The 70,892-nt window shown below is 45.3% G+C and overlaps 2 protein-coding genes across 6 annotated transcripts; one reads left to right on the forward strand and one right to left on the reverse strand.

Moving 5' to 3' along the window:
• The first annotated feature begins 7,096 nt into the window (after positions 1-7,096).
• Positions 7,097-42,540, forward strand: FAM234B (family with sequence similarity 234 member B). Its single transcript, XM_043564697.1, has 13 exons — positions 7,097-7,223; positions 18,009-18,407; positions 21,554-21,652; positions 25,014-25,202; positions 26,244-26,374; positions 30,002-30,149; positions 30,510-30,651; positions 31,641-31,784; positions 31,948-32,029; positions 35,020-35,178; positions 37,531-37,648; positions 39,210-39,430; positions 40,012-42,540. The coding sequence occupies exons 1-13, from the start codon at positions 7,187-7,189 to the stop codon at positions 40,015-40,017; spliced, it is 1,875 nt and encodes a 624-aa protein (XP_043420632.1). The 5' UTR covers positions 7,097-7,186; the 3' UTR covers positions 40,018-42,540.
• Positions 42,541-43,257: 717 nt separating this feature from the next.
• Positions 43,258-59,183, reverse strand: GSG1 (germ cell associated 1). Of its 5 annotated transcripts, none has more exons than XM_043564698.1 (6): positions 58,944-59,183; positions 48,851-49,172; positions 47,285-47,473; positions 46,420-46,572; positions 45,633-45,744; positions 43,258-43,673 (listed from the first exon to the last, which is right to left on the reverse strand). In XM_043564698.1, the coding sequence occupies exons 1-6, from the start codon at positions 58,989-58,991 to the stop codon at positions 43,331-43,333; spliced, it is 1,167 nt and encodes a 388-aa protein (XP_043420633.1). In that variant the 5' UTR covers positions 58,992-59,183; the 3' UTR covers positions 43,258-43,330. The 5 variants fall into 5 exon arrangements, with proteins under 5 accessions (XP_043420633.1, XP_043420634.1, XP_043420635.1 ...); XM_043564699.1 differs by having other exon boundaries at positions 47,285-47,455; positions 58,944-59,182; XM_043564700.1 differs by having other exon boundaries at positions 47,408-47,473; positions 58,944-59,182.
• Between the last annotated feature and the right edge of the window lie 11,709 nt (positions 59,184-70,892).

Below are 70,892 nucleotides of genomic sequence, written 5' to 3' on the forward strand. Positions count from 1 at the left end.
CGGAAACAGGCTCCGGGCTCTGAGCCATCAGCCCAGAGCCCGACGCGGGGCTCGAACTCCCGGACCTCGAGATCGTGACCTGGCTGAAGTCGGCCGCTCAACCGACTGCGCCACCCAGGCGCCCCTCATGTCACAGTTTTTAAGGCGTCTGCATGATTGGTCTGACTCCCATCACCTCTTGCTCTCACCACCGGCTCTTTGCAACTGTCCTCCAGGCACACTGGTTTCCTCCATACAACCAAGCTCCTGTCTGACTCGTGACTTCACATGCACTGTTCTTCAGCCTTTCCTCAGCCAACCTTTACCCGTTCTTCAGGTCTCAGTTTCCCAGGGAGCCATTTCCTGTGCCCACGCCCCCCCCCCCCCCCCCCCCGCCCCTAGTCCCTACCTATTCGATATTCTCCTTGTAATTCTCTCTCATGGCACTAGGTTCTTTTCTTTCATGGTGCTTATCACCATTTGTAATGATACATGTTTTATTACTTGCTTGATGTCCATCTCTCCCCGTAGATTGCAAGGCCTTGCTACTTCTGTTCACTATTTTATTTTATTTATTTATATTTAAAAGTTTATTTATTTTGAGATGGGGGAGAGAGAGAGAGCAGAGAGAGAGGGAGGGAGAGAGAGAATCCCAAGCAGGCTCCATGCTGTCAGCTGCAGAGCCCGATTTGGGGCTCAGTCTCACAAACCATGAGGTCATGACCTGAGCTGAGATCAAGAGTTGGAGGCTTAACCAACTGAGCCACTCAGGTGCCCCGTGAATGTATTTTACATTCAGCTCTGCTGAAAGAATTGGCCAGGAGTGGCCCCTTGAGAAGGACATAGCCTGTGGACTCCAGGAGCAGGGCACTTGATATAAGTGTCAATGCTTCTTGTTCTGTAGTATGATGCCTTATGGAAATGCAGAGATGAGAATACCGGAGGTAATTATCAGACAAGCTGACTCCACCTAACCAGAGTGATGGGGGAGAAGTAACAGCACGAGGCATATGTGGTGTGTGTAAGCACTACTAAGGGGCAGATCTGCAAAGGGACTGGGTTTCCTGAAGTCAGGCAGGCTGGGTGCTTGGACCATGGCCCTGGCAGCATGAGCAGTGGTGAAAGAACATTTGGGTTACATGAATCAAGGAATGTGAACTTAGGGGGGAAAAAGGTTTCCTTCATTATAAAAAGGATCTCATTTTTAAAGACCTTGTTGCTAAATTGATTTCATCCTATTCACACATGAATCATTTATTCATGAATTCACATTTATCCGATAAACATCTGAAAGCAATGTCCTCTGCATTGTATAGGGCTAAAAAAAGATACAAGAATCTCATTTCTATTTCTTAAGAAGTCAACATTTTGTATGGGAGTTTTAATGTGGTAGACATATATTCAAATGATTACAATACACAGTTGTCTGTGATACTCTAAGAAGGGCAGAAAAAAGGAGTTAGTTACACAAAAAAACCTAGTTTACTGACTTTTAGAGCATTACTTAGGACTTAACCAGTGAGCTAGAAGTGCAGAACTGAAAAGACTCAGCCTGGGGTGTAGTCTAGATGTTAACAAACCAGTACCACATAGGTCCTGACCAATCAGAACCTGTCTGACTAATCATCTAGGACTCCTGACCAATTAGAGCAATTGTTGGCCGGTTATCAGCTACATTCAACACTGAACACCTGTCGAGAATCAGGTACCATCTTTAAAGGGGTGTGTAGTGTGGTTACCATGCCATAAGTGAGGCAAGGGTTACAAATAGTTTTCAGTTTTTAGGCCAGTTTTTAGAAATTGATAGGTTGTGACTCCCCAGATAGCTGAGTTAAGGATTTGGAAGCTGTGTGTAGGCTCACCGTGAAAGAATGTGGTGGTGACTGATGTGTGCCAGGGATGAAGGAAGACAAACTGTAGTCCACGTGTCATGTATTTGATGTCCTTGCTTGTGATTAAAAAAAACAAACCTGGGGGCACCTGGGTGGCTCAGTCAGTTGAGCGTCCGACCTCAGCTCAGGTCATGATCTCCCAGTTTGTGAGTTCAAGCCCCACATCGGGCTTCATGCTGACAGCTCAGAGCTTGGAGCCTGCTTCAGATTCTGTGCCTTCCTCTCTCTCTCTCTCTCTCTCTGCCCCTCCCTTCTTCATGCTCTGTCTCTCTCTCTCTCTCTCTCTCAAAAAGTAAATAAACATTAAAATAATTAAAAAAAGAAAAACCACAAACCTGCATTCAAATCCTCCTTCCAGTGTGAAGGAGCTGTAAGACTTTGGGCCAGTGGCTTTATCCATCTAGCTTATACATCCTCGTCGTAAGATTGGGGTAAGACCTAAGGAACAGGACCCTTGTGAGAATTAAGGAGGGACAACATGGCACACATCGTGTCACAATTCCACTGTGTGACGTGATGGCTTCCAGGCAAAGATCATGCCAACTGTAGGATGGAGGTAAGATTCCAGCCTATGTCAAGGCTAAGGGCAGCAGGAGGCATACAAGGGAGGAGAAGAAAGAGCTTAGCTTAAACGTGGGACAGACACAAGGGGGTCCTGGTGGAGGAAGACCCAGTGATGGATCCAGGAGCAAGGGCCCGGGAGAATATTTTTTGGTGAAATGCTATGTGTACCCCGTGACTCCACCCTCTGGCCCCCTTAAATCTTCAGGAAAGCTACACAATTCACAATATACTTGGTCCACTGAATTTTTTTTTTATGTTTGAAAGCTGGTGAAGGGCTGAGTTTTGGATCAAGGTTGGCAAGGGTCTGAAACAATGTCTTCTCCTGTAGGAGATCTGTACTCAGTACATGGTAACTATCGGCATGCCCATTACTACCACAAGTGCTTTGGTAGACATAGGAACAAGCTATGATGAAGGCCCAGATGAAGGAGAGCCAAGTTGCCCTGGGCAGGTCTGTCCTTAACTATATTGTCATTCTTAAACATATGTTCCAGCCAGAGACTTAAGAAGAAGCATTTGTTTAAATCTCAGGGCCCAGAAAGCATTTTATAGTCTAGACTCTAGAAAGTTCTATGTGTATGAATCTGCTGGATGAGCCCTTGTGTTTTACTAAAGGACGCTCTGAGAACATAAACCTGCAATAAGCCATACCACTTCTGGTCATAGAATCAAGTCGTCTGTGACGAGAAGCGAATATGCCACTTGTGCGGGCCCTTTTAGAACTTCCTGATCCAGATGCAAGGCTGATTTCGTAGGATTCTTGACATTGGCATTTAACCCCAAAGTAATCTTTGCTGTGCACCTCTTTTGCTCTTCTCAATTCCCCTGCTGTCATTGCGATTTGCTTCTCTTTTGCTTCCTGATCTAGGTCTTTGGCACCAGTGAAGCAGAGGGTAGAGATGAGCCTGAGATGGGTCTACCAATGGGTTCAGACTTGTCTCTGTCCTGCTGACGGATGTAGAAATGCCTCCTGGACATCCGTCTGTGGAGGGATTGAGGAACCTCCTGGGAAAGCCTTCCTTATCTGACACACATTGGGAAGTCTTAGCTCAGGACAACAAGCTCAGCTCAGGAGCAAAGCTTTAGCCTCTAGAGGAGAAGGGTAATTCTAAGTAGAGCAGTGCTGAACCCCCTCCCCACTACCAAGAACTCAGGTCTATATGCTATAAAGAGGTAGGGTGTCTACTATAGCACAGACTGAAAAGACCCTCACTGAACTGTTTCCTTTCCTTCTTGGGCTCATACCTTCCTGGCATACATACTCTCTGTCTGATTTCTGGCCAAATAAATGTGGGCAGAAGTCACATATACCACCTCCAGGCCTGGCACATGAAACTTCCTGCATGATTGGGGATGCAGATAATCCAGTGGAGGAATCCAAGGCCCTAAGGATGAAGAATGAAGCCCCAGATGGAAGCCCTGAATAAATGGGAGGAATAGAACCCCATTGCTGCCTATCCCCGTTCTCACCTTGATGGTGACATGAGCCCGAATGAACTCTTATCCTCTAAAACCATACAAATTGTGAGGTTGTTCGTTAACAGCAATAACCTTGCCCTGATTGACTTGCTAAGTAAAAATGGAAATCTCTGTTTAATGAAAATACTGCATCTGACCTTGAAGAATGGGCAGCATAGCGTTAGTATTTTTCTAATAAAGAGTAACATAAAAAAAGAAGAGAGCCAGTCTTCCCTAGTTGCCACTGCATCAAACAGCTTTGCCATGTTAACAGCATTAAAATATGAAGTGGCGTTAACTGATGGGAGACAGAGGAAGAAGGAGCAGTTTTCAAAGGAAGTAGAAATGGCCAGGAGGCCTGGAGGTCTCAGTAGTACCAAGAGAGAGGGGTTGTAGCTGCTGGTGGACACAGCAGTACGGGTTCCCAGGGGAAGCGGTGAATGCTAATGCGAGGGTCACAGCCAGCAGAAGTGGTGACAGCATCCAGGGAATGTTAAGGATTAGATGACCAGATGAACCCATGTAGGACGCTTCGAGATTTTGAGCAAAACTTGGGAAAGCATGATGGTAATAAGAAGCAGCAAGTATGGGTCCCCTCTACCAAGTATTAGAACCTTGGAAGGTTGGGAAGGAACTCTCCCAATGCAGATCATGTAGGAAGAAGAGAAGGGGCCCTTCTGGCTTCAGTTAATGAGTTCCAGAAATAGAATTTCTTCTCCACGTAGCAGGCACAACACTCAGGCAGGTTAGGCTGTCCGCAGGCATCCCTCCCCGGCCACCCCTTATTTCACTTCTCCGGGAGGTAAGCCAAGTTGGGCAGTCAGGAAACCCAGGATGTTTGCGTTTTCCACAGTGACCTCAATGGGTGTTTGGGCACTGAAGGCACATTCCTGCAGGTAACGAGAGAGGAACTTGCAGGTTTCCTCTTTGTAAAAGGCCGGGATCTTGATTCATTTGGTGGTTGCTCTGAGGTTTTTTTCCTTCATTTGGAAGCAAAGCACGTTGAAATTGAGAAACAATGTTCTAAGCTGGGGGTCCTGTGTTAAGATGAAAAAAAAAAAGTGGAGGATGGAAGAGATTTCTGGAAGGGCCAAGGAAAACAAAGAGGGGGGACCGCTCAGGGAGCTGAGAAGGAGTCTTCAGCGATCTGCTTCCCCCTGAAAATCATTTGGGCAAAGCTGGGGTGATTATAGGGAGATTGTAAATGCCACAAAGATTAGGCATGGAAAGCTGAGGGGCCGGAGAGGACACAGCTCTGGGATATGTGTACATTCACCCGCGTTTATGTGCTCACAGGTAATTATGTACACACGTTGGTGCTTTTGGTGACTATGCCCTTTGAAGCAGAATTTTAATCAAACTGTAAGCTGTATACTTTTACTTCCGTCACATAAGAAGCATATACCCTTTTACTATGAAAAGTGGATAGATTATCTCTCTCCTTTCTGTGTACCCTGGCTGTTCCAGCCCACCTGCTTTCTCCTAGAAACTCAAGTTCTTGTTCTTCTGCAGCTAACACTGACATATCCTGCATCCTGCTCACTTTATTTATTTATTTATTTATTTATTTATTTATTTATTTACGTTTATTTATTTTTGAGACAGAGAGAGACAGAGCGTGAACAGGGGAGGGGCAGAGAGAGAGGGGGACACAGAATCTGAAACAGGCTCCAGGCTCTGAGCTGTCAGCCCAGAGCCTGGCGCAGGGCTCGAACTCACGAACTGCGAGATCATGACCTGAGCTGAAGTCGGACGCTCAACCGACTGAGCCACCCAGGCGCCCCGCATCCTGCTCACTTTAAAGTTATTTTCCTCAGTCTCCATATCTCAAGAATGTGTTCTAATTAGCTAATCTGGTATCAGGCAAGCCACTACTGGCTTACTGTGATCTGTAGTGCTGTTGGTCCAGGATGACCTACATAGATGTAAAATATGATTTTTAATCATACCTCCAGAGATATGGCAAAGAGTAAACATTTGGGGTATTGTAGAACTCTGAAAGAATAAATGGATAAATTACCAATCCGTTATTATTAAATTTATGTTATTAAATTATTAAGTTGTCAAAAATTAATCACTTATTAATAAAAAGAAGCACTGACACTTATATGACAGGTACTAGGTGCCAGGACTCTTCTAAGTGCTTTGCATGTATCCATTTAATTCTCAGGACAACTCTGTGGGATTAGAACTATTTCATTTTGCAGATGAGGACATTGAGGCAGAGAGAGATTAAGCAAGAAGCCCTAGATCTGGCAGCTAGGAAATGGTGGAGTCGGGATTCAAACTCAGTGGCCTGTCCCCAGACTCTGTGCCCTGTCAGAGTCCATGACATGTTTTTGAGTGGAAAAGGGTGATGGGATGTGAATTACACGCACAGGATACCCACTGACGGTTTCTCATGGGAATGGGGCAGAGCCCAAGAGAGAGGTATCTTAGAGCTTTTGTTTGACACTAAGAAGTCACATCATCTTTCTAGATCTTAGTTTTCTCTTCAGAGAAACAAGGACGGTGGACTAGGTGACCTCTAAGACCCGTCCCAAGTCTAAGATAAATAACATCTTCAGCAATCCTGCGCTAAAATGCTGATCTCTTGGTGTCTGTGGGGAAGAAGCAGGTCAGTTCCTGCTTCCTACACCCTTCAAGCCAGAAGCTGCAGGGTAGGGTGTCCAGTAGATACCTGTGAAGAACTGGAAACACCAGACGAGGGTTAGAGGCCTAAGAAACCTCACCCTTTACCTTAGAAACATAAAGAAACACATTTACTGAGCGCTTACTGTGTGCCCTGTGTCTTAAACAGATTATCTAATTCTCACAATAAGCCTGTGAATTAGGTAGGGTCTCCATTTAAAAAACGAAGCTGAAGCTTAGTCATGCCAAGTGACTTGACCAAGATGGCCCAGCTGGCAAGGTATGCAGGTAGGATTCAAATCCCGCCTAACTCCAAAGCCCAGGCTCATTTCACAACCAGTGCCTGCTTTAATACCTGCTATCTCATTCCATTCTCACTGCAAGCCTCCGGGGTAGTTATTATTTCCCCATTTGACTGAGCAGGAAAGTGAGACTCGGAGCAGTGAAGTGACTTGCCGGGAAAAGGATCTGGCTCCTAGTGGGCGGGAGGAGAGCGGGCAGAAGCGTGCACGTGGACTCCGGTGCCGCAACCCCGCGCCTCCCCGGGCTCCGCTCTGCCTCGCGGCTCCCACCTTCCCCGGTCCCAGTCCCGCGCACGGCCCGCTGCGAACTACACTTCCCGGCAGGACGCGGGCGCGCGCACGCGCACCGGGGCCTCCGCCATGGCGACTGTGCTGTCCAGGGCGCTCAAGCTCCCGGGTAAGGAGTCGCAGCCTCGCGACCACCCTGCTCCCGCGGGCCCTGGGGAGACTGGGAGGCAAGGCGCTGGAGGCAAAGCCGGCCGGGGCCTGGCCCCAGCCCCAGCCCCAGCGTAGATGCAGGCGCGCGGAGGCGAGCCGGTGCAGCCCCCACGGGCTGGGGGTCTGTCACCACCAGGGGGCGAGAGGGGCGCCAGGCTGGTCGGGGGTCGCGGGCGCGGGGCGAGCTTGGGAGACTCAAGGGAGGGAGCGCTGGAGGCGCCCGGGGCTGGTGGCCTGGAGCAGGCGGGCGTTGCTTCGAGGGCGGCAGTCAGAGCGCGCGTCGCCGCCATCCCAAAGGGAGGGCTGATGAGGGGAGCATCCTTTCCTGAGCGCCGCGGACCACATACCGCAGGGTCCCCAGCTCTTTCTGTCTTGGGCTGGCTCTGCGGGCGAGGGGGGACAGGAGCTGTAGGACAGCGGGCCACCCTCTGGAGCAGCCTCTCCACTTAATGACAACACCGACGCAGCCATAAGGTAAGCGGGACAGGTGTTTACCCCTTCTGGTTTACAGAAGAGGAAAATGAGAGTTATTTGGCTAATTGACTTGTCCCAAGGTCGCAAAAACGGTATTGGAAACGCCTGGACTAGAACCTCTGGGGTCTCTTGATTCTAGATCCTGGGGTTTGATTCCTATTGATCAGCCTCTGGCTCTCAAGGCTAAGTATTGAGGAGGGAAAGGATTTGGCCCCTGAAAGTTGCAGATAAATTGTGGAATGTTCTTTAAGGAGGCACACTGGTAGTGTCGACAACTTCTAGAGCTAATTCAGTACTTTGGGCAGCAGCTTCAAGTTTTTAAAAATTTTCGCTTAAACCTCCAGAATGGGACTGTGCCGCTACAAGCTTGCTTTTTAAAATAAGAGTATATTTGTCCTGCCCAAATAAATTTTAAACATTAAGCTGCAAACATGTATTTGCTGATACGGTGATAGTGGGAAAAGCAGGGTTAGTAGGAAAAACAGTTGCTTTCACTGGCATCAGAAGAAAGTGCTAGTTTGGTGTCTGGTGGATAATCCAGCATATGGCATCACAGGGTGTATCACAGGGACTTTATTCTAAAGGAGCTTCCAGCCTGCTGCCACATTGTGCCATGGATGACACTGGGTTGGGTATGAATTTGCATTTCTGTCCCCAGACTTCATGACCTGAGACATTTTTCCCCTGACATGGGCTCATTAGAACATTGGAAGGGACATTGATAATATCTGTCTTGGAATGTGTATGTAACATTGGAATAAAGTGGGGGTGGATGTGTGCCTTTACCTGCAGGATTAGTTTTTTTTTTTTTTTAAGAGAATGCAGAGAGAGTACAAGTGGGGGAGAGGGGCAGAGAGAGAGAGAATCTTAAGCAGACTCCACACCAAGCTGGACGTGGGGCTCCATCCCACGACCCTGGGATCATGACCTGAGCCGAAATCACACGTTAGACACTCAACTGACTGAGCCACCCAGGCGCCCCAGGATTAATTAACTTTAAAGAGAGTACCTTTGTATATCCTTAGTGTAGGATGATATCCTCTCCAAGGATAATGAGATATCAGACATATTTAGATTTATTTCTTTTAAGTTCCTTTTCTTTTTTCCCAGCATAGATAATTATTCTTCTCTAAGGATGGGAATGCAAGAAAAACGCTTTTGAAACTCTTGAGCTCTTTTGCATTCTCACGTTGTAAGGCTGTGACACTATCACTCCCTGGAGTATTCAGTTGCAGTAACTCAGTCAGCTGACAGGGTAGGGAAAGTATAGTCTGGACCTTGGGCCTGTGTTTGAACAGCGCCTTGGACCTGAAGAGACAGGTATGTTCCATACTTTTAAAGGCCCAGGTGCAATGGCCATGTGTTCTCTTTGATGATGTGGGTTGTGGTTTCTTTTGTTTGTTTTTGTTAGTACTTTTGCTTGTCTCCCTTTTGTCGTTTCTCCCCACTGCCCCAAATACAATTTTTAGTTTTTAGGTAGAAGTTGCCTTCTTAATAACTTTTTTTTGGATTTCCTGTGATTGGGACTGTGAGGCTGTTATCCAGTTTGGGCTACTGTGTTATGTTACCTTAGTTAACATCGTCTCTTTTTTTTTAAACTGAAGTCTAACTGACACATCCTATTAGTTTTAGGTATACAACGTAATGATTCGATATTTGTATATATTGCAAAATGATCACCACAGTGACATCCTCACTATTTCTATGTGTAAGGAAGCAGACTAGAATGGTAACTAAGAGCATGACACAGCTTTGGGTTCAAGTCCAGTGTTTACCAGATTGGTTATTTAATCTTTTTAAGCTTTAGTTTGTTCATGTGTCGTAATACTATTATTATGGAAAATTCTTTAGGTACTGCACACTCTGCTTCATATTTACCTCATGGGGTTATTTGGCTTAAAATTTTTTGGGGGGCGCCTGGGTGGCTCAGTCGGTTAAGCTTCCGACTTCGGCTCAGGTCATTATCTCGCGGTCTGTGAGTTCGAGCCCTGCGTCAGGCTCTGTGCTGACAGCTCAGAGCCTGGAGCCTGCTTCAGATTCTGTGTCTGCCCCTCTCTCTGACCCTCCCCCGTTCATGCTCTGTCTCTCTCTGTCTCAAAAATACATAAATGTTAAAAAAAATAAAAAAAAATTTTTTTCAAAGTTTATTTATTTAAAAAAAAATTTTTTTTAACGTGTATTTATTTTTGAGACAGAGACAGAGCATGAATGGGGGAGGGTCAGAGAGAGAGGGAGACACAGAATCGGAAGCAGGCTCCAGGCTCTGAGCCATCAGCCCAGAGCCCAACGCGGGGCTCGAACTCACGGACCGTGAGATCGTGACCTGAGCCGAAGTCGGACGCTCAACCGACTGAGCCACCCAGGCGCCCCCAAAGTTTATTTATTTTTGAGAGAGAGAGACTGCGAGCTGGAGAGGGACGAGAGAGAGGGAGACACAGAATCTGAAGCAGGCTCCAGGTTCTGTGCTGTCAGCACAGAGCCGGATACGGGGCATGAGCCCATGAACCGTGAGATCATGACCTGAGCCGAAGTTGGATGCTTAACTGACTGAGCCACCCAGGCACCCCGGGATTATTTGTCTTAGTAGAAGAAATGGATGTACTGAAGAGGTTTGTTATTATTCAGTAAGTGTTAGTTCTTATTATCATCTTTGTTAGCACCAGGCTCATTTAGGAATGTGCTTCCTGAAGGAAGGCCTAATGTAACAGTGAGCTAATGACAGATGTCATCAAGTTGGTGAAGAAAGGACAGTTGCTTGGAATCTATTTCAGTCTCTTACCCTTCCACTAAGCCCAAGATGGAAAGATGTTTGGCTCACATGCATATGATAGGGTAAATTAGTAACGGAAGGACAATGTGACATTCATAAAGCAGCCTGTGGAACAACTTATCTTAAGTAAATATTTTTTTAGTCCATTTTAAAGTTTGAAGGTCAAAGCCTGAAAGGTATATCAGAGCTCAATGTTACTGTAACGATTTGTTTTATTATGTGTAATTTAGAATCGTTATGGGTCCTGGATAATCTAATCTATGATGTGATTTACCTTTAATTGCAGTAGAGTGTAGTCTGTGTATAGTACATATCACAGAATGGTGTGTTTTCCACCATATTTTCCTGAACATACCTGGGGAAGATACAGTTGGACTTCCTTCCTATTTTCCTCTGTACCATTTTGGGAATGCTGTTTAACTGGCATCCTCAGTCTTCCTAACGTGAAAAGTGATAGCTGTGGAAAGCTCATTTATGTTGATACATTATGAAATCAGTATCCTCTCCTTTATTCTTTGAAAACCTTTCATTGATTAAAAATATGGGTGGTGGCTGTGATCAGTAGAGAAAAGAGTGCTAAAGTGCCCTGCCTTCTGAAGTGTGATTTTGATCATGATTATAACTTCAGGCAAGTTGGTGTACTTTATACTTCACAATGCCTTGTCTTTCTGTGACAGATAGCAAACGTATTTACGTAGGAGTTCTCTGATCAAGTTTATAGTCTGGAATAATTAAGCTGGGCTTTGTGTAACGTCTGGAAAAATACACTATCTTTTGATAATGTAGGTTACTGATAAGAAGTTAGCCTGATTATTTTATTTTATTTTTAAAATTGACATCCAAGTTAGTTAGCATATAGTGCAACAATGATTTCAGGAGTAGATTTCTTAATGCCCCTTACCCATTTAGCCCATCCCCCCTCCCACAACCCCTCCAGTAACCCTCTGTTTAGGAGTCTCTTATGTTTTGTCCCCTTTCCTGTTTTTATATTGTTTTTGCTTCCCTTCCCTTATGCTTATCTGTTTTATATCTTAAATTCCACATATGTATGAAGTCATACGATATTTGTCCTTCTCTAATTTCAGTTAGCATAATATCCTCTAGTTCCATCCATGTAGTTGCAAATGGCAAGATTTCATTCCTTTTGATTGCTGAGTAATACTCCATTGTGTGTGTGTGTGTGTGTGTGTGTGTGTGTGTGTGTGTATACACCACATCTTTATTCATTCATCCGTAGATGGACATTTGGGCTCTTTCCATACTTTGGCTATTGTGATAGTGCTGCTGTAAGCATTGGGGTGCATGTGCCCCTTCAAAACCCTACAACCCAGCAATTGCACTACTAAGTTAGCCTGGTTTTTGTTCCCATCTTTAGTGACTGGATTCTCTTTCCCTTGGCTTGGCTGCTCATATATGATTCTCTTCTTGTCCTTGAAATTTAGCCCCTTTTTTGCAATATATTTCAGTATTGATTATTCTGTATCAGTTTTTCTTGGGACTCAGTGTACCCTTTACCATTTTGGGTCTTGCTATATTACAGGAGCTTGTTTGGCATGTCTTTTAATTATTGTTTTTTGTTCCATTTTCTTTTCCGTTGTCTTCTTCAGTTACGCATATATTGGGTCACTTTTGCTGTCTGTATCTATGCCTTTTTAGTCTTCTTGAAAGCCTTGATCTTTTCCATGGGAGACCTCAAAACCAGACTGCCTGGATTTGAATGCTTGCATTATTGCTTACTTGCTGTTTAACTGTGGGCCCAGTGACTTAAACTTCCAAACCTCAGTTTCTTCATCTTGAAAACGGAGATAATAATGTTTCTGTCTCCAAAAGTTGTTATGAAGATTGCAGAGATAAGGCAGTAAAAGGGTGTGGAAGAGGGCATACTAAGTGCTTGGAACTACCAGCCATTCTTGTTTCCATTTCATTTTGCTTGATTTTCCACCAGTCTGCCCTTTATATCTCGGACTCTTTTCAGCCATGTCTGCCCGTTTGCTCATTCCAGTAAGAGTATCTTTTCTAAACTTGTTTTATTAATTTTTCCATTGTTTTTCTGAGCCCTGCTTGTTTACTTCTCATCTTCTCTATTCAGTTGTCCTTTATTCTTAGAAATATTATGTGTGTGTGTGTGTGTGTGTGTGTGTGTACTCTTATTTCAGAGAAACTGTTTTCTTTAATTTCTTGGATTCCCTGGGGAAGTATCTGTTCATTATTTCTTCCATTTTGTGGCATAATTTGTCCAGCATTGGTTCCTCAGTAGATTTTGTTGGCTGTTTTTTTGTAACTTCTTTCTTGAATATTTGCAGAACTTTGAAGTATCTCATAGAATAAGTACTAATGATGGCTTCTTTCTGATTGTAAATCATATTTAATGGTCATTTGTTTTATAGCTAGCTCTTGGCTGACATGCAGGCAGAGGCTGGGGGAGTGAGCCAGGGCAGTTAGAAGCTAGAATTTAATCTACTTGGGCCCCAGCCTGTTTAAAAAAAAAAAAAAAAATCCCCCTCTTCAGGTCTGACTGTCTACAGCTACTTTTCTTACCTGCCAGGCTGACAGCCTGCTTCCTGTAAACATAGAAGCCGTTCTCATTTACTCTTACCTTGCTTTTGAGTCTATGGTGTTGAATGGGGCCCATCGATGCCTTTGGGACCCCAGACTTGGTCTTTCTAAGCAAGAAATAACCAGTTTGGCTATATATCCATGGAACAAGGGAGGTAATACAATTGATTGGTTAGGATTGTGAATTCTGTAGTCAGATTGCCTGAGTTTGAATCCTGGCTCTCTTTCTCCCTAGTTCTGTGATCTTATGCAACTTATCTCTCTATATTTTCATTTCTTGTTGGTAAAATGGGAATAACAACAACAACAACAACAGCAACAACAACAACGATACCTACCTTCCAGGGTTGTCATGAGGATGGAATGAATTAACATGTACATGCTTGGACCAGTGCCCAGGATAGTAGGCACTCCTCCTTTTCAGTTAGCATCATTGCCATCATCTTTATTGTTGTCATTATTAACTCTGTGAACTCTGCTCACTGGTGGGGACCTGAGATGCATGCATCTACTCTTACTGTGCTTCCTCAATAGGATACAAGTTTTGCTGCATTTGGCAACAATTTTTCATAAATTGTAGTTTGGGAATGTGGTTGTTTTCTTTTCTCCCATTTTATTACACCCCTCCCTCCACCCCCCAGTTTTGGACGAATACTGACAGAAAGGCTTTCCTTTGCTATCATCAACTGGAAGTATATAGTATTTTACAGAGACCATTTCAAGAGCAGCTGATTTTCAAAGGATGCTTGCAAATTAGTTTTATAGGTTTAGTAAAGATTTTACTAGTTTCTGTAGCATATGCAGCCAAGTTCTCTTCCTGCCTGTGATAGTGTGTGATATCATAAAATGCATTTCTTTTAAACTGTTTTGTTAGCCAATATTTTAGTAAGGGTTTTACTTTGACTGTTTTAGACTGGTATATTTGTTGCAAGGTGGCAACTGACAAGCAAGGTTGAATTTCGTAAGCATCAATGCTAAATTTTTCACTTGATGCTAAAAATCCAATTGTACCGTTATATAAGATGACCTGAGTGTATGTAGACAATACTTGGGAGTTTGAGTTGAATCAATTGTGTGATGTGACTGCCAAGAAAGCTGGCAAGATATTAGGTTACAGTAATCGAATTGTAGCATATTCTCTAGATTAGGGAGGACATGGTTCTGCCCTCCGCTGGCCTGGTCAGACTGCACCCTGGGGATTGTATCCAGTTCCAAGAACCATACTTTAAGAAGCACTGACATATCACATTGTGTCCAGAGCAGAGCGACCAGGATGTTGAGGACACGTGAAACGGTGCTTCTTCAAGTGATGAGTTGAAGGAGGTGGAGACGTTTAACCTGGGGAAGACAAGATTGGGCAGTTGGGAGAAATAATGCCAACAGTAATAATAGAAGCTGAAATTTGTTGACTGCAACTATAAGCCAGACCCTAAGGACCATGCATATGTTATCTTATTTAATCCTCAAAAATAGTTGCATGAGGTGGGAAAAATAATTGCCCCATTTCAGAAATGGGGAGAATAAGGCTCACTAAAGCTGAGAAATTAATTGAGGTCACATGATTAAAAAGAGATGGAGCCAAGATTTGACTCTGTCTGTCTGTCTGCCTGTAAAGACTTGAACTCTTAAACACCATGCCATACTTTTCTTATGACTGGTGTCTTCACGTTTTGAAGGACTTGCATGTGGAAGAGGGGTCCCAGAAGTTAGAACTAGGGCAGATAATCGGCAAATGGCCAGAAACAGATTCTCGAATCAGTGTATGGAACTGCTTTCTGGATTGGAGGGCAGTGAGTTTCCCTCATACTGCTTATGTTCAAGTGTATGCTGAGTGACTGCATGGTGGGTGTTTGATTTCCTCTTTGTTAGATATAGTCTTTTTTTTTTTTAATTAAAAAAATTTAAAATCATGGTAAAATACACATAAAAGTCACCCTCTCAACCATTTTTAAATGCACGTTTAAGATGTAACCAATTTTAAATGTAGTATTGTTAAGCATATTCACATTGTTGTGCAACCAGTGTCTAGAACTTTGTCTAGCAAAGCTGAAGCTCTGTAAGGCATCCCCCGCTCTTTGATAGTTTGCATTATATCCCTTTGCTTTTATGGAAGACCTGTGTCAGTGCCTATTTTCACTAACCTAAAGAAATCCAAAGAGGATTTTCGCTTTTGTGAAAAAAGGCAAAAAGTGAAAAGAGCATTCGGTGCTTGTTTTGCAGCAAGTCATTAGAGAGGCAGCGCTCACCCCAGCCGTGGGAGGGGTCCCGCTGAGCTGCTTGCCTGGGAACCACCCTCAGCATCTCAGCCCCAAGCCGCCAGGGCTTTGAACTGTGTCTGGGGCATCTGTGCTTTATCCCAGCTTATTTTGTGCATCCATTAGCAAGATGTGCCCTGAGGTATCAGAAAAGCCTAGGAGAGGTTATTGCTTGGGTCTGGGAAAGCTCAAAAAATTTTTCCATATAAATTAATGATAATTGCTTCTTTGTTTTATGCTATTACAGCTTAGGAGGATTTTGACAGGAATACTCTACTTTTGGATAGTGAGGGAAACCTGTACCCATTAAATAATAACAACTCCCCATTTACCCATACTCCCAGGCCCTGGAAACTACATTCTAATTTGTTTCTATGAATCTGATTAATCTAGATAAATATCTCATATAAGAATCATACAGTGTCTCTGTTTATTTCACTTAGCATAATGCCTTCAAGGTTCGTCTGTACTATATAGCATGTTAGAGTTTCTTTACTTTTTAAGGTGGGATAGTAATCCATGGGATGTATATATCACATTTTGAATCCCATCAGGTATATCCTTTTAATTAAAAAAATTTTTGTTTTAAGTTTTAGAGTTAATATATTATTATATTATGTATATAATATAATATATAATTATATAATATATAATAAATATATATACTATTTATATATTAATATATATAAATATATATAATAAATATATATTATATATAATATATTATTATAACAGCCTATGGTTCTGTTTGCAGATTATTATAACTAAAATTATATGGGACAGTTAGAAAATGGGGTACCCTAATTAATAAAATAATTTGGTTCACGGAGTAGATATATAAATTGTAGAAGATTAGCTTAAAACCTGTACTGACTTTATAGCATAATTTGGAAATACTATTTTGAATTAAATTCCTAATAATTGGTCTATTTTCTTACAATTTGTGCCTTTACAAGACAAATCCAATATTTGTTGATAAAATGAATAGCTTTGAAAGTGAAAATACATAGGAGTGTCTAGTTAATAGAATGCCAGTTTGCTCAGTATCTCCTGTGCTTTTTTTTGTAAAATACTTAATGTTATAAAGTATATCTGTGTAATGTTTATCTTTTTAATAAAATATTTATTGATTTTCTGTGTACCAAGCACTAAGCTTTACACTAAAGATTTTACTTCCCATATTGGTTTCTATATAGTGTTTTATTGCTTCATATTATGTCTTGAGTAAATGAGACATAATATATGGAGTGACATCACCAAGATCACAGTGACAAGAGGCAGAGATCAACATCAAGAATTTTTCTTTTTTCCTTTTTAATTAACTGGGTCGTATTTTCTTTTTTATATTTCTTTTTTAAACACGATTGATTGATTGATTGATTGATTGATTGATGGAGGGGAGAGTTGGGGAGAGGGGCAGAAGGAAAGAGAGAGAAAATCTTAAGCAGGCTCCATGCTCAGCATGGAGTCTGACAGGGGCCTGATGTGGGGCTTGATCCCACGATGCTGGGATCATGACCTGAGCTGAAATCAAGAGTCAGATGCTCGACTGACTGAGCCTAGGTGCCCCTTTACATTTCTTCTTAATAAAAGCTTTAACAATGGAGTTTATGTTAGTACAACTTACCATGCAATTTCTAACACTGGAAATTTTTTCTTGGTTTTTGCATGGTGATAGCATGAACTAAAGGCATAAAAGCAGTTAGTCATGGGCGGTGAGGGTCAAGGAGTGGCTTGGGAGCAAGTGTTGCTTCAGCTCTCCTATAATTTCCACCTGTCAGCCACCCCAAATAAATGTAGGGTCTAAGTAAAAACAGGGCGCTTGTTGTGTAAGCCAGCTTTGAGAAAAATCCTTTACCGCTGCATTCCTGCTTGATCCCACCCCTCCTAAAATACTTGGTCAGAACAGCATTTGTAAAGGTAAACAGTGTTTACTGAAACATGTACTGACAGGGCTTTAGAATCATAGGAAGTTTCTCAGAAGTGAGTTTTCAGGTGACAGTGTTCTACTTTGCAAGCTGTTTCTGTGGAGACCATTAGGAAGCCACGAATATCCGACTGTGAGAAGCAGTGCCCAGAGAACGATTCTTCTGAAGTTTAGGCAAGTTCCAGGAAGGTTTGGAACATCACAGATCTAAGAAAATCAAAGGAAATCTGCACATAAGGCATATGGAAGGTTGATATAAGAGCCATGTCTTTCTTTAGTGAGATTCACACAAATTAAGAGTTTTTTTTTTCAAACTAAAAAGGTACCAAAGCATAAGAGACTCTTAAAAACTGAGAACAAACTGAGGGTTGATGGGGGGTGGGAGGGAGGGGAGGGCGGGTGATGGGTATTGAGGAGGGCACCTTTTGGGATGAGCACTGGGTGTTGTATGGAAACCAATTTGACAATAAATTTCATATATTGAAAAAAAAAACTAAAAAGGTATTTGAAATTTGCCACTTTGTTTCTTTTCCAATTTTTTAAAGTCATAAAAGCCATAATTCTAGAACACTGATTTTCTTCCCTCCCATTCTTTCCCCATTTTGCTGGCATCTGTTTTATAGATAGCCATCAAGATTTAAGTTTGTAAACTTAAGTTATTTTGTTTTCTGTGTGTTCTTTTAGCTGTTCACAGTTGCCATGTAATTGTTGAGGGTTTCTCCTTCCTAGTTCTTTCTGACATTCCGTCTTTCTGTGTTTCAGGGAAGAAAAGTCCAGATCTAGGGGAGTATGACCCCCTCACACAGGCCGACAGTGACGAGAGCGAGGATGACCTTGTACTCAACTTGCAGCAGAAGAATGGAGGGGTCAAAAACGGGAAGAGCCCTCTGGGAGAAGTGCCAGAACCTGACTCAGATGCTGAGGCTGTGGGGGCTGCAAAGCCGCATCTTTCAGAAGTCACCACAGAGGGGTACCCCTCAGAACCTCTTGGGGGCCTGGAGCAGAAGGCAACCTCTTCCATTGTGTCTTACGTACGCACATCTGTCTTCCTGCTAACTTTGGTCATCTCCATGATCCTGGTGCTCGTATGTGCTTTCCTGATCCCCTGTCCCCCCAGAGATCTGCACAGCACTTGGAGCCGCCACCTGGGCCCCCAGAGAGGTGAGTTGCAGGATTTCCAGCCCCAATTGTGGAAAACTTCAAGTTTACATGTAATTTTGTAAAACTTCTGTAAAACTGTATGCTGATGACGTTGAAAATTCCCTCCAGGTCTTTACAAATAAATGTGTGTCATATAGCATTCCTCTCCCTGTGTGTGGAGGTGGTTAGGAGGTTAAAATTGGAAATAAAACAAAAAGATTGATACAGCTCCAGAAGCTTGGGAAGGTCGCTGCTCTGTTGTGTTTCTATTGGCGTTGGTCTTAATTAGATGCAGATAGGACAGAGCATTGGTTTGCTGGGTCCTTGCAGTACAGCCAACACTGTCAGGGGAGAGCAAAGCTGTGAGACGGGCTATTTACAGAGAAAAGTAAGGCTCAAGGCCTGGCCAGACCAGAGGCCAGGGCTTTGTAGGACCCTCAGGCATTTGTCGATTATAGGAGCCTCACCCAATTTGAATTTTGAAATAATTTCTTTCAAGTAAAGTCGACTTGCTTTCTTGTGGTAAGTTTTCTTTCTTGCTCCTAATGGTTAGGTTGGTGCTACCCAAGTAATTCTAGCTATTTTGTCTCATTCTGGGGCAGGTTTCTTTTAAATAGCTTGCTCTGGGTCCAGAATGCGATTCCATCTGAGCTGTGAGTGCCAAACAGTCCTGTCTTTTATGAACTGCCTTGGGGTGCGGGGGTTCAGAACACCACCCCAAAATATGTCACAGCAAACAAAATATTGTTTATTTTGAGTTGAAGGCACATGAATAGCAGCAGATGCAAGAAGGGCACTCTGACCTTGACCTTTAATTCTTCCCTGAAGCAGGAGATGAAACTCCTATGTGAAAGATGCCCTCCCAGTACCAGGAGGAAAGAAGCATTCTAATCAACAGAGACAGGGGGTTGAGGCTGAGAGAAGTCTGTGCAAACAGAGACCTTGTTAAAATAACTCTTCTCTTCCTTTAGTCTCTTTAGACGTGTTAGCTCCCTTCCCATGGCTACCACTCTTTGTTCAACCTAGTACGTAAGCACTTCTCCAGGTCTTTATTTTTCTGTGGGGGCTCCCACGTACATGTGAAATTTCATTCAGTGAACGTTGAGTCCTTTTGTCTCGTCAGTCTGTCTTCTTAACCGGTTATCTCATTATGTTTTATTACTCAGTCCCAGCTAGGAACCCTAAGAAGGTAGGGGAGAAATTTTCCCTCCCCTACAATACTCCCAAACCCCTACATCATCTTCGTTTAGAAATATTTTACCTCTGACACTTCACTAATTTTAGTTGATTTAGCTTCTGATGAGTTCTGTGTTCTCACCTTTACTTTCTCTTAAGGCAAGACTGGGTAGATGTGACGTATGCTGTATTCCCACCACACAGGATATCTCTCCCTGTCTTCCTTTTTTAAAAGATTTCAATTTATTAACAAAAATTTTTTTTTATTTTATAGAGAGAGAGAGCTCAAGTAGAGGCGAAGGGCAGAGGGGGAGAGAGAGAGAGAAAGAGAGAGAGTGAGAGAGAAAGAGAGTGAGAGAATCTTAAGCAGGCAGGCTTCACACTCAGCTCAGAGCCCAGAGCCCAACACAGGGCTCGATCCCATGACCCTGTGATCATGACCTGAGCTGAAATCAAGAGTTGGATGCTCAACTGACTGAGCCACCCAGGCACACCTCTTCCTTCCTTTTTTGATGATTCTAAGTGAGCTCTTATAATATTTGTATATGTGGTAAGGCTAGGAACAAATCACTGATGTATCCACCACCGAGTTTAAGAAATAAGACATTATAAAGACCGTTGAAATCTCCATGTGTCCCTCCTCACCAAAGCCACCTCTCCCTGCCGGAGTTCTACTGCCCTGAGTTTTGTGTCATTATTTCTTTACTTTTCTTTAAAGTTTTACCACATGGTAAAGTAATTTTTCCCATTTTGAATTTTGTGTAAATGTAATTAAGCAGGCTTCTGTGACTTGTTTTTTCTTTTTGTTTAGCATGTTTATAAAATGCTTTTTGACGTTCATCAATATTGATATACTGTAACTGGACCTTACTCATTTTCATCACTGATTCCCCATGGTATGATTATCCCATGATTTATTGATTCATTTTACTGTTGATAAACATTTAGGTGACTTCTATTTTTTAAAAAATGAATAATGCTGTTAAGAAGATTCTTGTACATGTTTGCTGATGCAGCGTGTGAACATTTCTCTAGAGCATTAACCTGTGAGTGATACTGCTGGGTCATAAGGTGTGTGTGTGTTCAATTTACGTTAAATTATTTTCCATAGTGGTTGTACCAATTTACACTTCCACCAGCTGTGCATGAGTTCTCTCCAACTTTGGCAGGTGTCCTCTGACTCCACACTGTTGAGGGGTAGGGTGGCACTATCTATTTGTGACCGCTCAGTGGGAAGCCCAGACTCCCTGCTAGGCCTCTGCTGACACCACCCAGGCAGGGGCAGCACGAGCTGCCTCATTCATGCCAGGTAGGGGTAAAACTATAGGCTTCCCTTGTGTGTGTGGAGGGCACTAGGCAGGGATGAAAGTCCTGGCTCCCCACCTGGCCTTCTCCGATGTGACCTTGGTTGGGGTGGGGGAAGGGTGCCTTATTACAGCTGGGCAAAGTGGAACTCTAGGCTCTCACTTGGCCTTTGCTGTGGGGGTGGGGTGGGGGCACAGTTCTATCTGTATGGTGTTTGGTTGGTGTAGAACACTTGTCATCTAAAACTTTCCTGTCTTGCTATGCTGTTCCTTTCCTGGTCCTTTGGCTAGGGGAGCCAGCTTTTCTTGGACCTTTTTTGTCTGTACCTGCTGGCATTTCTGGTTGCCAGCTTCTGCAGCACCTCGTCTGGGACATTTCAGGCCAAAAGAAAGCCCAGGGGAGTCATCACCTTGTTATTCCTTGGGTTTTGCAATCTCTAGCCATGCTACCTTCTCTGCGCCTTCCAGAGTCTTCTTACATTTGTTTTCTCAGTAATGCCTGGGGACTTGAGCTGCACTTAGAAGAATAGGCAGTACTGTGTGTACTCTGTCTTATCTAGGAACCAGAAGTCTGCCTATTTTGTAGGGAGGTGCTGGCAGTGCTCTGTGTCTGTTCCCTTTGTAACCTGGGAGAACTGGTTTGTGGTGACTTAACTCAGGACTTTTTTGTTTTTATGTGTTCATCAGGTGGGGACCTGTCTCCGTTGGAATTGGCTGATGTGAATGGAGATGGCCTGCGTGATGTACTTCTCTCCTTCGTAACTTCAAGGAATGGGAGTGCGGTCGGTAAGACACATGTCTTATAGAGGCTGCTACAGGAGAAGTTCATTGATTGGAGGGGCTGTGAACTAAGAGAAAACAGAGGGTTGTCTCCAGAAGGGCACTATAGAAAAGGATCTGGAGTCAATAGAAAGTCATCATGGGTCTATCATATGTGACTAACCTTATTGGAAAGCTCCTGTGTGTAAGCAAAGCTCATTGCAAGAATCATGGAGAGTTGTAGCTGGAAGAACTTTTAGTGGGTCGCCCAGTCCCATAATACAGAAGCTGAGATCCAGAGAGGAAGTGACTTGTCTACACACCAATGAACAGCATTAGTTCCCAGGGTTCTTGAGTTTTCTCCTGGCCAATTTTCCATTGCTTCTTAGATTATAGTAAATGCTAATCCAATCCGACCTTCCCATCCCCAGCAGAAAGCTTCTGTTCATGTTCTAACATATTTTTACACACATATATCTTGGCCAGGTGCTTTCTTTTTCCTCCTGTTTAGTCCTCTCTCATTCTCTCTGGTCTCCCACCCTGCTCTCTGCACTGGAAGGCCAACCAGTAGGCATTATGTCAACAGGCTACCTGGCTTACCAACTTCTGATTGGGTTTGGCCAATAGGAAGCACAGGCAAGAAGTTGGAGGAGAGGAAGAGAGTGAGGGGAGGGTATTTATTCCCTTGGCTCCCTTCCTGCCAGTGTGAACTCAGGCTGGCTACATCCTTGATCATAGGTCACATCCTCTCTTAAGGTGGTCTTCTCATAGGACTTTCTTTTTTGGCATTTCAGGAATCACTTCCTCTCCTGTCTCTTTGTGCCTGGGAGTGGTAACAGTTCTAAGGGGTGGTGCTATCCCTTGTGGTTTGTCTGTACCCAGACCACAACTTTGTAAACAGTCTCTTTATTAAACCTTACCACAACTTAACCTGATTGAGTGTGTGATATATGTCAACTACAAAAAAAAAAAAAAAAAAAAAAAAAAGTTGCATTTTCAGTGTAGGTACATGGGGGCTTCTGGTTTGTCCTATAGCATCCATTAAAGTGGATTCAAACTGTAGTCTGTAAACTGATACAGGAACTCTGGTTTGAGGCTGAGGATGCCTTAGTAGCTACTTTTTAATCATCCAGGCCCTGGAATAAACATCTAGGTATGTTTTAGGGAATGCTAAGCTGCCCTCTTCTCTGACATTATTAAAAAAAACTTTCTGGGTCTTGTGTAATCTGTAGAAGCAATTTAGGAATAGATCTGTTTGCAGAGAGAAACTTCAGCCTAGAGGGTTGACTTTTGACTTTAATTGACTTTTATATGATTGAACTTTAATTACATTTTTGTTGTCTATGACTACTAGCCTTTGAAGTAAAAATTTTCCCTTTCCCCTTTTAGATTTGGAGACTTTTTTTTAGTTATTGTTTTACACAGATTGCTATATATCAGGACTCCTAATGGCAAGGCCATGGGTTTGGGCACAGTGCAGACTAGCCTGATTTTGTTACAGATGATGAAAACACTGGAGCTAACATATGGTACTTCTTGTGTACTATGCACAGGTATAAGTGTATAACATGTTATGAACAAATTTATCTCTCAACATAATCCTGTGGGGTAGACTAATATCCCCCTGTTCCCCATTTGCATATGGGGAAACCGACATAGGGAGTTTGAGGAACTTGGCAAAGTCCCATAGCTGGTAAATGGTAGAGCTGGGATCAAACTGTATAGCTGAGAGTCTCTGGAGTTCACATCCTTGACCCTTATGTCAAACTGCTGTGCCCATAACCCCAGCCAGTGGGTTCAAAGATCTGTGCCACTGAACACAAGAAGGATTATGTTACTTATTTACTTATTTATTTATTCATTTGTGCATCCGTTTATTCAACAACTATGAATTGAATACCTGCTGTGCACCTTACATAGAGCTGTGCCAGTCATATTGAGCTAAACAAGATGAATGTGGTCTCTGCCTCAAGGAGCCACAGTCTGGTGGGGAACGGATAACCCATTACCACCTGGAAAAAGATGATTCAGAGAATTGATCTGGAGTCTCAGATGGTCCTTAAGGAGGAAGGACAGCACAGTATATTAATCACAGCAACCCTGGGAAGTCCGGAAGCTAACATATGTTACTGTAATTTGTCATGTGTATCAATGCTTCTGGCAACAGGGTCTGAAACAGTGAGCCACAGCTTGTCTCTTGTTTTTTGGTTGTATATTTAATTAGCAGTGCTGAGGAATAGGTACAGGGAAGCTCTAAAACTTAATTGCTTTGTCCATATTGGTTGTTGCTGGAAGTGGAAAGTGTTGAGATGAGTCAGCATCCCTATCCTGAAAGTGAATGTAAAACTGGCAAGAGAGAAAGTTGTTATTCTAATTGTTAATTAAGTGACATAAAGGATTATTTACTAAAGGGATGAGCTACTCTGATCCCTTACCAGCTGTCCTTGAACATAGACATTAAGTTTTCCCAAGTATTCTTTCCTGACTGGGGCTATATCAGCTGATTCCATGGGAGTCTAGACCAGGAAGGCCTACTGATCATTGCTACGTGTAATGTTCAGGATTTTATTTTTAAAATGTTTTATTTTTTCTGCTCTCAGGGAGCACTTGCTAGCGATGATTAGAACTCAGGTATTTCTTTTTTTTTTTTTTTCCAAGTTTATTTATTTATTTTGAGAGAGAAAGAGAGAGCAGGGGAGGGGCAGAGAGAGGGGAAGAAAGAGAATCCCAAGGAATCTCCACACTGTCAGCACAGAGCCTGATGTAGGGCTCAATCTCATGAACCGTGAGATCATGACCTGATCTGAAATCAAGAGTCGGAGGCTTTGCTGACTGAGCCACCCCGGTGTCTCAGAACTTGGGTATTTCTTTGCCCCCTGCTCTGTGTATGTTCTAGCTCAGTCTGACTTTTCTGAGCATGCCTTACCCTCTTGCTTGCTTTTGTTCTCTGCAGTGACTTTCCCATGTTCTAGATTTTGCTCCTGTCTTTTATTCAGCAAATGATTGGTTGCTGTGTGTGCTAGGTGCTTTGTGAGGCACTGAGGATACAGAAATTAATGTGACAGTCTTTAGCCTTATGAGTGTTGCTATTTAGTGGGGGCTGAGGTGACGGACATGTAAACAAGCGTGTTGGGGGAGGTGCAACATGCACACAAGGTGGCCCGGACGAGGTCCACAACCTCTTGTCTTACGTGAGAAGTGTGTTGAACAGATATGAGAGGAACTCTGTTGTTGAGACTTGGAGCCAGAAATATGGGGAGGAGCAGAATACGCAGGTGTGAGGTGCTGCTTCGGCACCATTTGCTTTTGGTTTTCTGGCCTCCTTCTCACCTGTACTGTTTATCTTCTCTGTCTCCTTTGTTTTCTTGTATCTCTCGAGTGCTTTTAGGTGTCTCAAGGCCAGCTGCTATCCTTGTGTGCCTTTCGGGGATGAATGGCAGCACACTCTGGTTGAGTCCCCTCCCCGAGGAGGCCCGAGATATTACATGTTTGGATCTGATACCGGGAAGTGTGGCTGAAACCATCTGCCTCGTGACAGGGACGCATAAGATGTTCAGTGCGTTCAATGCGACATCAGGTAAAGATCACTTTCCACAAAAGCCTCTATTCCAGTGAGTCACAGTCTCTGGTCAGAACAGTCTCGTGTGGAAGGGGCCTTACCACTGTCGCATGATGGAAAATCTGATTTTACTACTTGGGAAGGTGAGTATTAAGATAGATAGAGAAAGGGTTTGAATAGATTGAGTAATAGATCCACGGTTAAACCTGTTTGGTGTTAGGTTGGGGCTAAACTGAATTGCCCAAACAGAAACTACCCTGAGGCTTTTGGTTTCTAGTCTTCCTGCTGTGTACAAAAGACAGCCAAGCTCTGTCTCTTGTATCTGATATATACAGGGTCCCTGTGTAAACTTGGCCATTAACCACCTCAGCAAAGGTCAGGGAAGAAACTAAGGTTTGTTGATGCATGTTGATTTGGCCTTTTGACTTCTTATTATACTCAGACATCCATGACACAAGGAGTGAAAGAGAATCAAATATAATGAAGGCCCCCGACACCACCATAAGTGTATTGCTTGGACTTGAGCGAAGCTGAATGAATGCATAGCAACCTTCCCAGTTTTAGAGGTTGGAGTTTGGTAGTGGGGTAACTTTGAGCGAAAAAAATTTAAATGTGAGTTAACTCCAGAAGTGAAGTCATTTTGAAAACCTTCTACAATTTCCCTGCTCATGTGAACATGTGGTAGCGGGAGGGAGACTTGGTCTGGCTGGCTGCCCCTGGATGTTTCCTTGATAGTTGTAATAATCTCTTACAGATCAGTTTCTCTGCCCCAGACAAGTGGGCTCCTCTTTCTTGAAGAGACTTCAGCACTTCTATTTTATCTAAAAAAAATCTAGGCATGAAGTTATCACACAGGTTTATGAGTCAGACACTTGAGGATTTCAGCTTACACTCCCTGCTCCGTTTGTCCCCTGTAAGATAAAAACTAAAAAAGTAAGGAAGAGCTGCTGTCTGTCGTTTGCCCATTGGGTTTCTCTTTTCTGATCTGGGAGCATGGCGTCTGCCTTTTCCAGAGTCCGAAAGCTGTCAATTGTGATCAGCCTCTTTGCCCTCCCCTAGGGAAAGCCATTTGGACTTTAAACCCAAACTACTTATCCAACGGTACCCTGGCTGCCCCAGGGGTGGTGCTGCCAGACTTGGATGAAGATGGTGTTCGAGATCTTGTAGTCCTGGCCATTGGGGAATTGCAGGTATGCCCTATATTAAATGGTCTGTGTTTCTCATAGGAAATGTTCCAACTTTAGTCAGCTCCTAGTGTTGTTCTTATAAATGCTGCTTGAAACCTTTTTACGAGGGCTTGGGTTTAAGCAAATAGTCTTTGTGAGAGTTAATGAATAAATTACGATCATGAACTCGTTTTCCCCGGCAGCCTCATTATGTTCCCATTGACTGTGACATGGTAGAGCTCTGGAGCCAAATAGGTCTGTGTTTCAATTCGTGCTCTGCTGTAGCTGTGTGGCCGTGGGCAAGCCATGGGATCCAGCTGGGCCCTGGACATGGGAAGGTTCTGTCTACTCACAGGATTGTTGTAAAAGTTGGAACTAATGTATTTAAGTGCCTAACATAGTGCCTATTGGACCATGTGTTTGTGTTGTTAGTTATGTATACTTAATTTTAATTTTACATAAAACAATAAGATAGGCTGATAGTTCATGTACATAGAGCATGTTGTAAATTGAATAAGTAATAACAACAATGACCTAAGAAAGGATAGTTGTAACGGAGGCTATGATAATACAGACTTTGAGTCTAGTACGTTGGTCCTTAAATTACGCTTCTCAATTCTGCTTTATTGGAGCTGTGGGGTACTGGAACTAGTTATTCTGTGCACAGTTAAAATAATAGTAGTTTTCCCTCCTGATTCACAGGAAAGAATATGTTAACGAACAGATTTATCTCAACTTTAAGTTTTTACTCCGAAAGCTTTTCCTCAAGCTTGTGTCAGAGTTCCTCTAAGTCTTTTTCTCAGACTTCCTATGTGAGTTTGCCAGGAACAATTGGCAGATAATATTTATGGAAAACTGTGGATGTAGATGATTTTGCTTTATTTGGTAGCATATGTTAATTTTTAGTAGACCTTGTGTTTGCTGCTGTGATTTTTGTAATGCATATACGTGGAGTATGGTTATAAAATCTGCAAGTAAAATTATTTAGAATAGCGCGAAATCTATCAGTGTTTTATGGTTTTCTGCCAGGAGCACCAGAGACTAACTGAGAGTGCTTCACCAATCACAAGTGTTGAGGAGCACTGCTCTAGGACACCTGGCGATACTTTGTAAGATGAAAACAAAGAAGTTAGGTAAATTTCTGAAGGCTAGTTTGTTTTAAGGGTGCTTTCTGTTAGTTTTTCTTCAGCTAGCCAGTTGGTCTCAAAGTAGATTGAACCCAAAACTCGACTATTGTTTACATAACCTTTTTTACTACAGTCATTGTGAATAAAGAGACCAGGGTGTAGGGAAATTTTTGAAGACTATGCCCATCAGGGAGTGATTATCTGAAGGTGCCAAAGTGGAAAGTATGGGGAGTTTCTTTTCAATGGAAGTATGGTTAGCAGAGGCATAGGAAGAAATTGAAAAAGTTTCTATATCCTGGATAAATTTAAAAATCTCGGCCTTAATACCCCATTTGGCTTCTTATTAGCCAGAGGTGGTTGACAGGCTAGAGGTTCTGGCTTCTAAGGACCCTCCGTAGTGAGGTAGCCTCTATTAGAGGAATTAGCTTCTTGTCTGCTCCAACTCTGTGCTTTTTTTTTTTTTTTTTCTTAACCAAACAGCAAAAAAAGTGTATCACCCAACTTGTGTCACAGAATTTACTTACTTACACATTCTGCCTGAAAAGTTGATAGATGGTTGATAGATGGTTGATAGGTTAAAAAAATCTTAGTGAAGCAATGGGTTTACAGCAGTAGCCTCATCTTTCTACTGACCTCTCTTGACCACGATGCCAGCAACAAAGAACCTGGGAAACTTAAGCTGGTTTACTCTAAGCTACAGTATAGAAGGCTCTCTCTTCTTGAGGAATAGAACATACGAGGTCTATGACTTAAGAGTGACTCTGTTCTTAGATCTGGGTTTAGAGTGAGGTGGGCTTGGGACAGTGGGACCTGGTTTGGGGTGAGAGGAACTGATCTGGTCTAGAACAGTTCGGATCTTCTAGGTGGGAAGGGACCTTAAAAGCCATGTGGTGAACCCTCTTCCACTGTGCTATAGTCTGATACGGTATTCTAGACACATTGGCATCCATATTCTCCATGAGTACTCAGGCTAATGGGAATATCACTGATTTGTAAGGCAGTTCATTTCATTTTTGGTCAGGTCAAGAAAATTCTGTCACATTGGTGAGAATTCTGTTTTCTCATAGCTTCCACTCACTGTTCCAGCTTCAGCCCCACAGAGCTACTCTGAAAGAATCGAATCCTCTTTCTACATGCTTTCATGTAGGCCTGTTAGCCCTTAGCCTCGTCCCACTACACCTGCTACTCTAAGGCTACCCCCAATTTCTTATACTGTACTCTGTACAAAATGAAGTCTAGACCCCTCTCTTTCTTGCTTTCTTTTCCTTTGCGCTCCATTTTATCCATATCTCTTTTAAAATGTGGTACCCATATCTGAAAACAATATTCTATTTGTGATATAGCCAGTTTTACCAGCATAGGGAAATTATTACTTCTTTAGATATAGGCTTTATATTTCTATTAATGCAGCTGAAGATTGCGATAGCTTTTCTAAGATTTAGTTTTTGTTTATAATCCGTTAAAGCACCCACACCTTTTACTTAATCAACTCATTAGTGGCCCCGTTTCTTCTTTCAGATTTTGACCCATCTTCCAAGCCTAACACTTCTTTGAATTTTGAGTTTGTCATATAGCATATTAGCTATCACTTTCAGTTCTGTGATAAGCTTGAGATAAGCTATGCATTCAAGTCTTTGATGAGAATGATTAGTAGCAATGGGATAATGGCAGAGTGCTGTGACATCCCACCAAAAGTCTCCCTCTGGATTGACATTGACTCTTACTCTAGGTACACTGAAAACCATATCTTTTTGTCTTGTCCAGAAGAATTCATGATGCTAAACTTCGTCAAAAGCTTTACTTAAGTCAGGATATCACTACAATCCTCATATTGTAGTGACCGGTGACTCTATTCCTAAAGAAAACCCTTTAGGGCAGGGTTGACAAACTGACCTGCAGGCCAGATTTGGCCCACTGCTTGTTTTTCTAAAGTTTTATTGGAGCACAGTCATGCCTCTTCATTTATTATTATCGATGGCTGCTCTCACACTATGGTGGTTGACTAGTTGCTACAGAAATCATCTGAGTTGCAAAACCTAAAATATCCACCTTTTGACTCTTCACAGGATAGGTTTGCTGATCTCTGCTTGAGGGTTGATAGTGGCCAGGCTAGACATGTAATGTTATGATGGGAGAGACTGCCCGTGTTGATTTTAGTTGGGACCAAATATTACTGGGGATTTCTGGGTATGAGAATAGAGACCCAGCAGTCAGCTGTCCTATACTTAGCTCTCGGCTAGAACTCTGTGCCTCAGAAGACTGTTAATCAGCAACAACCATGCTTCAGAGAAATTGCCTGAGCTACCATGAAGATGCTTTTTGCACGTATGTAACAAGGAATGGGACATTGGCTTCATTTTCTTGCTTCCAGGGAAAAAAAGGGAAGCAGGTTTGGCTTTGTGCTGTGCAACTTTGGGAAGTGTTTCTGAACCCTTAGCTAATCAGAGCGCAGTGACTTCTGTAGAAGCTACTCGATTAGGAGACGATATGACATCTATTGACTCCCGTTTTTTTGCTTCTTCAGCCAGATCTGTGCTTTCTGCTGGTGTCTGGCCGGACAGGGAGTCCGGTGGGCCGACCTGTGAAGTACAACATCGTGGGCGTGGGGAATCTGATTGGTCCTCAGGTTTACGTCACCACAAACGGGGCTGTCTATATCCTTTTTGGCTTTGGTAAGAATTAAGTGTACTTTTGCTGCTGTTCCCCATCTGTGTGTGTGTGTTAGGCTTCCCTTTTGAGACAATGAAAGCTCGGGAATTGCTGTCACCAGCCCTATTGCCACCTCCTGTCCCAGGGGCCTCTCACTCTCCCCCACCCATTGCGGGTTATTAACTCTGCTTTTCTCAGCTGCCTTCTCCAAAGACTGTGCAGCATCCGCTTAATCACTTCTCCAGTTACTCCATGTTGGATATGTACTGGGTGGGCTATATTAGACCCATCTGATTCGGCTCTGTGTCTCTTGCTCAGATCCTCACCCTGGGAGAGTTCTAGTAAATTCAACTTCTCAGTGTTGGTTCTTCCTGTGGTGCTAGGAAATATCCAAGCTGTCGCCCTGCGGGACATTTTTGTTCAGGCCCAAAATCGAGACAGCTTACCACCTTCTCTGCAGATAGAAGAGCCAGAATGGGAGAAGCGAAGATCTATCAACCTGTCTGAGCTCATTGACATTTACAGGTAGGGCAGATGTCTGACTTTGTCACAGTGAGATCTGAGATCTCATGTGTTATGGAGTCTCCAAGTTTGGTTGGGCTGGTGAATAAGTGGGCAGAAGTTTGGGGGGAAACAGTGCTGCCCTTAATATACCATCTTCTGGTCTGGTGAGTTTCTTGGTAACATAATGTGTTGATAGCTATGTGTTGGGGGTCATGATTTGTGATCACTCTGCACATAGGTTGCAAAGAAGGATATTTGTTTAGGGTTCTGAGAGTGGGATAGGTGAGATTGGGAACCCTTCAGGTAGGGAGACAGATTTATTTAAAATACCTTCTTGTAAAACTGTGCTGAAGCATCTGCCCTACTCTTTTTCTGTGTTTTTCTCTTAGTTAAAAACTCATTTTGGCAGAAGCAAGGCTAGCATCCATGAAATCTTATTTTTTATTTTTGTGTATTTCTTAATCCAAAGCATGCCATTTTCCACATGGAGTGGATTTTACCCATTTAACCCCAGGCCTGGATGGTAATTGTCTTCATTCTATTCTGTCAGAAGTTTCAAATCATTTTCTAGCATTTTCTCTGGCAGTATCACATTGTTTCAGTCAGTTTGGCAGTTGTTAAATAGAATCGTCCCAGTTGTCCAGACAGAGAAATAATTTGATGCAGTGTCAAGTGAGTTGCTGTCCAAGCTTAGTGACAGTTTCAGGCCTCCTGTCCAGGTTTCCATCCGCCTTCCTCGCCATTATCCTTGGCTCTGTTATCTTTCCCAGGGTGTCTAACATCAGAGATATGGCTCTGCAGCCCTTCTCCTGGGAGTTCCTTTTGAACTTGCATAAATTCTCTAGGGATGTTTGGTTTCTAAACTGACATTCCCTGGAATGACAGCGTGCCCACCTGATGAGATAATGGTGGGAGATGAATACAAGAGTACCAAGACCAAAAGCCCAAGCTGGTGGGTTGGGAATCTCATCCCAGCTGGAGGCTAACTGTTGGGCTCTTGTTTAATTCAGTGATGGTGTCGAGCTACTCCAGATGGTGAAGGCACCTGATTCCAACTGCAGCAACCTCCTGATTACAGCCAGACAAGGCCTTGTCCTGCTGCGGGGGCAAAATCTGACACCTTCCTGGACATTGAGCCTGCAAGGCCTGCACAGGTTTGCAGCATGTTCCTCTGTGTGTTTGCCGTTCTGATCCGCTTTCCCATGTGTCAAAATTCCTCAGAACAATCGCTTGATATGTGGGGCAATGCAGGAGAAGAGAATTCCTTGTTTTCCTCTTCTTCTTATTCACCACTGATCACTGTGTTCTCATTTGCAGCCAGCCTACTCCTGGGTATTTCACTGATGATCAGACGTTAGACTTCCTTCTACAGATACAGGATGGAGTTGGGATGAAAAAGGTAAAACTTTGGGACTCAAATCAATTGAAACATATATAAGGTATATATGTTGTGTCCAGCCATATGCTAGGCCCTGTGAGAAAGAAAAAGAACCTAAAATTTGGTCCCTTCCTTCAGAGAACTCAAACTCTGGCTGATGGATAAAATGAAAACTCACAATTCGGTGCTACAATCTATAGCATTGGAAGCCTGTCTAGCTAACTTCCTTCCTGTACGTGAGTTCCCACTTCTGGATTGTTTTTTTTTTTTCCTTTTTTAAAAAAAATTTTTTTGGGGGCGCCTGGGTGGCTCACTCGGTTAAGCGGCCAACTTCGGCTCAGGTCATGATCTCGCGGTCCGTGAGTTCGAGCCCCGCGTCAGGCTCTGTGCTGACAGCTCGGAGCCTGGAGCCTGTTTCAGATTCTGTGTCTCCCTCTCTCTGACCCTCCCCCATTCATGCTTTGTCTCTCTCTGTCTCAAAAATAAATAAATGTTAAAAAAAAAAATTAAAAAAAAATTTTTTTTTTTTAGTGTTTATTTGTTTTTGAGAGACAGAGACAGCGTGAGCAGGCAAGGGGCAGAGAGAGAGGGAGATACAGAATCTGAAGCAGGCTCCAGGCTCTGAGCTGTCAGCACAGAGCCTGAAGTGAGGCTCGAACTCACAAACCACGAGATCATGACCTGAGCCGAAGTCGGACGCTTAACCGACTGAGCCACCCAGGTGCTGCCCGCCTCCCCGCCGCCCTCCCCACCCCCTTTCTGGATTCTTAACTCACAGTTAGGCAATAGGAACCTTCTGAAGTCTCTTGGTGGGGAAAGGCAGGCATAAATGAACTTAGTACTTCAGTACATATCTTCCCAAGATTTCAGAGAAGGCAGGATATCTGGGGTGGTTGGGTTGTTATGAAAGACTTAACAAAGGAGGGAAAGATGATGAGCAGAACCTGGAAAGCTGAACCACATTTATATGAGGAAGGGTGGTTGGGAAGGCTTGTTAGGTTAGAAACACTGACACCAGTGGCCCAGAGACAGAATGGTATGGCATGTTCCATAGGTCTTCCTGATTTTATGTGAGGTTGCATATTATGAGGTTATAATGATTGGATAGACAGTTTTCATTCTTATTACAGGGAGAATTAGAGTTTTTAAAATTTCTTTTTTATAACTGACCAGTCTTTTCAGTTTATCTTTACTGTAACATATATATTTATATATTATGCCCTGTTCCCTGTGAGCAAACACAACACTTAATCATCTCCTCTAATATCTGCCAAGTTCCGTGCCAGATGCACAGATGATGTCTGTGGAGGCACAGCAGTAATGAAGACAAGGTCCTGGTTTTGTGTAGTTCATAGTCTTTGGGGTGCCTGTATGCACACAGCCCTACCACATCGTGGTGGGTAGGTAAAGGAGGTCTGCACAATGCCATGGGGACGTGGGGAGCAGATAGAGTGCAAGGAGTCAAGAGGTGCTTCATGTTGGTTGCAGGTGAGATGTTCAAATCATGAAAGCAGAGAAGTGGTTTGCTGGGTCGGTATATAAGGGTAGGCCAAGGGGTATTTCCTCCAGAGAGATCAGAGTGAGCTCAGCTGATGATGGAGGGCCCTGAAAAGCAAGGCTGCAGAATTTAGGTGATGTATTGGAGGCAGTAGGGTTATTTGGTCATGAGTGGAGGACAGAGCCGATGATAGAAGCATCACTTCAGGGAGCAGTTCCAGCAGTGCTGTCGAGGAAGGAAGCGATGTCTGGCTGTGTTTCAAAAAGATTTCAGGTAGAGATTGGAATTTCCATGGGCATTCCAGCGGGATTAAGGGAGAAGGGGATATGTAGCTTGCTTAAGAGCTGAGATGCTGAGGGTTTGAACCTGGAATTTAATCCTGGCTCCACTACTTGCTAGTGACCTTGGGTGAATTACATAATCTCACCCAACTGCAGATTCTACATCGCTTTATAAAGTGGGAGTATCACCTATCTTCATAGGGTTATTATGACAGCTAAATAATATGTGTGACTGGATAAAATTTTTTAGTGTGGTGTCTCAAGACTTTTCTCCTCAGACTGCCGGAGGGAATCTTGAACTGCTGGCTCAGGGGAGTTTGTCCCTCTGTGCGGTTCCAGGACCTTCCATGAGGCAGAGTCCGAGCACGGACAAAGAAGGGCAGGACCCAGAGGCTGGAAGAATAGGGAAGTGATTGTTGCCAGAGCTACAGTCCTTCCGTTTATCCAAGAACAGACCCTTGAGGAGAAGGGCCATAAAGACAGGGGCTAGAGGTGGATGGGGAGTTTCTTGTGGATTTTGGCCGAGAAGAGGCTCTAAAACCGTGAGGTATGAGGTATTTGGGGTGAAAAGGAGATAGCAGTGTGTCAGGGATGATGAGTTCAGGCCCCTTAATTGTCCTTTGAGAGACGCAGCTGAGGAGTAAATCTAAGTAAACTAAGTGAATCTCTTAGTTTATGTGTTCATCTGTTTAGATGTGCTCTTTTGAATTTGAGACCACCCTGGGGCTGAGCTACATGTGCCGTGACATCATCAAACCCAGAAAGCTTTTAGCACAGCCCATAGGACTTGCGTCCACTTAGTCATTGTTCCCTAAAGTGGTGGCTGCAGTGGCGGGAGGGAAGGAGCGGGAGGAGGTGCTCCCCTCCAAGGGCCGCTCTCTGTCGGAGCACTGTCACAGACCCTGAACAATCTGAGTCCCTTCCTGTCCCGGGCCTCCACCCTCTCACCCTGAGAATGAGAGGTGGATCAGATGATTAACATCTCCTTCCCACTGGAGAATTCTACAATCCTTTACACTCTACAAAATGGAGACAACGGCTGCTGAAAAGTGGGGCTTGGTCCCTAGGCCTTATATAATGCTCTCCGAACACCCAGTTTGTTCACATGTAATAAGCTCAACCTGTTAATACATGTGTTATTTGGATCTCTGCGGGTTTTCTTTGCTCTGTGTGTTTTCTTGGCCTGCTGCCTTTCTGGAGACGGGCTGTACTCACAGGCTCCTCTTCTGCAGATGATGGTGGTGGATGGGGACTCGGGCTCTGTTACCTGGACCTACAATGCTCCCTGCCACATGAAGGAAACGCCAACCACCTCGGCGGTTACTTCAGATCAGAAGTCTGTCTTCCTCTTCTGGGCCGAGGGGATGTCGGCGGCGGTATCTCCCAGTTCTGTAAGTGGGCCTGGGGGATGGGGGCCTTTGTCACTTGGTGAGGTGATAACTGCTCTGCTGGGCTGATTGGGCCTGCGGGGGTCCATGGAGCCGCCATGCTTCCGGGGGGCGGGGGTGGATCACAGCAGCAGCACTCGAGCAGGCAGGGCAAGACCCTGCTTCCTCCTGAGCGCTGCTTGCCCTGGCCTTCCTCTCGGCCGAGCATTGTGCAAGCCGACAGCCCCTGGCTGCTGACAGTGGGAGGCTAGATAAAGGATAGGTCTTCTAAAGCCACAAGGTCCAGATTTCCAGATGATCCATCTGTGCCACAGTCGAAGAGAACTAACTGTGACTGGTCTGGAATGGGCAGAGGAGGTCTCATGGAGGGTGAGGCTGGGCTTTGAGGCGAATAAACGGAGCCTGCAGAAACGGTGTGGGGCTGGGATGGCAAGCAGTTGGAGAGGATGATGAGGCTGAGGCTGAGGTTGAGGGTTTACCCGGGGGAAGTGTGGGAGAGAGGGTCCTATGCCCAGAAGGCAGATTTTGGAATGTCTTAAGTGCTATACACAGCATTTCAGTGGGGCTGATGAGGCAGGGTGCCACCTGTATTAGGTGCCTGGGAGTTTTTGGTAAGACCCACCCTGAATGAGTTCAATTAAACACGTCTTGACCAGCACTCACTCTGCGCCAGATGCCGTGTTCTCTGTAGGGACCTAAGGATAGCCTGGAAAGAGTGCTGGTCCTCTAGAGGAGAAGGCAGATGGTCCCCAGATGGGGGGGGACCCCAAAGGATGAAGAGCCCTGAGTTCATCAACCGTGCACTCTTGGACGAGCCACCTCACTTTTCTGAGCCTCATGCTCTTTATCTGTCAGTGAAGATGCTAATATGTTCCAGTTTGAGGATCAGATTTACCCAAAATCTAGGTTTTAGTCCTAATTCTGTTCTGCCCCAACGTGTGCCCACGAATAGTTTGCCTGACATTTTAAACTTCCCGGTTTCCTCATTTAATAAAATGAGGGGATTGGAGCAAGTGACTCTCAAATGTAAGTGTCTATAAATAACCAGAAAACAAAGGCGTGTCACAAATGCCGCAAAGGAAGCACAAATAAGAGGTTTAGGTGGAAGCACAAAAGGAGAGGATATTAATTTTGTCTGGGGCAGTTAGAGAGCTTTTTGTGAAAGGGGTGGCATTTAGGTGTGGGACCTAAGGCTGAGAATTGTATTAATGCATGGAAATGGGCTGCAGGGATTGTTAGGCAGTCTAAGGGGGAAATAGGTTGGCAGAGGTTAGAGAGGGCAAGGGCAGTAGAGGTTGCTGAAGCATGGGTGGGCAGGTAAATAATTGTAGGAAGAGGCTGGAAACGGCAGATTTGGATTAAATGCCGTAAGACCTTGGTTTTCAGGCTAGGAATTTGGGCTCCATTCCCTAGGCAGTGAGGAGGGAGTTTGACTCCTTGCTTGTCACGTGGACAGAGCCAGAGGTCTGTCCTCTCAAGCCTGGGCTCCTGAGCGTGTGTGTGGAAAACGCCCTCTTCTGTGTGGTGGTGGGAGCGTGGCTACAGGCTTCCCGCCTGTGTTTCTCCTCACTCAGTGGACTTCTTATGCTAAGAATATGGGGTTCCACTTCCTCCACTAGCAGAGCCCCAGGATGCTCCCAGGGGAGGGGAGGTCCTCGAGGAGCTTGGTAGAGCAGGCATTTACTAACCCATCCGTGGTATTTTTGTGCATTAACAACCGAATGGCTGCACACGTGCCAGAATGGAATGTCATCCTTCCGCGAAAGTCACACCGGTAAAGGAAGGGCCAATGTGCACGTCTTCTGCAAAGACGACTGACACTTGGGCCTTGGAATTTTTTTTTTAATGATTTGCTTCTGTGTGGCCAATGCTCTGTTTATTTCAGGAACTGAGAAGAGTTTTGTGGATTTGAGCTTGACACTTGTAATTGGCTTTAATATCCAGTGAGAGGAGACAGATGTCTTTTCAAACATACATTTTGTCTCCACAAAGCCCCACCTACTGCAAGAGATGACCCGGTGTTGTAATACTCCACGGGCAGAAGACTGGGAGCCGCCCCGTCAAACTTCTCTCCTGGGGCATGCACATTTCCGTTCTTTTTTTTCTCATAAGGGAGAGGGCATTTTCCAGCTCTAGTGGTTTGAAGAAATTAGTGGTTAGTCTGTTTTGAGCCCTTTGAAATATGTGGAGTTTTTATATGGGAGTTTTTCTCAAACACATGCTTGTATTTGGGGTCAGGTCATAGCATCAGAGAGGAGTGAGTAATCACTGTCCCCTCTGCCCTTTTCGTCCGAGGACCTGACATGTGGGAACGTAGAGTTACCTGCATTCTTCCGTTTTGCTTCTCATTGTCAGGACACCATCCCGGGAACTGGGCCACCCAGCCTTCACCACCTCTACCTCCTGCACCCAGCATTCCCCTCTCTTCTTCTCGATCTGGCCAATGCCACGGGCACAGTGACGGCTTCAGAGGGTGAGTCCCAGTGACAGTGGGGACTGCGTGCACAGCGAGGGGAGGAGATGTGCCGGCTGTTGTGTGTGAGGGTATCACTGTCCTACCAGTGGAGGGATGTGTACTTTCAAATGACAGCTGAGCACTCCCATGCATTTTCCCTGGCGCCCTGGTGCCCAGGGCCATGGCCGGAGTGCTTCCTCTGGGAGGAGCACTTGGCTCACAGGCTGAGGACCCAATTCTCTGAATAGGCCTGAAAGCCGAGGGCCAGTGCAGCCCCATGTCCCAGAGGTTCTTGGGGGGATGTGATTCCCACAGCCTCTCCTTCAGCAGACATTCACTGAGCATCACCTGTATGTCAGGCACCATGCCAGGTGCTAGGAATACAAATAAGACTGGTTTCCCGACCCTCCAAGAGCTTAGGATTTAGAATTAACTGTGAGGGATATGCTGGAGGTAGCATGTTGTCCCCAGGATATTGGTTTAGGCTCAGTGGGAGGCTTTCTTTTGACTAGTACAAGTAAACATGCCCATTGCGTAGAAGTGGCTGCCAAGAGAAAAATCAAAGGAGAAAGAAAAAAAAAAATTTTGCCGGAATCTGACCACTCATAATTGCTATTAACATTTTAGAAGTATTCCTCAGCTTTATATATGTATGTAAATAATACCATACAGCAAAATCTGGATCCTGTATTGGAGTCCTGTGATTCAGGTGGTCAAAGCTCTGGAAACTCAGCCACTGCCACCTCCTGGTCTGGAAGTGTCTGATGGTCTCCTCCACCGAGATCCTTTGCCTCTCTCTGGCCTAAGCGAGTCTGTAGTCCTTGCTGTGGGTATTGTGGAGAGGAAGACCAGACTGGCCCCTTTTCCTTTACTTCTGTGTTCTCTTGCCATTCACAGACTGGCTCACTGTGCACAAACTCATTTGCCTTGAAGTTAAAGCCAATGATTGTGGCTCTCAGTTTGTTGAGATACATCGGGAAGAACACCTGATCTGGAACTTGCAGGCATACTGGCCTGCTGGCTGTGTGTGTGGTGGGGGGCCGGGGTGGGGGAGAATCCTGTGATTGGATCTAAATGAGCCGTTTCTCAATATTAGCATCAAATATTATTCAGTGAGGGCTAAATGATGGTGATTAAGAATCCAGACCATTTTTATGATCCCTGTTTTAAGGATGAGGCCAAATAACCACTGGGGAGGCACATAGCTTCTGTGACCACGCACTGACAGTCCAGGGATTCTCAGAAGTTCTAGTTTGTCGTGCTCACTTTTTTACCAAATTGTCACCAGAGTTGGCATATCCTCATTTCCTGATTTGGGGTTTTCTTGGAAACAGCTTCAGAGAAGGAAAGGTTCAGAGACCGAGAGGAATGTGCTGGTTTGCCGGCCACCAGTCATTCCCACTGTGCACCCACTGCCTAGCTCAGTGCCCTGCATTTATTAGGTGCTCAATAAACTTTGTGTATGAATTAATGGAAGAGTAAATGAATGAATGAATCTAGCTGCTGAACTGAGCCACTCTCCTGTTAGCAGAAGTCTTTGGTCTTTATGTTAATTGCTCTTGTTTTTGTCCTTCCTCAGTTGGAATTAACGACCTCTGGAAAGATGCCTTTTATGTTACCAGGACAACAGGGCCCAGCTCCGAAGGCCACCCAGCACCCCTGGTGGTCAGCAAGCTTAGTCTACGGTGGGCGCTGATGGAAGGCCAGGTGGTCCAACTCGAGGATACCACCCCCAAAATTGGCCGCGGGGAGCTGCGAAGATTCCTCTCTAGGATAAAGTTTGTTGATCTTCCCTACCAGGTGAATCGCTTCTGAAAGAAATACTTGGTTACCACTGAGGGTTTGGGGCAAATACTACCAACTCCGACTTTGTTCTCTAGAAGGTAGGGAGAGTGGGAGTCTTCTTGGGTGTCAAGAACCAGTTGTTTTAGAGCAGCACTCTTTTCTCAGGGTGCTTCATGACCATTCAGAAATATTCAATTGTTTTTAGCTGGGGATGGTACCATCTCCCTTAGGGGACATTTGGAAGTGTGGGCTCATGGTTTTCACCGTCTCAGTGACTGAGGTGGGTGGCTTCTACTTTAATTTTCTGGGTTGGGCCTAGTGGTGCTAACGTCATGCAGTGATTGTGGCGGTTACTCCGGAGGATTATCTTGCTCAAAATGCTAATCCCCCACCCCTCAAATACTGTGGTCTAGTTCAGTGTTCATGAGTTTGTCATGGAAAAAGGTAAAGTCTCTGCACCTTTCCGGAAAGACTTATGAACTACTGGGGCTAGACAAAAGGACAGAAAAGTAGAGGAATAGCCTGACCTTTAGGTTTCCTCCAGTTCTCTACCATGAAAAAAATAAAGTCTCTGATACTCGTGCTCTTTCCCCTAGATATAGTCTGATGGAATCTTCAGTCTCAGAAGAAGTGAGCAGGGTGGTACTCTCTCTCCCCCATCAGCGCAGAGTCAGTGCTTTGGAGAGAAGGAAGACTTCAACCTCATTTTACCACGTCTGCGCAATTGTTGCAAAGCACTTTGGAAGGCGCATCAGAGTTCTTTGATGACAGCACCATCCATTTGGCTGGGGTATCTGACCTACGTTTTCAGTCCCTGCGTTAACCCCCTCTGGGCACTCTGTGGATAGTATGCAAATGTGAATCTTCCATGTTGTTTTTTGTGTGTCTAATTTATAAACTCTTACTGGGAAATTCCAGTGAAGTTCTTCCCCAGAACATTTTGTTTTGCATCATGCCACGCGTGTGTATGTATTAGTATTGTGATGGAACATTTTCTAGGTCTGTTTTAAGCTTCAGGGACCCGGTTTCTTGTCCTTCTGAAATACATCTGGGTTATTTGGTCATCTTGAGACGTCAGGTGCCCTGCCTCTTGTCATTCCAGTATTCAGGGCCACTTGTCATTTCCCTCTGTATTCTCTCACCACCTGTACCTTGGCTTCTTCCCTACTTTAACAGCAGGGAGAAGACTGGCAGTGAGGGGCTGAGGTAGCCATCCAGCACTTTCTTATCATACAGAGCCTCCCTCCTCACACTTTCCATCTCTATATTCTTAGTTACCATAACCACCACCATATTCCTGTCAGAAGGGGAGCCAGAGAAGTATAGTTGGGGACCGACCTCTAACAATGGTATCATGTGGTCTTGATTGTTCTGCCCTGCCCATCACGACCTTTTCACGGCAGTAACGTCAGGAGTGCTTGTGTGCGTGTGGTCCTTACGTGTGTGAAGTCAGGAACGATTGAGGTGGGTAGCCTTATCCCTGCCTCATCTCTACTCTGCTTTCTTAGCATCTCCTACGGGGCATCCTCCTTATCGCCTCTCACTTGCCGAGATATTTTTGCTTTGCTTGCATGACAGCAAAGCTGTTTCTGGAGTTTTACTCTTGCTTGAGTCCAGTGTGCAACCGTTTTGCCTGCACATCTCCTTCCTTGTAGAGCCTTGGAAGCACTGTATTTTGGGGAAATTCCCATGTAAATATTATAAATTTTATAATTAAGTTCTTTGGAATTACTTCCAGTGCTTATTTCTTCCTTCTTCAATACATATGTTACTTCTATTAAGTTTTCTTCTAAACTTCTAGATCATTGTTTGTATAGCAGAAAATCCCACGTTAGCCGGTGAAGAACTGCTTTTCTTCTTGAATAATTTTGGTAGGTCATGCCCGAGTGCAACTCAGGTTCTGTCTTTGCTTGAGCCTTTGTGTTTTTAGCTTGTGTTAATAAAGGGAGTCCAGAAAATTTAGAGATTACAGAAATTTAGGGATCCCAGATTTAAAGGGATGTATATTACTTGCCCACTGGTTGGCATTATGACATAACACGAGTTTGGTAGCACTAGCAGATTGGCCTGCGATGTTTCTTGGAAACCCCCTTGCCATAGTCTCTGAAAGCAAATCTGGTTTCAATACTTTGGGAAGCGCGTGTGGGTCCAGCTTGTTGTAAACTTGGGGAAACAATTAATTAGATGAAAACCCAAGAGGATGGGGATGATTCTAGATTCATTTCTAGGGTTTGAATCTACTTGGGTGGAAGAGCCTAGGATCTTGTTTGGCCTAGTAGATAATTCTAAGGACTAATCTATAGTCAACTGAATACCTAAAGCTTGGGTTGTGGTCCTGTGGCCTGGGCTGAGCCATCTATGCCTAAACTTCGTTCTCTACCATGTTGAGGCTCTGTGGGAAGCCAGCCACTTTAGGTAGAGGAATAAAATGCAAGGTCATTTACGGAGGGCCTGCTCTGGGGGGATCCTTTTTGGTAGAAGATTGTGTTTATGCTGGGTGAGTCCCAGAACTATGTAAGAGGAAGCTAGGAAACCATACATCCCTACATTCTTCGTGATGTGTTTACAGACTAACTTAACATAGGCTGTTTTGACTATAATTTTCCCTTTTTGCTAGACACAGTACAAGCTGTCGTCCCTCCTGCAGCCATGCAGAGGGTAGAAATGGTGGCTGAGGACTGAGGGAGCTTCATCTGACCAGCTTGGGTGCTGGTCTGTCAGATAGGTCCCCACACTTCCTTCTCCTTACAGGCACCCACCCAACCTGATATCTAAGATAGGAAGAGCTCCTCCCTTCCCCCCACTCACAACATGGGGAGCCGGCAAGGCCAGCGTGACTGCCACTTAGGGATAGTAGTGACTTCCACAAATGCAAGGGGCTTCCTTCGCCCAAGCTTTCCTCCTTGCTATCCTTACAGCCTCTTCGATCCTAGACGGCATCCCCCCATCCCATAGATGGTCTCTACTCCTCCTTGGCAGTGTGGGATGCTGATACCAACCCCCTTGAATGTGAATTGCTACTTTTATTGCCCATACTACAGAAGAGCCAGCTGGTATATGGTCAGGAAGCACTATTAAAAATGTGAATTGTTGCAGAACAAATAAAAATTATGTGTAGAAACATGCTTGTGTGTTATCCTCATTCTCCTTAGCCATTGGAATGGTGTCTTTTCCCTTACGGAAAAGAGAAACGGTGAGTGGGTGGATGAGTTGGGGCTCCAGAGAGGAGTATGTGCTGTGGCCTTGTTCATTAGAGACGTCTCCCTTACCATAAATCCCATGAGGAATAGCCTCAGTGGACCCTTTCTGGAAGTGGACCTGTCCCCTGCATGCTGTGGGAGCCTTCTCGTGTATACTAGTCTCCTGGTGGCCTCTGGGTTAATACCTAATTAAACTTTTATTGGGTACCCTCCTACGTGGATGCAGGACACTGCAGCAGGCAGTGTGGAGGACATCTGTCCTACATGTCCAAGCTCCCGGAAGGGCCTTCGTTTTCCATTCTGAGGCTTCCAGGAAAATTCAAGTGCATCGTGGAAAGGTGAGTCACAATCACCTGTTGAGTTGCCCACCTCCGTTCCTCCAAATCCCAGATAGATGACCAAACTGATAAACTCCTAAAGGACAGGGACTGTGCTGCTTAGCCCAGAACCTGGCACGTAACAAGCAATCAGTAAAGGAGAGGAGGTGATTCTGAACGTGGGAGATAGGGGGACGGTGAAACGAGACAGGAGACGGAGTGGGAAAGGAAAAGGGAGCGATGGCACCTGGGCACACACCCCTTTGGTCTTGTACTTTAAGATACTCTTGTTCTTACCCATCAAAACCATGCTTAAGACACAGACTTTGGCTTACGTACATGTTGATAACGAACATGTAAGGTTGGGTCCAGCCTGCCCTCTAAACCCCCCACTACTCCTAACACTGTTCTTCCTCTACGACTGACCCCGCCACCTCTTCCTTAAGAGCCTGGCTGGGTCCTTGTTGTAATCCCTTGTTGCGGAGCTCTGAGTAGAAGTCAACTCCTTCAGAGACAGAGCGGATGGGCTGATTGGGATACTGGTGGTAGCTGGTCAAAGGACCCCCTGTGTGGGCTGCACATAGCTGCTGGAGGAAACATTGGTGGTGATGTGGCAGGCAAGTCGGGTTTCCTTTGAAGCTCTTACTGTGCTTACACTTGAACTCCAGCACCAGCTTGGTGTATGTGTTGAAGGTGGTGACAGCCGATGCCATGCAGCAGGTGAAGGAAATCCAGGCCGTGCTAGGGATGAACAAAAAAAATTGCACAGTAAGAACCTGACCTCCTTACAGGTTTCAGGAAAAATACCATGATTCCTTCCCACCAGCAAACTAGGCCGATGCCCCTCAGGGTTTAGGGACCTGCGTGTGCTCCCTCCACCCCGTTGTAGGTCAAGAACCATGGGCACGAGGCCTTAATTTGGTCTGTCTTAGTAGGATACGTTCTGAATGTTTTGTAGTCCAAGGGAATGACTCTTGTAGTCAAGTAGTGTGAAGAGTCAGACTAGGAGTTTAACAGATTCGTTTTCACTGGATTGATCTGTTGTCAGTGCTGAGCTCCTTTATTCCCAGTGTGCCTGTTTTAGATACATATGTAAACACACATGTCGCGCGCGCACACACACACACACACACACACACACAGTTTTCTGGACTACTGTTTCCCAAGCTGCAGATACCCTTGTGATCTCCCGAGATTCCACAAACCTGTAGCTCAGCCGTGTAGAGTGGATGCAGCCCAACGCACCCCCCTCAGCACCCCCCACACCCTGCCAAAGATTTTCCTTTGTTCAGATCAGATGCCGAGAGTGATCATTGCTCTGCCTTCTTCGTTTTGACGTTAGCATTCTTAGGGTTCACAAATTGAGCCTCTCAGAGTCGTTCAGGAAATACTACAAATCTGGAGGTATTATAGGTTGTAATAGTGGAATTTGCCTATTATGAAAACAGTGTGGTTCTTGGCTTAAGGGAGTTTAGAATGGATGGAAGAGAAGCCGGAGATTTAAGAGAAGCTGGATGGATTTGACAAGGAAAAAAAAAAAAAAACCCACCAGGGAACTGTATCAAACACATTCCTAAAAACTTGGAAAGTCAACCCCTACATCTCCCCATGATTCTGGGAAGCCCAGGAAACAGGAAGTTGTGTGAGGTTAGCGAGGAATGTCAGGAGGTCAAGTGATGGTTAAAGCCAGGCCACACGCTGGCACAGTGTGTTCCTATCTGCTGCCTCTGACAGACTCAGTGGGCTCAGGTTGGCAATGCTTCTGATGGGGGTTTTGTAGTCTGAGCTCCGCAGATGTTGATGCCAAGAATGGCTTAAAGATAGACACAAGGTGCAAAACCATGTGTCTGGAAAATAAGTTCTGGTGGCTGGTGGATTAGGCCAAAGACGCCTGAATCAAATGGCCTGTTTCCTATCATGAGAAAAGGGGATAGGATCTCCTAACAGACATGGATGGGCTTCCATATCGCCTCCTTGAGCCCAGCACCGTGTCTTTTCAGCACGATGAAAGTACTTCACACTTATCCCAGACACTAGGGCAACTCCAAGCTGGCACCCGTGCAGCCGAGACAGCATGTTCCTCAAGGGAGAAGGCGAGGAACTCTTAAAGGGGATGTTTACTTGGTGTTTATTTTGTCATGGTGGCTGCTTCTCAAGAGAAATCGAAAACAACTGGCCCCTTCATTCTTTAAGGGTTAGGGAATGACCAGCAGGGGAGGTTTTATTTCTCACACAGTTTGGTGGGATAAGAATGGAAGTAGGAGGAAGTTACTCTTCATTACAGGAGAAGAGTCAGCCATTCACAGGCCATGGGACTCCAACCAAATCTCAAGGCTATCTCTTCGTTGCTCTGTCCTCCAATACCTTGAGCCACAAAATATTTAAAACATGGAGCATCGCTTCCGTAAGTCACATAAAACCAGTCTCGTTTCCCAAAGCAACATGTGTATTAGGCGAAGAAGCAACTGCTACCACCGTATCATCAGAAAAACAGAATCCCTTCCGTAGCTCCCCAGGAGGTGGGGAAAGAATAGATGTGACCTCATGGGCCAGCCCGCTGGTCCACAGACCCCTGGGATGAGGGATGAAGGTTGAAGAGAAGATAGGACAACACGGAGCAAGCACCTGCTTAAGGGCAGAACATCTAATGCAGGTTGGCTGAGGAGGGGGTAAAAGGCTCAGGAGACGGTAAGCACTTACTAGAAGGCCCAGCCATAATTCCAAGCATGTGGCCTCCAGTCTTCTGGACCCACGTTGACCGTTGCCTGGAAGACTTGTGAATACATCATATGGGCCACCATCCCCAGAAGGCCTACAGAGGGAACAGGAAGGCAGCGCCTTTAGAGAGACACTGGCATTGCCGTCTACAGGGAATAGGAGTTTGGAGCAACCGCCTTGTTTTGCATCAGGTGCAGCCTAGGTTGAGAAGTTCCATTACCCAGCTGCCACCACATTCCCAGGGAGACTCATCTGCAATGGGGGCTTCTCCTTGAATGCATAGCTTTCCAATAGGCTGCCCCAGGCTTTAGGTGTAGGGTTATGGGGAAAGTTTCTGCGTCAATGCTGCATTTGGGGCTTTTACTTCTTCCTACCCAGGCCCTGTACGTGAGCTTTATTCCTGATCTGTCTTATATCTGCAGATATAAGATATAAGATGTAAGATAGATATCTGCATCTCTTTCTCTTACTTGATCCAAAAGAGTCTTGAAAAGCTGTGTGTGTATATGTACAGCTGAAAAGCAAACCAAACCATATTTCACATACTGGGAAAGCTTGCAAGTAAAAAGAACCTAGAGATAAATCATTTTGCAGAGTACATAATGCTCTAATACAAAATTTCATTTCAACTCAAACATGCCTGCAACGTCCATTCTTTATACCGCCTGTGGGCACCCCGTTCCTGCCCTCCCTACAGACACACACGCCCTCCGGGGGTGCCTCAAAGGTGGCCAGGACACCCACCCCCTCCAGCCCGGGAGGCACGCACCTGACAGGACGGAGGAGATTGCCGCAAAGGCGCTCAGCTTGAGCCCGCAGCCCGGGTTCCCAGTGAACAGCAGGTCCATCAGTAGCAGGAGGAAGCTGACGAATTCAAGTCCAATGGAGGAGAACTGGGCTCCCATTGATAACCATAGGATCTCTGTCAGAAACCAGAAGAAGAAGAGCCCTCACCCAGGCAGTTAACTGAACGTGGTACAAATGATGACTATCAGACAGGGAAAAAGCCTTGCGGAGTCAGAGAAGGGGAGAATGAGAGCTGGAACCTGCTTGGGAGCTTCCTCCAATTTGGGTCCTTTGCTATCAGCCCCTCGGCTCTCTCTGCTCACTACCTGATATATCATCAAGTAAACTTGATTGGCTGGAAACACCGTTAGGGAGATTCCAGAAGAAACCATCTAATGGTCATAAAATCTTCCAGGGGCATGACTGCTATGGGTCATTTTTGTCTCTCTTTTCTCCTTATTGAATTTGGAACGATCAATTTTGTTTCTTTCTCCCTCCCTCCCTCCCCTTTTTCACTCCATTCCACTGAAAAATATATATAGAAAAAAAAATATTTATATGTATATATGGGAGGGAAAAACCCTCTAAGCTTTTCAACATGGTTACTAGGCAATAAGAGGAAGTTAGAGAGGTTGGTTGGAAGCGGTTTTCTATTTATGAACTTTATTTGTTCCTGCTGTTCCTGTTCTGCATTCCTGCATATGAATGAGCGTCAACTCTGGAAGCAAGGCGCGTCAGCCTGTGGGGCTCAGAAGAAGAGAAAAGGAGATCACAGTACAAGGCAGAGCACGGTTGGGCCAGAGAGGCCCAAGTCAACGGCAACTAAATTTGTTATCAAACCCACATACTTGCCACAAGCCCCGGGGGAGGGTGGGGGAGGAAAGCCTTCTCCATCAACCGCTTCCCTCCAAATCGGAGAGTGGGGTGACATGGGCCTTGCAACGCGGCAAACTCCAGTAGTCCTTTCTCACCTCTCTCGGTTGGTGGTGTGAGTTCAATGAAACTTCGGCACCTCTCCCCTGAAACACAGACGAGGTCTGACGTCCGGGAGGGGTGAAAACTCTGCCCCCAGTCTCCCACCTGGTTCAGCTCCATCCGTTCAGACCAGCGCCTGCCCGCATACAGTAGGCAGGCAATGGCATAGGCTAGAATTCCTCAGGATTAATTTCTCCCCGCGCCCCGCCCCGATTCCAGACAGTGAAGACGAGAACATCGCTGAGAGGGCTTCCGCAGGGAAACGTCCCCATTTCTCGTGCCGGGAAGGGTTCACAATCCTAGTGTCAACCTTTTGCTGCCGCTGTACCACTGGTCTGAAATGGCTCTCGATTGTTTCCAGGACTGGGGTTGGAGCAGTGCTCAGCGGGACGTTCATACTAAATCTAAATAGACACGCATTTATATTTCTCTTCCATCTCCTTTTTCCCTTAGCCCCAATTGGGAGAAATGGCATGTGGTTAATTGTACACAATTCTGGGCTTTAGAGAAACTTCACTAGCAAGTGACCTCTGAATGCTTTGCGCAGGGGGGAGGGGGGTGTCCTTAGGCCAACTGCTCCTGACCGAGAACCACAAGTGAAGGAAAGGAATGCACAATGACAGTGCACCGCTCTGCCAGTATACGCTGAGTGGCAGGAGACCTGGGAAGGTCAAGGGCACCCTTACAGGGTCTACTTACCCTCTTTGGGCTTCAGTTCCCTGACCTGGTAAATTATAATGAGAATACTTAGAAGGGGGCGGGGAGGGAGGGGCTCTACAGGTAACCTACTCTGATCCTTTCATCTCACCTGTGAGAAAATCAAGGTCTGTAGAGAGAGGAAGCTGCTCATATAAGGTCACAGCTAGGCAGAGCCAGGGCTTTTTCTAGAAGAATTATCTCTCCTCCCTTGGGTCTCCAAACGGCAATCCTAACTCACTAGAGTGGGAATTCTCATGATGTTACAAGTCTAAATGAAACCCTTTAAGGGTAATGCTGTTTTAAACCAGAGGGTCTACGAGACAGTCAGGAGGGGAAAAGCCAGATGGCCTTTGACCCTATTAAAAGGGAGTCCTGGGGCGCCTGGGTGGCTCAGCTGGTTACGCGTCAGACTCTTGGTCTCTGCTCAGGTCATGATCTCACAGTTCGTGGGTTTGGGGCTCTGTGCTGGTGGCGGGGAGCCTGCTTGAAATTCTCTCTCTCCGCCCCTCTCTCTCCCTTCTCTCTCTGCCCCTCCCCTCCCTAGCTCACGTGGGCTCGCTCTCTCTCGGTCTCTCAAAAATAAATAAAACTTCAAAGAAAGAAAAAGGGAGTCCGAGGAGAAGGGACACAACACAGAGGTGGGAGATGCCGAGCCCGGGGGTGGGGCCCAGCCAGGGATGGCGAGTGCCACTGCCCCCTGGTTCTTTGGCTGGGTAAGGTCCCCTGGGTGAGGAGCCCACCTGGTTCTTCCACGCTTTCCTCACAGGATAGCCACATGCCACTCCAGAAGGTATGGAAGGAGAAGCGGTCATCCCCAGCCTCCCAGCTGTATTGCACCACCTCCTGGGATGATGTGTTGTTGGTGCTGCTCCCATCCAAGGGCACCGGCACGTCAAAGCATTTGGCTGCCAGACCTTTTCCGCACACGGGCTTGGGCACCTTCTGTGTGCCCACAAACCAGTAGTTGCTGAGCAGGGATACTGTGGAGAGGCTGAGTGACAGCATGTTGAGGATGGCAGATAGGAATGCCCGTTGGCCATAGAAGCCCTGCGAGAGCTCCACCTGTAACAGACCCACAGGAGCAGAGAAGCTGATTGCAGAGCGCCCTCGGAGATCTGGACAGGGTGCCCGATCCGGAGGCTCCCTGGGCTCAAGCCACGCCCCTCCCCTGTGCCAGGCACAGCCCGCCCCGGGGGCTCTCTCCAAGGAGCCGTGTGGAGGCTCAGCTTTAGCAGTGGCCCGGAGAAGACGCCGTGGCGATGCTGTTTGTTTAAGCTGGACCTTATTACACGAACATGTTTACTGAGGATGATCTGAATAAGGATCAGATAATAACCTCAGTCAGAATGCGATTCAGCCACTGAGCTAGTCTATCTCAAGCTGAGTAAAAGAATTGTGGTCACTCTAATGCTCTTGCTGAGAATTGTTTTGATTTTGTCTTCACTGGAACGTAGTAGCCCTGATGGGCTGAGGTATTTGTTATTGTAACAGCAGAAGTTTTTGCTGCCCTCTTCTCTGCCTGACAGATTCCTCGGAGAGGAGAGGAAATGGGGATATGTTCTCTCGATAAACATTAAAGTGGCTCACCCCAGTCAGGGGGCGGGGAGCAAGGATTAGGGCCTTCAGGATTAAAGAAGGCAGTGGACCAACTGGGACGCGGGGGTGTTGAGACCCCGGGAGAGGAGATGGGGCTATAGGTTCTGAGAGATGGTGATCTGGGTCCGGCTTTCACACACTGCCACAGAGATGACAGAATCTCAAATGGGAGGTATCCGGGTGGTGCCCGTGGAGACCGGACACCAAGTGTCATGGTCATGGAGCCACAGGGAGGGTGCCCTTGGCCACTGGGGAGGAACTGGAGGGGCACCTCCACTGCTTGAGGCAGCAGTGGTGCCTGCAGAAAGATCTGTGGCCCGTGTGGCTCTGGCCGGAGCCCCTGACCTCCTTCTCACTTTTAGCCTAAGAGGAGAGCCAGCTGAAAAATGACTGATAGTAGATATTTCAACCCTGATGAGTGGTGGCTCGGAGCCAGACTGAACTTTAGAAAATAAAGAAATCTGACCGGTCTTGCACTTTTGTGTTATGGAGCTGTTTATACTGTTACATTAATACATACGGAACAGAAAAGAAGCCCATATTTAGTTGCTGACAGACGCTTCTTAAGTAAACCATCTTGAGCTTTCCGGGGGATCTCTCATATCAGAATTAATCAGACCTAAATCTTCTTAGCTTAAGAAACGTAAATAAAACCATAGCTAAATGGGACAGGCTCATAAATCTGCCTCATCATCTCCAGCTTAGCATTTTCTACATTTAACAGAGAACTTTATCTTAGAAATGTAACAGTTTGTTCTTCAGAATTTCCAGGGACTAAAACAGTGCATGCCACAGATAAAGGACAGATTATTTATGGCAATAAGAAATATATAAGGTTCATATGCATATAAAAATCAATACATAAAATACATGATAAAACAACTTCTGGAAAGCAATCTGCTAACATGATTTTTTTAAAAAAGCACTCAACAAATTAAATCCCCCAAGAATTGTCAGTCTGTGCAAGACTCTGGGTGACCTTGGTAAAGACTGAAAACCACAGCATCAGGAATGAAGAAAGATCTTATATTACCAGGTATGGAAGTCACATATTGCCCCTGTCCCCCCAAAAGAATGCTTTCATCTTGTTTTTAGTTCTGAAATCTATTGGTTTAGTCATTGCTCTGTTACTATAAGTTACTCTTTCTAATTATTTTCACATCCATTGCTTGAACAGGCAACGGACTTCCAGATGAAACATCTTCATTAATCATTCTGTATACAGACTGAGCTAATGATTTAGGCAATTCTATATTTTCAGCAACTTTATGGCTTGGAGATTTGACTATTATCACATCAGATTTTTTTCTTTACCCTCAATCCATTTCAAGTCACACGTATTTGTAAGGTATTCTGCAGACTGTTGCCAGAGAAGAATAATGAACCCCACACCATGGTATAACCACTTTGCAGCACCAAGGTGATAACCAATTTAAGGAAGCAGTGAGTTGAGAGACAAAGGATGAACAACAGCTTGGAGTAAAGTTCAAAGAGGCTGCTTCTAGAAGGAGTGTCCTACCAAGGATGGACACAAGGAGACTCATTGGAGAATTATTTTGATTATTGAATGGGAATTCATTCAAGAGCCCTTTCGAGAATCATCTTCAACACTTACAGTACTGCGCCCTTCATCCTGTATTTTATTTCTCCTCTAAACATGTCCTTTTCTCTCCAGGATTCAGATACCTCTTGCATTGGAAGGCCAAGTCTAATTTTGCAATGGTCTCTTTAAGGTTATCATGAAGGGGTAGCAGCCATAAGAAAATTTTATCTTTGGGGCACCGGGGTGGCGCAGTCGGTTAAGCGTCCGACTTCAGCCAGGTCACGATCTCGCGGTCCGTGAGTTCAAGCCCCGCGTCAGGCTCTGGGCTGATGGCTCAGAGCCTGGAGCCTGTTTCCGATTCTGTGTCTCCCTCTCTCTCTGCCCCTCCCCCGTTCATGCTCTGTCTCTCTCTGTCCCCCCAAAAATAAATAAACGTTGAAAAAAATTTTTTAAAAAAAGAAAATTTTATCTTTGCATATGCTGACAAGTCCCGCGCCAAGGTGACTCTCTACTCTTGAGAAAAGGGACAGAGAGTGGCTTCCTTGACACTCTGGCTCAGGCCAATTGGAAGTGCATAGGTGCCAAAACTAATTCTTCCATCGACAGAGGTTAACAGAAAAACTCAGAATTAACATAGACAACACATTGATGAGACAGACACACCTCTAAATCAGGTGCAAAATAACCATGGAATGTACGTTCTGAGCAATAAGAGTGGGAAGCTGGGTTACCTTGGCCATGGTCAGCGACTTGCTGCTTGTCTGAAGGACCACGGATGCCATCTGTGCCCCAAATCCCTTTGGTTTAATGTTGACAGAGTGAAACTGCCTTCCCACCCTCCCACCTCCCGGCCCCTCCCTCCTCCTCTACCTCCTATTTTTTTGGAGTGCCTCTTGATTAAACCGCTGCCTTGCAGGGAACGTGGGCATTTAATAATTGACAATGCAATCATGGCCCAGCTGTTCTGGAAGATTACATGGGAGAGCTTGCCAATAGGGATCCAGGATTAAGCACAAAGAAGCAAGGACCTGCATTCTCAGAGGGACGGGTCTTTAAAAAGTAAGTGAAGATTCAGTTTCCATCTGACTGCCGTTCCCTCGGTAGCTGGTGGGACTGGGCTTGATTTTATGGCAGTCACAGAAAATATTACAGGGTATAGGAAGAAGAACGTTTATTTTTTTAAAAAGTGTTTCTAAAACTTTAAAAAAGTAATTTGACAAACCAGTAAGGGGTGGATTGCATATCTTCTTGCGGCCAGCCACCTGAGAACCAGGAATTCTTTCCGTCCTCAAAAATTGTACCAATTAGGGGCGCCTGGGTGGCGCAGTCGGTTAAGCGTCCGACTTCAGCCAGGTCACGATCTCGCGGTCTGTGAGTTTGGGCCCCGCGTCAGGCTCTGGGCTGATGGCTCGGAGCCTGGAGCCTGTTTCCGATTCTGTGTCTCCCCTCTCTCTCTGCCCCTCCCCCGTTCATGCTCTGTCTCTCTCTGTCCCAAAAATAAATTAAAAAAACGTTGAAAAGAAAAAAAAATTGTACCAATTAATTGGGATGGCAAGGATGGAGCTCGTTCTGCAGCTGCTTTTGATTCTCCAAATACCCGATGCCACACATTTTTTTTTGTCCTGGGTGCCTTTGCAGGCGCTCTTTTTTTCTACCTGGAATATCCTCAGTCCCTTTTTATCTGGCGATCTGCCTCTTATCAAGAGTAGTGTTAAGGCCACTCATTCTTGGAAAATGTTTCTTTTCTCTCAAAGAACAACCCCCTCCTCTCTGTCCTTCCATACTGCACCCCTCTCGTAATGCTTTCTGTGGTTCATGTTAGTTGGCTTGATCGCCACTCTTTAATTGGAGAGCAGAGGTTCTCAATTCTGCCTGAGCATCAGAACAACCTCTGAGCATCAGAAAACTGAAAGATACTCAGGTTCCTGGGCCCCATCCTGAGATTCCACAGTAAGGCTGAGTGAGGTCCAGGAATGTGCAATTGCAGAAAACTCTTCGTATATACCCAGGGATGGACTTCTGGTTTCTGGTTCCGCAGGTAAAGAGCTTGGAAGTTGCCACTTCAGCTTTACAATGAGGAAAAGGCTGAACAGACTGGAAAATATACAGCCAGGGAATGAATGTACCATGAAGTAATACCTGTTTGATTCATTTTTGGGCTTAGGTTTAATGAAACCCTTCGTGTTCTACCCCGGCCCTCCCCCACCTCTTCCAGATTTGCCACCAACCAAGCCATGGTTTTGCTGTTGTGTATTTGTACAGTTAGTTTGGGGACTCAAAGGCCCGCTCCCCTCTGACAGAATTGATCCAGATTGTAGCCAGATGGGTGTCTGGATCTTGCTTCCTACTCTTCTAGGACTGATGTAACAGCACATTTGACACACATGTGCTTATGCCCAGGCGATGATTCTCCGTTTCACCCAAAGGACCCTTAATTCATCGTGGCAGAGCTCTCTCTCTGGGAGAAGGGAGGAGGAATTTTGTGGTCACTTTTCACGTTTCAACTGGCTACAGCTTTTGTCCTGACGCTGGGTGGCACTGTCTCCTCATGTTTTTCCTCTTCCGTCCTGAACTCCAGTCATGGGGTGCAGGTGGTTGTCCCTCCCTGCGGGGGATGGCTCTTTTTTCTTCCTTTGGCCTCCTCCCCACTCACTAATCTATACAATGCCATGTGTCAGCCTTTTGGAATTCAGGGCTCAGAACGAACTCTGGGAGCATCCAGCCGCTCCCTCGAGGACATCTCGCAGGATTATTTCCTGTAGCACATTTTTTGTGTGTGTGTGTGTGGCCAGTTCCAGTTTCAGTGACTCAATAGATCCTCAAATACTTCCCATGGGAAATACAACTCCACGGTGTCAGAAAATAGAGTTCGCCAATGTTTCCTGATGAGTTTTGTGCACATTTTTCTTTATTGAATCGTATCCTCATTCCCTTTTCCACCCCAGAACAGTGAACAATTCTTTTCCCTGCTCTGTGCTTACACCCTTCAAATACTTGCAGACGCTTCTCATATCCCGCTTGAGTCACTGTTTGGCACGGTCTGATGTCTTTGGTTTTTATTGCCTCTGCTCAGAAACCGCACCCCCTCTGCCCTCATAGCATTACATGTGCCTTCTCCAAGGGAAAGGGGACGGGAGCGGCACAGGCTGGAGGTTATGTGAGGAGGCCTAGAGGTAGACTGAGTGAAACCAGGGACAATTTGGCTCTGGGGTCTTCTGCTAACTCAGGCCCTTTCCCAGCCCGTTACATACTCCTCATTTTGTATGATTCTTCTTAAAGAGAGCCTCCAAAGTTACATTACTTTAGGCCTCCCCAAAGCCTGAATCCACCCCTTCGAAGGCTGGCTCTTTGCATGGCTGGGCTGGCTGGCTACTAGCTGTGATCCATCTCGAGGACAACCTCCCTCCCTGAGGACCCGATGCCACAATGTCTAATTTCCCCTTTTTGATGAACCATGAGGTTCTCTGTCTGGCATCCCACTCACTTCCTTTCATTATAATTTAGGCATGTTAATATTTTTTTCTTCTCTTTCCTCTCTTAGAACAGAAAAAGTCATTGCTAGTCAATGCACCATGACTATAATTAGGTTGGGCTCAGAAGCTCATGACTCAGGACAGACACAAAGATTCCACATCCCCAAACAGTATTTAACTTTGGTATGTTGGACTGTTACCATGTCAGGACGATTCCCCATGGGGATGTATAGGTGACTCAGCATTTATGACATCACCAAACCAAGGGTTGGGACTAACCTATACTTGCTAAGGTCCTCAGTCCCTGTTCCCCGCACTGTACGAAACCGTATTTATTAAGTACACACAAAGGGAAACAATGGTTTGGGGACACCCACACAAACTCTGTAAACAGGAATCCAATTTATTGTTTTGTGAATACAGTGTCCATTAGACATGATTAAAACAATGGGTAAGAATGCTGAGCCAGAGAAAATTGCATAGCATACCACTTCCCTAAGGCAAAGCCTCGTGGCAAATCCCTTCTTGTCTGTCCCCCGTCCCATTATCAATAGTGGCCTCTTCTCCCAGGATAGGTTCATTTGCCCTCCCTAGCAGTAGTATCTCTGTCCTTTGCCCAGGAGTCAGATTATCTGACCCATGACCCATTAACTAATCCCTTTCTGTTACTCAGCAGACAAAAAGCTGGAGTGGAATGCGAAATGTTTCTGCTGTCGCTGGCTCCGATCTACATGCCTCTGTTCTTTGTTCCTGCACGTCCTACCGTGTGCCTCTCAGGCAGCTCATAACACGCTCACTTGACTTTAAGTCGCTAGATACAGGAGCAGCTGTGTTTTATTCATTGTTGATCGTCAGCGCCCGGCACTTTCTAACATCCGGGAATCAGTGAATGAGGTTTGTAATGGAAACCAGGCTCAGAATACAATGAGGAAGCCTATGGGTGAAGAGCACATGTGAATAAAGAAAAGTGTCCCAAACAGTCTTTTATTGTTAAGGGACGCGCAAATCTTCCTGATTCCCATACAGGAGAACAGTGAGAAGGTAGAAGGTCCACCGGTCCACAGACACACCCTGTGCCTTTCTACACAGATGCACCCATAGTTTCACTGAACAGATCCGCTGCCAATACATTTCCTCCCACCTGTGGAAACATTCCTGCTTTTTGATGAGCAAAGCCCAGAAAACAGCAGTGATCTCACGAACGAGTATTATCTTTGGTTCACAGATAGCAGGGTACAAACAGATTGCTTAAAAGCCAGTGACGGATTGGAAATGCCATGTCCTTTCCCAAGCTCTGTGATTCCCTAGTGATTGGAACCCATTCGGATGACATATCTTGAGCCATCTGAGATTTCACAGCTCCACAGCTCACAGAATCACTGATAAAACGAGGAATGTCTTCACGCAGGACATTTTGATAGGCCTCCCAGCCCAGAAGGGAAGAGTCATGTCACCGAAGTGCCCGTGCCGAATGTCCAAAATATTAACATAGGACCCTTAGCTGTGGGATTTCTCAGCCTCAGGTTAACCTCACCCGCAAGTGTTTAGTGTCCGCATGGCCCCAGAACAGGGGCGTGTAGAATAAATACGACTCCTTTCTAACATGGGTCCCCAGTTGAGTTCTGGGAACGCTTCTACTTATGTCCAGTGGGAAGGACTGAAGAATAGCATTTGGGGGCCTCTTCTCTGTCGCCTTTCCCTTTCCGTTGTTGGTGGAATTGTTAGAGGGCTTTTGCTAATGCAGTCATTTCCAGGAGAGGAAGCGGCCTTTCTTCCATGCCCTAAGCAGCTGGAGTGAATCAGAGCGGCAGCCACATCTGCACATCCTGTGGGGCAATCGCTCACGCGCGGGTGACCGAGCCCTCGGGGCCAGCTGGGGCTGGGGGCTCTTGGGGACCGCGGGGCGGGAAGGGGCGCCGAAGGGGAGCGGCCTCCCCAGGGATGCTCAGGGCCCGGAGCTGGGCCGCCCCATTTGCACTCCGCGCGCGCCCCCCTCGTCCCTACTTTTCTGCTCTCCCTCCCCCCCTGCAGTCGCGGTGTCCGAGCCCAGCCGAGTCCCCGCCGACTCCCTTCGCCCCCCTCCCTCCATGAGTAACACCTCCGCCCCCGGTTTACTATGGCTCCCCGGTCGCCTAGCAGCGGGCGCGCGTTGCCATGGCGACGCGCCCGGAGCGTGTTTTGAATTGTTTGGCGAGGCCCCGCCCTAGCGGCTGAGCGCTGGGGACGCGAGCGGGTGGGGCCGGGGACTGGGGCCGGGGACTGGGGCCGGGGACTGGGGCCGGTCTTCCTCTCCAGCCTCCTTCGTCAGCTGACAGCCGCGGCCCGGGCCCTCCCGAGACCAGGAGCCGGCGAGAGCTGGCGGGAGGGAGGCCGGGCCGCCGCCACGTGGTGCCCAAGGCTGGCCTGCTGGCCGGCGGCGGCTCCTGCGCCGCCCGGGTCATCCGATCATCTTGTCACGCCCCGGCCTGTAGGCCTGAGGGTCAGGAGGTTCGGGGTTCAGGGGAGCCCAACGTCCGGCGTTTCCCAGCCCCGCCCTTCCCCTAAAGGCTCAGGCCCCTGGCCGCTGTTCTAAAGCAAGACTGTGTCTTTGCCTCCTTTCGTGGGCCCAAGAGGGGAAACTGGGACACCGAGAAGCCTTAGTTCTGGGTTCTCGTCACTACTCCGCCCACCGCTGGACTAACGATTTCGGCCAAGTTACACAACCTACCTGAGTGATTCAGAAGTAAATTGGGAGAGAGTTGTTCCTCACGGTCCCGCCGTGAAGACCAAGAGGCCTCGTGAAAGTGTGGAGGAAGGGGAAGGGAATCTACGGTGTTTCGGACACCTTGCTAGGCTCCTCACAAACATCTCCTTGAACCCTCACAATAGGCCTGAAGGACAGGTGGTTTCCAGAGGGAGCATTTGACTTGCTCCAGGCCGCAATGCTAGTAAGTGGTGGAGTCAATATTCAAAGTCTCTTGTTTCAACCCCAGGCTGCCCCTCCGTAAAGGGGAGGCGCACACACTTAAAGACAGGGATCGCAGGACAGATTATGGAAACGTACACAGAATGATGCCGCGCATTGTGTTTTATACTTCAGATATACAGATAAACTTCCATACCCCCTCTGTCTCTCCTAAATCAATAATCAATAAAATTTACCATGTCTGGCTTTTTCTATCGCGTTCTTGCCCATTTCTGTGGGTTCTCCCATTTATGACCTATTCACTTTGGGTTTCTATCCTTTCTTTTGTGATCCCTAATATCCAGCCAATTAACAGCACACCACATTGCTCTGTGTGCGTGAGTGTGCGTGTGGGTTTTATTTCTCTGGCGAATTGCAAGCTTCATTTTTCTCTCCCGAGAAAGGCAAGAAGTATGCGAATGAACATTTGCTTTTTTAGTAACCCTTTGAGCGGAAAGATGGCAGTTCCCAACTATCTCAGATGGGAGGCAAGTCATTTCCAGACGTGAGTTCTCCTAAACAAGCCAAGACATCTTTTGCCGACCGTGAGGGTCTTTTTGGAGCTGCAAGGATCCCTGCAGATACTCCCAGGTTCCCTGAGACCAGAAAGAGCCCAACTAAGGTTGTGCTGTCCTTAGTTCCAGTAGATTCCAGATCAGAGCTCACTACCAGCAGGACCATGGGGATGCCTCACCTTTTTCTGGCAGAGAACTTAAAATCTGCTCTTTCTTCATTAGAGTGATACACAGCTCTGTGGTTACCACTACCGCTGAGCCTTTTACCAGGAACCAGATTTTGGCAGCGGGAATCATACAGATGGGAGGGAGGAAAGGAGAACTAGAGGGCTCTAAGTAGTCCTGGGAGCAGCAAGGAAAAGCAAGATGAAGAGGCAAAGGAGGAGGGAAGGGAAGTATAATGGAAGAAGATGAAAAAAACCCCAAGGCCGAGGTATGGCCATCACCAGGTTTATCAATAAAAATGGGGCTTGAGTAACAAATTTTGATCCTGTTTTGTATAATCCCATGGTGTGTTCTCAAGCTCCTTACCATGAGCCTGTGAAACAAGGCAGTGAATTTTTATATGCTGTATTACAAATCCACCATAAGGGGTATGATGCAGGGGAGAGTCATGAGATTTCAAAAATTTTGTTGTGATGACGTGTTGTTGTACTGAACTGTTGAATTTCTATACGGTATACCCGAAACTACCATTTCACTGTGTGTCAACGAACTGGATTTAAATAAAACCGAAAAAAAAAAATAAGTCTTGGTACCTACCTTCTGGGTGAGACAAACATTTTGAGTCAGTTGGGAGGGTTTGCTCATTCACTTTTGAAGCTCTGAGGCAAGGGTGTTTCCGTTTCTCTTCGGCTCTGCCTTAATCGGTTGCACGGAATGAGTTTCTGGTGTGAAGACGAATCAGGTCCCCTCTTGCCAGCAGAGGGGTGAGGTGGTGTGAGATGGGCTGCCGGAGATGGAAAGGATATCCTGCGGCCCAGGGCGGGTGGGGCTGGCTGACACAAGAGGTTTTCTCTGTGACATCACAGTGGGAGGTAGGGATATCTCTGCTGCCCACCCCCCCCCCGCCTCCTCTCACCACCCCCAGAAGGATGGGGGGGGCCACTCTGGGGTACCTGCCAGAGACCTGGATATCTTCTGAGTCATCCAAACCTGCGCTGCTGTTCCTGGGCAGAAGAACACGCTCCCTGCCGGGGATCCTTGTGAACCAGCAGATTCTGAAGGCCAGGGATGGTTCCCACATGTTGCTGACCACACTGAGGCGGGAGGTTCTAGACCAGTGCCGTCAGAGAGAAATACGATATGAGCCATACATGTAATTTACAATTTTCTAGGAGCCACATTTAAAAAAGTAAAATGGACACACATGTTGCGATGCGACAATGGTATCTTATGCGGTGGTATCATCAGAATAAAATGTAGTGCTCCTCAGAGCAATAAAGTTGGGTTCAATGGAAAAATAGCTGACACTGATGAAAATGAAACGAGCTCCAGCGGTGCCTGGGTGGCTCAGTCAGTTAAGCGTCTGACCCTTGATTTTGGCTCAGGTCATGATCTCATGGTTTGTGGGTTCGAGCCCAGCATCGAGCTCTGCGCCAACAGTTCAGAACCTGCTTGGTTTTCTGTCTGGCTTTCTCTCTGACCCTCCCCTGCTTGTTCTCTGTCTCTCTCTCAAAATAAATAAAAATAAACTTAAAAAAAAAACCTTATTAAAAAAAAGAGAGCTTCAATTCCTTGGTTGCATTAGTCACCTAAGGGCTCGGTAACCACGTGACCAGTAGCTACTGTATTGGATAACACAGCTCTAGACCACTCCCAGAAAAGGCAAGAAAGTGCAGAAATTATCATTCCAGTATCTGGAAATCTAGTTGATGTTCACTAATACAATTTTAATAATACATAACGAGGATCTGGGAGCTATTGACACTGAGACGTAACTCTGAGGTTTAAAGAGCAAGGTGGTGTCTTTCCCATTATTCCAGCTAAGAGTCTGGATGGGGGCTTTCTGTCCTGTGAGACAGGTCACCCTCAGTCCACCTCTGAGCTTTGCCTGTGTGCCCCTCACTGGGATTCCCTCCTCTTCTTTGCTACCCCACCTAAATCCTACACAACCTTCAGGACGCGTGATTCCAGTCTCTATTCAGCCCAGAGCCTTCTCTTGTGATTCTAGTTGTCTCCTCTCTCCCTTTCCTCTGAACTTGTATAGCATGTATGATCCGATTGTACAATGGGAGCTTCGTATTCACTAAGATGCCTAAGTAAATGCCTAAGGGAGGACACCAGATTGAAATTATCTATTGATAACTTGAACAAAAGGAATTCACATGCCTCGTTCTTGGCATGTTTCAACTTGATCAAGATGTCGGTTCTCTCTAAGTTAATTTACAAATTTAATGTAACCCTAATACAAATACCGGTGAGCATTTCTAAAGAGCAAGACAAGTTGATATTAAAGTTCATTTAGGGGGCGCCTGGGTGGCTCAGTCGGTTAAGCATCCGACTTCAGCTCAGGTCACGATCTCATGGTCCGTGAGTTCGAGCCCCGCGTCGGGCTCTGGGCTGATGGCTCAGAGCCTGGAGCCTGCTTCGGATTCTGTGTCTCCCTCTCTCTCTGCCCCTCCCCCGTTCATGCTCTGTCTCTCTCTGTCTCAAAAATAAATAAAGGTTAAAAAAATTAAAAAAAAAAAAAGTTCATTTAGGAAAACAGACGCACAACACTAGCTAGGAAATACTGGAAGGAAAGAGCTCTGAGGGAGACCAACCCTAACAGATACTAAAGCAGGCTGCAAGGCCTCTATAATGAAAGCAATGTGGTGCTGGTACACAACTAGCAAACAGATCAATGGAATAGAAGAGGAAGTCCAGAAATACACGCAGCTCCATATAGACACCCAGTATATGATAAAGGTGATATCCATAATTACTGGGGCAAAGATGATCTTTTTAACAAATGACATTGGGACACACTTGGATAGCTATTTAGAAAAATGTAAATTGTATCCATTTTTATGCCACATACAAGAATAAACTCTAAATGGACAAGAGATCTGAATGTAAAAAAAATGAAATTATACAAGTACCAGAAGAACGTGTGGGCAAATTACTTCACAATCTGGGTGAAAAAGAGGCTTTCAGACTATGGCTAAGAATCCAGATACTAGATAAGAAAAGATTGATAAATTTGACTATGTTAAAAAACAAATAAACAACAAAAACCTTCTCCATGGCAAAAATCACCATAAACAAAGTAAAAAACAGATCATAACTGGGAGAAAATGAGTAATACATATGACAGATAAAAGGCTACTCTCCCTAACATATAAAGATTTTTCAGACATTAAGGGAGAAAAGAGATCAAAATTCCCTTAGAAAAAAACAGGCAAAATTAAGAAACAGGCAATTCAAGAAAAGAGACATATAAGTGGTTCACCTTCATTTATAGTCAGAGTAGTGCATATTGGAAAAAAACCAAGGGAATCTCATTTTTCATCTGGCAGACTGGCAAAATTAAAAACCTTGACAATATAACTCTATTGATAAGGCTGTGGGGGAAACAGGCACTTTCATTCATTGCTAGTAGAAACCCAAAATGGTACCAGCCCCTTGGAGGAGAACTGGCAACATTGAGCAAGACTACAGGTGTGTTTATCCCTTAACCACAGAAATCCCACTTCTAGGAATTTACCCTGAAGATGCACCTCCAACAATATGGAAATATATATGCACAAAGTTATTCATTGCAGTGCTCTTTGCAGTCATGAAATACTGGAAACTACCTGAATCTCCCAAAATAGATTAGTTGAATTGACTATGGATACATACAAACAATGGAGTACTGTGCAGCTATATAAAAATTAAAAAACACCAAAATGAGGGAGATTTCCATGAACTGATATAGTATGATTTCTAGGAAATATTAACTGAAAAACTGGAAAGTGCAAAAGAGGATATAGAACATGCTGTCTTTTGTGTGAGAAAGAAGGGCAAATAAAACATAAATATTTGCTTATCGTTACCAAAGAAACAGGAAGATAAACCAAAAAACAATGAAGTTGATTACTTGGTGGGGGGCAGGGATGGAAGTGATTCAGGACAGAGTGACACTTCGCCTGAGAACAATGTTTTTTGTGTCGTTTTGACTTTTGGAAGCATGTTAATGTTCTACGTATTCAAAAATAAAATTAAAACAAGATGGGAAGGGAAATAAAAACCTACAACTGAAAACAAACGGAAACAAACGAAGGCAATTGTATTTCATATAAACACTACAACCACCCTGAAGGCGAAAAAGGAATAGAGCAAATCCAAGTAACTCGTGACTACTTACCTTCTGTCTTGGGTGAAGTTCAGTTGAGGAGAATGTCAGCCACCTCTTGAACTCCTTTTAGTAAATATCCTTAATGCATCTTGTGGTAGATGTGCAAGCAATTTTGAAACATTTCAGAGGTATTGTGGCACTGGGCAAATGGAAACATGGTTAATGCAGTTGGGAGCTAGAATTTCCATATGGGAAAGTGACATCAAACTATGGAATGGGGGAAGGCAAGAAGGAACCTTATTGGGTGGACTGGAATTAGAGACATCAGTGTGAAAAAAAAATATATATATATATTTATATTTGTATATATATTATATATACATATATACATATGTATTATATATACACATATGTATTATTTATATATATACATATGTATGCATATAAATATATATGGACACCTAAATATGTATACCTGTACATATGTGTGTGCATGTGTGTATATGTATAATATGCACCTATGTATTATGTTTGTATGTACGTGCGTAAATATATGTATATTTTTTCTAGCTTTGTCTACTGAAAGGGCCTAGAAGTAAAGGCTCCCCAGTAGCAGTGAGCACCTAGCATTCAATTCTTGGCCTGTAAACCCAAGAGTTCCTCAAAGAAATGGCCAATCCCAGAGATGGGACAAAGTTGTTATTAGATGAACTTTGAACATTACGTGGGAGGGAGGCCAAGGGAGACTGGGCACACACAGAAGAGGACAAGGCATCGTGGCTGTGGAGGCAGAGGCCAGAGTGATGTGGCCACAAGCCAAGGAATATGGCGGCGGCCAGGAATTGGAAGAGGCAAAGAAGGATGCACTCCTGAGCCCCCAGAGGGAGTGCAACCCTACCGACACCTTGCTTTTGGCTTAGTGGAATAACTTTCAGACTTTTGGCCTCTAGGAGTCGGCGACAGTACATTTCTGGTGTTTTAAGCCATCAGGTTTGTGGTAATTTGTTACAGCAGTTTTAGGAAACTAATACAGTGGTAGAAATGGAAATCACTTCAGTCTCCATCCTCACTCCCAGCTCATACACAGACTTGCAGGAAGGCATGTCTTCTCTGTGCCTTACTGCTTTTAATTTATAACAGAAAAATGGAATACGTAAGGATTCTGTGAGTAAAGGAGCAAAGGTCCCCAAAATACAAGCTCTTCATGTAAGCCTCTTCTCCCTCCCATATATGAAAGGTAGGTGGTTCTCAACCTTGCCTTCTTCCCCTGATCCATTCAGACATCACAGGCACAACGTGATCCAAATTGACTATACAAATAATTCTACCTCTTGTCTTTTCCTTTCTTAAACCATTGTTTGGCTGAGAAAGGATCCTACTCAGAGTTTTTTAAAGAAAAAATCCAATTGCCTATACTGATTAGTCATACTCTCCTTAATTAAATTCAATATACTCAAACTCCTCATGAGTAGTAATAATATAATGATATTACATTGTTAATAACATAATACGGTATAATGTGATGTAATACAATATTGGGTAGCTAGTATTTATTGATTACTTGCAACGTATTCTGCTATGGGATTTTTTTGTTCATTGTCTCATTTAGTCCCCGTAATGCAGTCAGGTGGACTCATTAGTATTATTTTATCCATGAGCAACCCGAGGATATGACTGTATAGATCACGACCCTTGAATTTCTGGTAAGTTACAGCAGGACTGTAGGTCTCAGAGGGTTTCTGTGGAAGCGAAAGTATCACAGCCTGAACGCACGTTTTACCCAACTTACTAGGATGACTAACAAACATGGCGGAAGTTCAGAGAAGGTGACTCTCTACGGAGGCAAACTGAGAGCAGACAGGGCTTGCAGGGAGGGATTCCGGGGGAGTTTGGAGTCTGAATCATTGGCGATTCCAACGTAACTGCTAGTTTCGAGTGGTAAGCGCTGAAACGAGTCTGCTCAAGGTTCCAACCATCTCTGGCACCGTGTGGCTTTGAGAGAGCCCAGGACACGAGTTTTCTCAAATGTAGGTCATTTCCAGCTTGGCTTGGAAGAGTCCAAACCACCTGCATTCTCTACTGGGTAAAGGGTAGAATTTTTAACATTTGGATGCGATGCTACTCACGTAGCAAATAACAATTTAAAAAACACATGGATTGCATTCTTGCTTATGATCGGTCTCAAGGCTGATTATAATATTCTGGCTTTCCCTCTTCATGTATGTAGTGGCTGATACCGTGGAAAGACGATGGGATAGACTGTTAAGTGGAATGGGTTGCAGGATTAGTGCCAAAACTCTTAGGTAAGTTGTTGATACTCTGGATAAATCCATTTCTTCATCTTTAAAATGGGGTTAATAAAACCTTTTCTACTTACTTCATAAAGGTGTCATAAAGCTAAAATGGAAGACTCTAAGCTTAGGAGGTTTGGATTTAGACAGACCTTGGTTCAAATCTACTTTTTCCTTATAAGCTGCATGAGTTTGAGTCGGTTTATTCAAAACTCTCTAGTCCTCAGTTTCTGTATCTGAAGAGTGAAGCTAAAAACAGCTACTTCATAGGGTCTTAGAAGAAATTAAATGAGATAGTAAATACAAAGCATTTAACAGTGCCAGACACAGAGTAAACATCTACTTAATGGAGGCTGTTATTATTAATAGTCCTAATTGACACAAAAGGCATTTAAAAGGTAAAGGGAAGTGTGCAGCGTATTAGCTATCGTAGTAGTAAATGCAAGGCTGTGAAATCTAAGCACGCCTTTGAAAGTATGCCTGTGCATTTTTACTTAATAAGGACAGCGAGCAAGGCAAATATGCCTGGTCACGCAATTAGCCTTGGACGTAGAAGTGTGACCCGACCCCAAGGACGCTCTCCCGCTGGAGCCATCGTCCACCTATGTGTAGATTTCGGGTCCTCCCAGTCATCCTGGCATTTTGTGAAGCATTTTATGCCATGCGTAACTTGATATGCATCTTCTCCTATTTCCTCTTAAGACTGTAAATTCCTTGAGAATAAAGACAGCATTTTCTCTGTGGCCATAAAGCCCTGCAGGGCTTGGTGAGGACTGCGTGGGTGTTCCGTACATTAGGTACTAATTGGTGTCGGAGTGTAGCAGGGATCGTTATTAACTTTTCCACCCAGTGTGATTCCTGGGAGTTGTGTGTAGTGTGTGGGAGGAGTGAGCAGGGAGACGCTGCTGATTGGCCAGGTATTTAGAGCCTCTTGTGCAGGAAAGCGCACACCCTTCTCTTCCTTGGGGCTCACAGCCACAGTGGCATACATACAAGTAAATTCCAAAGCGAAGCAAAGAGGAGTGGGTAGGCTCCTTCTTTCTTTTTTGAAGTATTGCCTTTCCTTAATTGGGACCAAAGTCTGTGTAAGCTCGGACACTCCCTAGCGTGGGAGCTTGATTAGGTCATTGGGTCACTGTGAGCTTCAGTTTTCTTATTCTTAAAACAGGGGTGATAGTATCAGTTTTATCTACTTCACTGGGTTGTTATAGCATCTGATGAGATAGCATACATCAAAGCTAGGCACACAGTAAAGCCTGACACACAGGCTTTTGCACACACAGCTACTATTATGATGTCACTCACCTAGGGGCATGGGGCTTTATTGGTGGCCTCTTGCCCAGAGGGGACAGCTACATTCAAAGCTGCACTGGCTTTCGGGAGGGATTGCTGTACAGAGCACGTTAGCGGATGTGTTCCCTCCGTGGCCTTAGTTCTCTGGCTCGCAAACTGGGCTGTCAAACAGCACAGACCCAAACCTGTTCTCCAGAAACAGCAGGAGACGTGCTCAGATATGTTCCCCTCACTCCAACACGTGTGTTTGCACTGACTGGTGACTGTTTTGTCCAGAGCCTGTGTAGGCATCTAAGAGGCAACTGGCTGCACTGGGGATGCTGTTGAGGACCTAGAACAGAATTTCCGTGTGGGAAGGTAACTAGTCCCCAGCCGTTCTGGCTTCCTGGGGCTTTCAGGGTCTTCTACAAATATGCCTACCCTGAGACCTCCCCTCTTCCCTTCCACATTTTGCCAGGTTGCTCCTTCTCGATTCTTTGCTTTAACTCGTGGTGTTGGGTGACTCACCTTACACTTGGTCCATGGAGCTTGAAGCCTGAGCTGGCCTCTGATAAAATCAGCTGATGATGTCATATAGGCCTCCTGTCTGTGCCTCCTCAGCCCCTCAGAAGAAGGGACGCTATCAGTTGTCACCATTATCTCATTTTTCGAGGATATTTCCAGAGGAGAGGGGGGCAATTGAAGTGGTTTTTGCCCTTCTCTTTGGTGATCATCAGACATGGAGTAAGACAGAGGAAAAGTCTAGGGGCTTCCCTGCTTGCATTCCTCATCAGCCCAGTTCCTTTTTACAAGCATGTCAAGAACTCTCATGGACAGATTCCCTTCCTGCCGCTCTTCCCATCTCATTGCCTTACCTGGAGGACGTGCCCAGGGCAATTACAAGCTCTTTTAGACTTTAATCATAGGATCACTGAACTTCAGTTAGAAGGGGCCTTGGTGGGGCGCCTGGGTGGCTCAGTCGGTTTAGCGTCGGACCCTTGATTTCTGCTCAGGTCATGATCTCACGGTTTGTGAGTTTGAGCTCCACATCAGGCTCTGCGCTGACAGGCGTAAAGCCTGCTTTGGATTCTCTTTCCCCCTGTCTCTCTGCCCCTACCCCGCTCACGCTTTCTCTCCAAATAAATAAACTTAAAAAAAAAAAAAAAGAGGGGGCCGTGGAAACATGGTGTCCTCAAGGTTTCATGTGGACACATGCGGACCCTGAGGCTCAAAGAGGTGAAGTGACTTAGGTAAAGCCCCAGAATCAAGCAGGGAAGTGGTGACCCCAGCCAAATGTTCTCTGCTCTCTCACACTGCACGGGACTGCAGTTCCTCTTTGCAAAAATCAGCACGTCATAAACTAAAAGGAACTTGAGAGAACTTTAGCTCGCGTCCTCTGATGGAGGCACCTGGTACCTAGTCCACACGAGGATCTCTTTACTTCTTTTTCTTAAATGATTTTCCTTTCTGAGGCCTCTCTTCCCTCCCTCCCTCCCTATAAACTGTAATTCAAATGGCTACTTTAGCCCCTAGCCTGGTGATGTATTTTCTTTAAAAAAGAAAGAGCACGAAGCAAAACAAAGTGGTGCTGCCACACCAAAGGGTGAGACTGTGTCCCCGAACGCTGTTTTCCCCTGGCCTGGTCCCTGCCTGTCCCTTCCGCCCTTCCCTCCCGGTTTATTTGGAACTTAGATTCTTTCAGCAAGTTTTCTAGGCCCCAAAGAACACCCTGTTCAGAGAGCTCAGTCACTCCTCCACCCTGCTGCCACATGCCGCAGAATTCCAAGTCAAACAGAACTTTCCTGCCTTTTCCGTTCAGCACAACATTCCTGGGCTTGTTTCCTCTGCCGGTGGGAGCGCACAGACAGGAAAGCGGAGCAGGCCTGTGAAGGACTATGCTCCATCACCACAATGGAAATGATGGAAAAGTAGATAAAAAGTATAATCCTTGTAGTCACGAATCATTAACGGGATTACTATCTCAAAAAATCTTGTATATGTGAGTTTAAAAATGACACATTAGAAGTGTTTTGAAACCTACACAGGTCATCCAGGAGCTCAGGGTCTGTGTTCCCTCTTTCCGGTGACCAGTAGTGTAGACCCAAGTCAGGACCCTTTTGAAAGTGAAAGGATGTGTTACTAACAAGGATGCCGGTGGGCCTCTGGCTCGTACCTAAACACCTTTGCTAAGACTAGGTGCTGCGATGGTCTTTGGACAGCTCTGAGCATTAGCTAAAATTAGCGGAAATTCTTCCCTTGGGTTCATCAGGCAAAGTCTCATCTCTGTTTCCAGGAGAACAGATCAGGTGCGTGAGGATAGCCCTCCTGTTTTCTAAGTCTGTTCTGCTCCAGGCTAAATATGCCCTGTTCCTTCAGCAATTCCTTATTGGGTGTAGTATTCTGTTCTTTCACCATCCTGGCTGTTCTGAATGAGCTCCGCATGGTCTGGGCTGGAAAGTGTCTGTCCAGAGCTCAGTGTGGCCCTCCTTCAGCCTCCAGCTATTAGATCTCTCAATCTGTCTTTACACAGCAGCTTCCGGGGCAGACTCGAGGAGCCAATGCTCAGCAGATTCCCCCCTCCTTTCCTTGAGCTTCCTCTCTTGGGAAGAGGCCTGCTCTCTTCCTCTCGTGGGTAGGATGGGTGTTCCCCCACACTGAGAGCAGAGGTACAGAGGGAGGAACAGGGAAGGAGTAAGGGGACTCTATTCCCACCTGAGCTGGTCTTTTATGAAATGGACAGGATTAAATAGCTTTGTCTCCCTGTCAAGAGCTTCGTCTCTGGAATTAGACTACTTGGATTCAAATTCTGTTTTTTTTTTTTTAAATTTTTAACACATTTATTTTTTGAGAGACAGAGAGGGAGCAGGGGAGCAGCGGAGAGAGAGGGAGACAGACACCGAATCCCAAGCAGGCTCCAGGCTCTGAGCTGAAGTCGCTTAACCGACTGAGCCACCCAGGTGCCCCCGGATTCAAATTCTGTTTTCGCACCCCTTATAAGATCTTCAAATGTGAGCAAGTTACTTAATCTCCTGTTGCCTCAGTTTCCTCATCTGGAAAATGTAAAATTCAAACTGTCGTCCTCAGCATGCTGTTGCTGGGATGAGGGTGACTGTTCTCCTGCCCTCCTTTTATTTTCTTGGCACTGAGGGTCATTCTCGCGGAGGATTTCTGCAGCAGCAAAAACGGCGTGTCACCTGAGTGCTTCAGGCTGAAAACTCGCCTTCTGCACTCTAGATTGTAGGTGCCTCTGTGGGAGGATAATAACACGCAAAGCCTGTCATTAATCCCTTTCAGGCTCCCAGGACCTTTCATCCTAAAGGATTCCAAGGCCCTTGAATAAAAGAAGCAAAAACACTCATTAAAACATTACCTTTTGTATGGCAGCTACCACAAGTCGTTCTGATACAGCACTTCATAAAATTGCTCGTTATCTGAAATTTTGGTTCGCAGGGGTGAGTTTATTCCAAATAATCTCTAAATCTCAGGATTTAACCCCGAGCTCCCCCACCTTTCTTTCCCCTGTGGCAAATCGGATGCAAAAGGTCTGGAGCATTCCCTGGAGCTCAGTTGCCAAGGGGTTGGGGGAGGGGAGTGGAAGGCACAGGGCAAAAGCGGAAAAGGGCAGTATCTGGGGATTCTTGCAAATAACATCACAAAGAGCAAAGAGAACTGGACCTTTCATCTTGAGATCTCAAAGCTATTTATACTCGACATATCTGATATCTGCCGCCAGGCATAATTGTACTTAATTTATAGAGAGAGTATTTTGACTTGCCCAAGGTTGTATTTTGACTTGCCCAAGGTTGGAATTTCACCTCTTAGGTGGAAACAAATGACAATAATATATTGGTTTGTGAGACCTGACCCACGTTTTCTGATTTTTAATGAAGTCCGCGGGGTTCATTAATCGAGGATGTGCCGGAGTTTGCCCGATCCTGGGCGGCGTGGTTCGCCGTGCACGGTAGTGGGTGACGTAGGGGTTGCCAAATGCGCAACCGGGAAGGACCAAAGGCTGGCTCTCAGTCTAGTTCACTCGCACTGCAAATGCTTCATGTTCTGGTGAAAGAAAGAGATGGGAAAGCTCTGTTTCTGATGGCCCAAGTGAGCACTCTGTCTAGAGATGCTAACCTGGACCTATCTGGGCGGGTCTCATCACAGCACAAGCTTTTAAAGACAAGCGTTTCCATTCTCAGCGGCAGCAGGTTGTCTTGGTTTTCCTCTCACCCTCCGCCCCACGTGTGAGTGGCCAGGATGGAGGTAGCATTTGATGAAGTGGGCTGTGGTCTCTTACTGTCTCTGACTTCTTGGCACGTTCTTAGCTCTCATTTCTGGTTCTTTTAGGGAGAAAGGAAAGAGAGGACTGAATGAACATTCAGTGAATGCTAATGATGAATCAGAAACATTTCTGATTTCACCTCTTTTCCCAGGTTGTAATGTTACCTGAAAGCCGTGTGTGTGTGTGTGTGTGTGTGTGTGTGTGTGAGTGTTTGAAAATCCAAGTTAAGGAATGTGGTGGGCCATCTGTACTTTAGACCAGAAAGTAGAGCCTCTTGTATTTCTCTACTCACAGGAGATGAACATGCTGAAGTGTGGTCAGATTCTTTTTTTTCCTTCCAAGAATTTATTTAAATCCAAGTTAGTTAACATAGAGTGTAATATTGGTTTCGGGAGTAGACTTCAGTGATTCATCACTTGCGTAAAGCACCCAGTGCTCATCCCAACAAATGCCCTCCTTAATGCTCGTCACCCATTTAGCCCATCCCCTCCCCCACTCACGTCCCCTCCAGCAACCCTCAGTTTGTTCTCTAAGAGTCTCTTAGGGTTTGCTTGCCTCTCTGTTTTTTGTCTTATTTTATTTTTCCTTCTCTTTCCCTATGTTCATCTGTT

Source organism: Prionailurus bengalensis, chromosome B4, assembly GCF_016509475.1.
Source record: "Prionailurus bengalensis isolate Pbe53 chromosome B4, Fcat_Pben_1.1_paternal_pri, whole genome shotgun sequence".
NCBI lineage: Eukaryota > Metazoa > Chordata > Mammalia > Carnivora > Felidae > Prionailurus > Prionailurus bengalensis.

Bases quoted from the DNA above. Each gene is read 5' to 3' on its own strand.
- FAM234B (XM_043564697.1), top strand. From the start codon at position 7,187: ATGGCGACTGTGCTGTCCAGGGCGCTCAAGCTCCCGG. The intron at 21,653-25,013 runs GTAAGACACATG...GAGTGCTTTTAG, and splicing joins AAGGAATGGGAGTGCGGTCG to GTGTCTCAAGGCCAGCTGCT. The intron at 25,203-26,243 runs GTAAAGATCACT...GCCCTCCCCTAG, and splicing joins TGCGTTCAATGCGACATCAG to GGAAAGCCATTTGGACTTTA.
- GSG1 (XM_043564698.1), bottom strand. From the start codon at position 58,991: ATGAGCAAACCCTCCCAACTGACTCAAAATGTTTGTCTCACCCAGAAG. The intron at 46,573-47,284 runs GTATGTGGGTTT...GGTTTCTGACAG, and splicing joins TCCCCCGGGGCTTGTGGCAA to AGATCCTATGGTTATCAATG. The intron at 43,674-45,632 runs GTAAGTGCTTAC...GTTCATCCCTAG, and splicing joins AATTATGGCTGGGCCTTCTA to CACGGCCTGGATTTCCTTCA.